Below are 54180 nucleotides of genomic sequence, written 5' to 3'. Positions count from 1 at the left end.
GGCCTGGAGCAACGTAACAGCCCTTCCCCCAGGAGACCCATAAGGCCAAAGGGGCCCTCGCCTTCTGCACCCCAGTATTAAAGCATGCATGCACTAGGGAAACTGAGGCACAGTGATGAGCTGGCCAAAGGCACAGAGGGAGGCTGCAGCAGAACCCAGCATGGAACCCAGGAGTCCTGACTACTACACCCTAGCGGTAGCTACAGCTGTAGGCAACAGCATCACCTTGCCTTGCCTCCCAGCCCCACTCTGGCAGGTACAGTTGGTCAGGTGATTCCAGCCTCCTATCACAAGGTGGAGCTGGACTGGGCATGGGGTACAGCTGGGTTCCTCTCCTGCCTTTACTGTGGAAGAGGGGGGGTGCAGCCAGGGCCCCAGGACAGGTGCCAGGTGTTGTTCTCTGCTCAATCTCCATCCATGCCTGTGCCTGCTGAGGCTAGATGTTGCCTCTTCCTATGCCTGCCACTGCGGTCCCCCTTCTCCCACCCAGCTCCCTCCCCCCCACTCCAGAGCCCTCCCAGTTTCCTTCCCTAGGTTCCAGCCCCCTCTCCTTCTCTCCCCATTGTCTGGAAGCTGTTCCTAGCTGTTACTGCCCTCCACTGGTGCAGAGGAGGTATGCTGTGGTTACAGACAGACCCCAGGCATGGGAGCTCTGGCTCTCCCTGTAGCAGCCATCACATCCTACTGTCTCATGCATGGGTTGCGGGGTCCCCTCACTTCAATACAGATGCACAGCCTGACCCTCCCTGGATCCTGGCTAACACTCTGGTGTGGCACCAGGAGGGAGAGCTGTTCTGGAGCCAGCTTTGCACCAGTCTCCTGCACTCCCTTCAGCTGGAGTTGGGAATGGACTTGGCCGTGCCCTGGGAGACCCCTCTAGCACTTGCCCATCGCTGCTCCTTGGGGCTGGATTACGCACCTGTCATTCTGGTTCAGCTAAGGGGGGTGGGGAGGAGTGCATTTTCAGAGCAGCCAGGCCCCCGCCTGTTTCTGACCCAGCTTCAGCCACCGGCAGCCTGGCCTGCACACATGAAAGAGGGAGGCAGGCGGGGCCCAGGTATGCTGCATCCCACCCTGCCTGCAGACCTGGGCTAGGTTTCTTTCTCTTTCTTCACTCCAAGGGGTGTTGGGAAGGTTAATTGAAGGCGTGATCACTAGTGCAGTAAACAGGTTTCCCTTGCTCTGGTACTAACACCAGCCAAGATCATTATAGTGTCAAGTTTCTCTCTCAGTGTGTGCATGCCTGCTTTGCTTGTGCTCATTGCCAGTTTCATGCAGGTTCCTGACAGAACATGGTGGGGATATTCGGGTTGCAAAAACTGCTGGGAAAGGCTTATTGGCTTTAGTGAATCTCAGAAAGGTTTCTCTTACTTGGCTACGCACATGCATTTGGGGGCAGATTTGACCATGACCCTAAGGTTTCCAAAGTGCTTGGCCGGACTAACACCTTCATGATGTGACAGCTGAAAATCCTACCCCCATGTGCACAAAGGAACAGGGGGGTGAGTGGAATGGTGGTTCTAGTCAGTTCCTACTGCAAACAAGAACGAATGAGGAAGTTGTTCTCTCTGGCTTCAAGCCAGACAGCTTTTCAGAGCAGATATGAGGGTGTGAGTTGGAGTGATCAAAAGGGGGCACAAACTATGTGGGGTTCAAAGGCATTTTTATGTTTACTGCAAATAGCCACACCTTCAGGGAGAGCAGCAATTCACACTGAATAAAGTCAATGTTTGTGTGAGGGAGAGTAAAGGGTGGATTGAGTGTTGTCGCCTTGTCTTATCCTCCACTTGTATCTCAATTCCCCTTCAGCCTCTCCTTCAGACTCATTTTCCATAAGTGTTGTTCCTTTCTGAACCATTGCCATGAATAGAGCCCTGCACAGCTGTAGCTATTGGCTTTAGATCCACAGACCAGTTTTGTATCCATGCAAGGTTTTAGCCATAAAGGTGCAGTGGTTTCTCCCAGCCACAGTGTGAGCCTGGGCCTTGATTTCAAACACCACCTGCCTACTCTGAAGTTACCCACCTAAGTTGAGTCCACTCCTGGTATGGAAGGATCCTCCCCCGAGAGCCCATACAGACAGTGGCCCTTTTAAAGGGTTTACAGCCATTGCCACATCAAAAGTGAGGGGCCCTTTGATACTAATTTTTGGAGAACCTCTCAGAGATGGGAACAACACTGCAGGACAATCCACAGAAGTGAAGTCACTGCTGCAAGAAGGAATCTTGAAGGAGGCCACTGTGGCAGCATCTGCGTGGAGTCTAGTGTGGTGAGGAAGGTCTCCATCAGTCAAGGAGATTGGCACGGAAAAGAAAACTTACCCCATTAGAAACTTGTGATGTGAAGTATCAAGAAGCTCAGGATCAGCTTTCAGACACTTTGCAATGGCTGCATCCATATCTCCATCAAACAGGAGCACTTAAATAAGTACCTTACAAATCAGATGACAAGTAGCTGGGCAGTCAGGGCTGGTGGGCTAGGCTACTTCAAGAGAAGTTGAAATAGCCAGAAGTCACAAAGGGTGTGTGTGGGGTTACTGTTGACTTCAATAAGAGCAGTTCTCTTGGCCATCATAGCTAGATAGTAAAAGGCAACCCAATTACATGGGAGGGACATGTGATAGCCATTTCACACCAGGTCACAAGCTTTATTACCCACCTTTGATCATTTCTAAACAGCCAAGAGGTTTTGATGCACATCAATCCTCCTAAACCAAACCAAAGCTCAAAACAAAGCCTGAGAACAATACTGGCTGTTGATAAATGGGGATTGGACTAGATGACCTCTTGAGGTCCCTTCCAACCCTAATCTTCTAGGATTCTAAGCATCCTAGATAGGAATAGTGCACAAGCAGCTCCCTGGAAATGGGCTCATAAGCGAAGAAGAAAACCCTGGCTGTGCGCCTCTGGGAAACAGTGCTAGGACTCCACCAACAACATGAGTCCAGTCATAGTACAGCCAGGACTGATGGTCCCATGCAAGTCACTTATCTGAGGAGCCAGACCACTCAAAACAGCACTGCTGGGTCAGAATGCACAGAACATTCTGGTTGGGAGAGAACCCTCATCATCATGGAACATGTCCCAACCATCTCTCACAGGAGTGCTCTCAGCTTTGTCCTGACCCAGGGGGGGACATGAAGACTCTGGAACCTATGTCTCTCCAAAAGTTTGTCAGGACCTACCAGAGGAGACATACATGATAGTTCTTTCCCAGGGGAAACATCCAGCACCAGGGGGCTGCAGAAAGAGCAGCTGTGTTCAGAGGCATGACAGCCAGAGCCTTCTCGGGGTGATCTACAAAGAGTGATTTGCTTCACCACCTGCTTTACCTAGATGTCACACTGGGGGGGCATTACCATTTGGCTGAGCTTGTCTGTGCTCATGTTCTTCCTTCTCCCTCAGGTTGACACTTAGGACCAGTTGGGTGAACCAGGTTCCACTGCCCCACCTCCATAAATAGAAGAGCATCCATGCCTTGCTGAGTTGTCTATGTGAAACTCTGACCTGATTGAATCAGAGCCATCTTCTGGAACACCTGTGCCCAAAGCACAGCTAGGTGCCACCTCCGCTCCAGGATGTTTGGATTCCTGCAGAGATAATGCACTCCAAGAGTAGGCTCCCAATTCCCAGGGCAGTGCCACTGTGGTCACTCCAGTTTGGAATGGTGGGATTTAGGCAATAGTTCCAAATCTCAAGTGCTCGCTTCCAAGTCAGTGCATGTCCAAGGGACAGCTAGAGGCCTGGGGAGCTCCAATGTGAGGGCGTGGAACTCCGAGACCCTTGCAGCCAAAGCAATGGCCGCTAAGAAAGTCACCTTCCAGGAATGGTATGACAGTGGGCATGTTGCCAACGGCTCAAACGGGGAACCGTAAGTTTTGATCAGACCAGGTTTAAGTCCCATGGAGCTCGGGTTCCTATACCTGGGGATAGAGTCTTTCCAGACCCTTGAGGAAAGGGATGGATAGCTTGCATGAAAAAATGGACCAGCTTTCCACTGGGGGGGGGTGTGGAATACTGAAATCGCTGCAAGGTGGACCTTCATTGAGGAAACTGCTAAACCTTGCTGTTTCAGGTGTAGCAAATAGTCGAGAATGTTCTGCAGAGATGAGTGCATGGGTGAGATTCCACGCTGGGAAGCCCATATGGAGAACCACTTCCATTTTGCTAGATACGTAGCCCTGGTGGAGGGTTTCCTGCTTCCCTAATAGGACTTTTCGAACCTGCTCTGACCAAGCCAGCTCTCCAAGATTTAACCATAGAGCTTCCAGGCCATCAGGTGGAGGGAGCTGAAATTCAGGTGGAATAAACTACCGTGGTCCTGGGAGATCAGGTCTGGATGTAGAAGGAGCGGAATCGGAGCCGCTACCACAAGGCCTACCAGTGTGGTGAGCTAGTGCTGACGGGGCCAGTCCCGCTTAATTTTTAGCAGAATCTTGTACACGAGCAGGATGGGGGGGGACAGCGTAGAATAGGTAACCTGTCCATGGGAGTAAGAAGATGTCTGGGAGAAAACCCTGGCTGTGGCCTCGCAGGTGGCAAAATTGGTGACACTTCTGTTGTGCCTGTTCGCAAACAGGTCTATCTTGGGAGTCCCCCACCACAGGAAAATGTTACCTTGTGATGTCTGGGTGAAGAGACCACTCCTGGTGACTGGAGAAAGACCTGCTGAGGTGATCTGCCAGTTCGTTCTGTGCTCCCAGAAGGCTTGTGGTGAATTGAGTGGGCTACGCAGAACTCCCATAAGAGGACTGCTTGCTGACACGGAGTGGGAGGGGTGGGCGGGAACAAGCCCCTCCCAGCCTGTTGAGGTAGAACATGGCTGCAGTGTTGTCCAGGAGCACCAGCATGCTCCTGCCTGAAATGTGAGGCAGGAATGCTTGACAGGCCAGGCAGACTGCCCTGAGCTCTCTGACGTTGATGTGTTGCGAGAGCTCCTCTGGAGACTGAGGGGCCCCCAGCCTAGCGCAGATGCATCCAAGACCAGGGGTATTGACAGATGGGCTCATGAGAAGGGAATGCCCGTGCAAACCACCTATGGGTCCCAGTCACCAATTGAGGGAGGCAAAGGGAAGGTATCATGAGGACCCCATCCAGACGGTGGCAGTTTGGCACGTACACCGAGGCCAGTCACACTTGAAGGGGCCTGAGGTGTAGTTTTGTGTGCTGCCCCACATGTGCATGAGGCCATGTGACCCAACAGCCACAGACAAGAATGGGTTGTTGAAATGCGATGCCTTCTGCAGTGTACTATTAGGGACGTGATTGACTAAAAGCGACCTTCTGGGATGAAGGCTCTGGCCTGGTTAGAGTCGAGCACCGCACCAATAAAGTCTATCCTCTGTACTGGAGTGAGGGTCGATTTATGTGCGTTTATTTGCAAACCTAAGGCCTGGAAAGTTGACCGAATGAGGTGGAGGCTGGACTTTACCTGAGCCCTGGAGCACCCTCTCACTAGCCAGTTGTCCAGATAGGGATAACTTGTGCCCCCCGTCTCCTCAGGAAGGTTGCCACTACCGCCATGCATTTATAAACACCCGTGGGACTGCCAACAGGCCAAATGGGAGTACTGTGAATTGGTAGTGCGTCTGCTTCACCCCACACCTAAGGAACATTCTGTGGCCTTGGAAGATGGAGATGTGAAAATAAGCATCCTTTAAATCGAGGGTGATTTATCAGTCCCCAGGATCCAGGAGATAATGGAAGCCAAGGAGATCATGTGAAACTTTAGTTTCTTGGGGTAGCTGTTGAGTAGGTGCAGGTCTACAATAGATCTGAGACCACCCTTGGCTTTCAGAATTAGGAAACATTGGGCATAGAACCCCTTCCCTCTTAAATCCTGTAGAACCTCTTCCACAACTCCCACAAGGCGGTGAGATTGCACCTCCTGGACTAAAAGTTGCATGTAAGAGGGGTCCAAATAAATTGGAGGGTATATCCCACTTCCATGGTCCACTTCCAGAAGCCAATGGTTGGTGGCGATACAGGATCACGCCACAATGAAGTGGGACAGGCGGACCAAAAATAAAGGGGAAAGTCGATCCAGAAATGTGGGAACTGGTACAATGACCTTGAGCATCCCATCAACAGGTCTGCTCAGAGCCCCATGGGTGTCTGGGTGGGACAGGCATGGATGCCAAGGTAGGAAGGGGTGTCCGTCTGTGCTTACAACCCCTACTTTGTCTCCTCTGTGGGTCTTGATGGAACAGCAGTGCCAAATATTGGGAGGACTGCTGAGGCCTGAAGTACTTCCTAAGTCATTGGGGATGTGAAAGGTTTGCTGAACCCCAGGTGGGAGACCGCAGGACTGAAGCCATGAACTCCTACACATGGCTACCGTGGTGGCCATGTACCTGGCCACTGAATCCAGGGCAGCTTGCAACAAAGCCCTGGCTATCGACTTCCCCTCCTCCGCCAGTGAGGAGAACTCCTTGGGGAAGTGAATCCTTCAACAGGGAGTGAAGTCCCCCCCCGCCCCCGAGTAGAGTAAACCTTTCTACCAAAAAAGTCCAACTGCTTGGAATCCTTTGCCTTGGAAATCACCCCTTGCACCTCCTGCCTCTCCCGTTCATTGGCTGCACCCACCACTAGGGATCGCAGGAGCGGGATGAGCATAAAGGAACTTAGAATCCTGTTTGGGCACAAAGAACTTCCTCTCAGCTCTTTTTGAGTTGGGGGAAGGGAAGCAGGGCTTTGCCACAGGGCTGTCACTGGGTCCATAATGGCCTCACTGAGGGGCAGAATTACATTTGATGGCCCTGCTGTAGCCAGAATGTCAACTAGGTTATGGGAGGATTCTTTCACTACCTTCACCTGGAAGCCCAAGTTCAAGGCCACCCTCTTCAGTAGCTCCTGATGGGCCTTATAGTCAGCTTGTGGAGGCAACACATCTGTCCCTGACACAGCCTCATCCGGGGAGGAGGAGGAGGTCTGCATGGGCTGAGGGTACTCCTCCTTCCCTTCGGCACTTACAAGATCCTGCAGAACCAGCTCCTGAAGCTCGGCACCAGAGTCTGAATCAGATACTGCCCGCTGGGACAAATGCACCCTTCTTTCACAGAGAAGCTTGCTGTAGCTAGAGGAACAGTTCCAGCAACCATCACGGGTGGTAAGAATGAACTGAAGGGATGCAGGGTAAGGTAGGTGCCTGAACCGGCCTGATGGATACCACTGAGGGAAAATTTTCCAGCCACTGTGCTCGGGATGCATACACCACTACAATGGCACGGACATGTGCAACCACTCAAAGAAGAATCCAGTACATTTTGATATTTCCCATAATATCCCTTAGAAGAAAATACGATTTGATACCAAAATCAAAGTAATACATGTGCGTTAACTAAATAGCAAGGCTCAGAGTTAAGGCTGTTACTGTTTTGGGATGAAATATCCATTGTTACATATATACTTGGCCAACATTTTCAGAAGTGTCTAGAGATTTTGGGAGCCCAACGGGGGACACCTTAACAGGGCTTGATTTTTGGAGAGAGTGTGCTCAGCACTTTCTGAAACTTAGGCCCTTTTAAAGGTGTCTCTAGTTGGGCGCCTGAAATCACTAGTCACTTTGAAAACTGTGGCTGATAAGAACGTTTGTATGTTTGTGTCACTTCCTGTAGCAACTTGGCACTGGCTTTTGAAACCAAGTGTATGGTTCTGAATGCATGTGGTGCTTACAGTCGTCCACAAAGACCACAGCTTGTATTGACGGTGCTGGTACCACACCAGGAATCGGAGATCCATCACTAGGACCCATTTTACCACAAGGTCCACAGCGAACAACCTTCCTCTAACAGGTCTGTACCAAGCACTGATTTGAACTTACGTAGCATTCGTGATCTCAGAGATCCAGGATGAGCCAAGGCCCTGAAACTTAACAGTTTCAGGAGCTCTGGATAAGCTTCCTACAATGGCAACTCAGGCTCAATGGCTTTATTTGCCAGACGTGAGTGGATTTCCAGCAGTAGCTGTTGCTGATATAGCTAAACCCAACAGCTCAATTGAGGGATGCCATTTCTGGTAATGCTGAGAGAAGGAACCCACAGGTTTGAGATTAGGGGTCCCTGGAGGGAGAAGGCTTTATAATCTTCATCCTGTAGGCAGGTTTCTGTGCACTTGGCTATTCATGCAGGAGCCTTTTGCTATCTCAAAGGGTTTTGCTGATTGAATGGATAGGGCCTAGCACACTCCTGTGCCTGGTTACAAAGTGGCTCTGCTGGATGTACTGGGCATGCTTGAAGCACCAGTTGCTGCTTAAGCAGGTTTCATGTCCAGAAAATTTTCCTTTACCCTTTGATGGAACAGATCAAGTGGGGAGGGCTGGGTGGTACCCTTATTTCCTGTCTCTTTCATTGCCATCAGCCTCCATCTTCCCCAAAGTGCAAGCTCTGCCTCTTTCCTCTCCGGCCTTTTGCCCTCATGAGGTTATGCGGACACCCTACTTGCAAGCTCTCAAAGACTCATCAAAAGTTGCCCTTTACCTTAGGCTCACTCAGCCCTTCACTGGTAGTTTCCAAAGTCAATTTGTCTTTCCACTCCTCACATACTACCAGGTAACAAGAAACTGACCATTGCTGCCTCATTAGCAAGCAGGCCTTCCCCTTCGTTAGCACCACTCAGAACGCAGAGGCCCCACACATGTATCTTCTGGAGATCTCGACATGTCATCCTTATCTTAAATCTTTGATCTTCTGGCTCTTCAAGACTTGGGTGATTTTGCTGCAGATCTTTCTTTTGGATGGAATGATAGGAAAGGAAGATACCAAAGGAGACAACCCCTCCCCTCAGGAAAATGAAACAAAAACCACATAAGCCTGGACAGGTGGCTTATTAGACTTTTTTTTATTCCTCATTTTAAAATGGCTAATCATAATAAAAAATAAGAGTGCGGCTCTGTGGAGGCCGCAAGAGAGATATTGCCATAGAGAAAAAGTCAAGTAGTGCCTGGAGATTATGTTGGATTTCTGCTTGGTTTGCTTTAGACTGTCATGGGGTTTTGGTGTGGATGTCTTTTTTTTTGGCATATGACATGAAAATATTGCTTTTGGGGTTTGGTTTTGTTCCCTCTTTTTTCTCTTCCCCAGTTTGGAAATAAAAACAACCGTGTGACAGTGAGAAACCGTAACGGAACCATCAAAAATAAATGTAAAAACAACAGCGAGAAGAATGGCTAAAATTGTCTGTAGGGGAGGAATTAGATACAGGTCAAATCTCTATCCAGGGAAACACAGCCCTCAGATCCCCCCACACTGCTCTTCTGAGCCTCAATGATATGTCTCTAGCGCTGTGCAAGGTCATCTTTTGGTGTGAAAGGGGTAACATCGGGGAAATAGAAGAAACCCACCAGTCCCTTCTCCCCACTTCGCTGGGAGTCAGTTTCGTGACACATCCCATCCCATCTGAATACTGGAGGCTATATAAATGAGAAACTGACTCCTCAATGAAACCCACACCTACAAGGGAGAATGGATTTGCCTACCCCACTCAGCTAAAGGGGAGGTCATGCCTAACCACTGCACAAATGGGGGTGGAAGGGCTGCCTTCCAGCTCTCCCCCCTTGCTTTGCTTCCTCAGAATAGGAAATCTGCCCAGGAACCAGAAAGATGGAGGTGAGACACGAAGGGCAGGCTGTGCCCAGGACCCTAGCATGGCTGCTAGAGGAAGGACAGGTCCGAGAAGCACTGAGCAACGGTCAAGCCTGGGCTCACATGAGCAAGGACCTGGTGTCTGTCCTTAAATATAAAATACTCTCCCATCCACCCCACCCCTCCCCACATTGGCAATTCCACAGGTGGCTCCTTTCCAATTAACCAGGCACCTGTGGTAAAAAGCGCCCCGTCCCCCACCCCTTTGGATGTATATACTCTTTATACACACACACACACGCACACACACACACCCCCACATTGACCTTCCTGGGGCGGGTGTCCTAAGGAGGAATGCGGGGCCTGGGCTCTTGTGGGGTGATTCTTCCCTTTCTCTGGGGAGATATATAATTTCTTTTATATTTATCTTTATATATATTTATATATACACACACCTGGTAACTCAGAAGAGGGAAAAAAATAGAATCCGTAACAATCATAAAAAAAATTATCCTTGTTTTAAAAACAATCCATTCCTACCGCGCGAGACGAGTGATTGCACGAGGTCCACGAGTGTCTGGCCCATCGGTGGTGGCGCAACTGCAGGCTGCACCTCCCCCTACCAGCTGGGGGTGCTGCTGGGAGAGTCATCCCCCCCCTTTCTTTCGGCAGTGTGTGCTACATTTGCAGTCTCTCAGCTGGTTGGGAGGAGGAGGGGGACCCAGGCTGCGTTGCAGCTGTGATGATTTAGGGGGTGCCCAGGGCCTCACCCCAAATCCCAGGGGTTATATTTTAAAAGGTCACTGTCCTCTCAGTTATTTTCCCCTCTGCAGGTGGAGGATTCTAAAAAGTGTCCATGCATGTGAGAGAGCAGGGGCGCCCTGCTCCTGAGCACGCCCCCTGCCCCTGCCTGCCAGGGCCTGGGCATTTTGGTATCAGCCAGGGAGGAGGCAACAGTGGGGAGAGAGCTCCGCCCCTCATACAGAGATCTCATAGGTGGTCCCGCCCACTCCAGAGACCTTCTTGACTCCTCCTCTTGTGGGGCTGCTGAGAGGCGGCTGGCCAGGGGAGGGGGTGGCCGGGCCCAGGCTCTTGGGCTGCCCATTGGACTTGCTGTAGGCGGTTCTCATCTGCACCTCGTCTCTGGGGAAGGAAGGACACAAGGGCGTCAGGAAGTGACCACACACCACAGGGCTGGGACCGATGGAGCTTTCACCCACACAGCACAGCACGCTCAATGGCAAGGGGATGGAGAAGGGAACCACACACTCAGGCGGGGAAAGGAAGGAGGATTCAAGGTGCGCCCTGATGCCCCAGGGGAGAGGATGGGAAGGGAAGCGTGGGTATGTTCTTGGGAAGGGGCAAGGTGCCATGAGCACACCAAACCAGGGCAGGAGATGGAGCTCCTTGCACAGCCCAGCCCATCCCTTCTGGGAGATTCCCCACTGCCTAAAGTGAAAGAAGTCTCTCACACACTGGGAGGAAGCCCTGCACTCCCCCAGGAAAGAGGGCTAGCACCTACAGTGCTCTCAATCAAAGAATGGGAGACACCCGCACACCCCATGCATTTCCCAGAGGGGTCAGAGAGACACACACACTCCCCAGAGAGGGATCTCACATCTCCCTTTCCCCCCCCCCCAGATACACTCCCCAGGAAAGGGTCAGATACACACCCCACGCACTCCCCAGGGAAAGGTCAGGCACACACGCACACACCATGCACTCCCCTGAGAGTGTCAGAGACACACACACCCTCTTTCTCTCTGGGCACAGGAGGGAGGGGAGGACACCATACACTCCTCAGAAGGGTGGAGAGGTCTCACACGCCTACACTGCATTGTCTGGGCGGGTAATTCACAGACACAGGGCACTCCAGGGAGAGGGAGAGGCAGGGCGGGACACGGCTCTCCCTGGGGGAGGGGGCGGAGAGGGGCACGGCTCTGCGGGGAGGGAGGAAGCAGAAGGGGAGGGTTGCTCTCACACCACACTCTCTGGTTCAAGTGCTGGAGGGAGGAGGGGGGAAGGGCCAGACGAGGGCAGGCAGGACTCCTCGTGGATCACCCCCAGCCTCTCCCTCTTGTGCGCAGTCGGCTCCTTCCGAGCTCCTCCATCGGCGTGGTGGCGGGGTGCTCGCTCAGGCGGCTTGTCCCCCGCCGAGTCAAGGAGCACTTAATGCGCGCGGCGGGCAGAGTTGGTACTTACTTTGGCGCCAGCAATGGCTGCAAGGCCACCTCTTCTGTCTCCGGGATGCTGGCCTGGGGCGACTGTTTTTGGCTGCTGTAAGACACGGCTTTGCCCAGCTGGGGGGCAGCAGGCGGGTCGGGCGAGCGCACCCGGAGCACATGAGACGGCTCTGGCTTGCCGAAGCGGGGCAGCGCCGGGCGGGTCAGCGGGTTCCTGCCCAACGGTGAGCGCTTCGAATCGTCCGAGGAGGAGCTGGTGCGCGGGGCGTTGCTGGAGCCTGGTGTCGACTGGATGCCCGAGTCCACCAGCCCCGTGTCCTCTTCCCTGGCCAGGGATGATGGGGTAGGCGACTGCTGCAGCAGCTTTTCTCGCTCCTGCATGGAGGCCACGATGTGGCGGGAGAGATTGTCATAGCGCATGGACGAGGGCTCACAGGAGGGCGGATGTTTGGGTGAGCCGGTGCCAGGAAAGCGGCTGTGCAGGTCGGCCTCGCGCTGCTGGCTGATGCGGGCCGAGAGGAAGGGTGACGTGTAGCCCACTGGGGGCTCGGGCTCTGGCCCGGCCTGCACCGACTCGAAGTCAGGGCTGTCAGAGGGGGTGAGCAGGCTGTCATACGACAAGCTGCCGTTGCGCGTCTGGTTCACCAGGCTCTTGTAGGAGGTGGAGGTGGTGCCCTCAGAGCGGATCGACTGCAGCTGGCCCATCTCGAAGCCTGTGCCCTGAGCCGACTTGAGACTAGAGGAGCGCGAGCCACTCGACAGTGGATCAAAGTGGAAGTTCTTGCCGAAAGTGGGAGAGCGGAAGCTCTCGGGCTCCAGGCTCGGCTCTGAGCGGTAGCTGTGGTTCCGGCTGCTCTCAGCGATGGACGTGGGCTCTTTCAGGCTGTCCCCTCGGCTCAGCTGCAGGGCACAGGAGATGCACGGTACTGTCAGAGCCACCCTCACCTAATGCCCACAGAACTAGGAACCCACTCCAACCTGCCCTGCCCCCGATACTGTGCTGGGGGCTGGCACAGGGCAGCCCAGAGACAGCACAGGCTCTACCCATTTTCCAGGGGTCTACCCTGCAGACTCCTCACCAGGCATCCCCAGAGACTGGGCAGAGGAGTTCAGAACAACATCCCCCCTAAAAGGGTCCGGAGCCCCCTCACACCACAGCCCACACACTCCCCACAGCTTTGTCTTGCAGGGTTGGCATAGGGCCTCACTGGAGGCAAGACAGGGCAGGGGCCAAGAGATAAGGCAGTGGGAGCTCAGCATCCCATCCTGCACTGCCCTTGCGAGGTCAGCTTCAGGACCTGGGGGTAACATCCCCTTTTGAAGGGCCCTGGCCCCGCTCCCAGCACCACCCACCAAGGACAAGCCCAAGTCCTGTGGGAGCGGTGAACCTGTCCCATTATAGCACTACAGCCCAATAGCAATGACCGGGTGGGTAGCCTGGGGCAGGACCCAGCCAACGCATTGTGAGACACTCAGTCCTCGCAAATCCCCCTTCCACTGTCCCCATGGGCAGCTCCTAAGAGGGACCCTCCCCACCCCCACTCTGCAGTCTGGGCCAGCCCCCAGGGCCGTCCGTGGGCAGCATTACCTTGGCACTGGTGGAGTGGGGCATGGCAGCTGACGTGCCGCTGTAGCCAGGGCGATACTTGTACATGGTCGGAGTCGGCGGGCTGTCCCTTCCTAGCAAGCTGCTGTCTGTGGGGCGGGAGAGAGACACTCACACACAGCACCTGCGGCCTCGCAGCTGGGACACACCACGCAGAGCATGAACCAGCTCTGAGCCTGGGGAGGGGGTTGGGACACCAAGGAGGGGGAGGAGCTGGGTCAGATGGGCCAAGGGGCAGCACCAGGAACGAGATGAAATGGAGCAGGAGGGACCTTTCCCAACAGCGAGGTCAGGCAAGCAGGGAGACAGCTTCCAGCCCTGGGGCATGGGTTCTTGGCCCCACTTTGCTGAGCAAGGGGTCGTGTGACTGGTGGAGAAGCCTCAGACTGGGCTGTGCAATACGAAACAGGCCCTACTGCTAGGGGCATGTCTAACCAAGCTGGAGATGCGCTGTGGTGGGCGGGGGAGGAGGAGAGGGAGGGGAGAACAGTCCTGCTCTGGTGCCCAGGTGACGGGCTCTGGGGATCATCTCAACACTGCTCCAGCCCAAGAGCCTTGTCTGTTCTGAGAGCAGGCAGGCAGAAGCCCGCAACTCTCCTCTTCCCGGCGAGCGAGGGATAGGGGGGCCTGCTAGGCATTTCAGGAGCTCTGTCCAACTGGCTTCACAGATGTCACTGGGTGAAGCCTCAGTAGCTTGCCTTCACCTCTTGCCTCAAGGCCAAGCACCTTGTTGTCACCTTCCAGGCTCTGCCCCTGCCCAGATCTCATCCGACTTCCCCGAAGCCTCTTCTCTCACCACTCCAACTCCTCCCACACCAACCCTGGAACCCCAACCCCATTCTGTCCAATGCCACCTCTTCCACCATGCCCTGTAGTTCTGCCTATGTGAACTGGCTGGAGCCTCGCTACATCCCAGTACAGACTCCACCCCAGTGGGGAGAATGAACAGCTGAATCCAGTCAGCTGGGAAACATCTTGGGACAAGGACAGCATCTTCCTCTGCAATGGTCACTCGTGTTCTAACCAGTAGCTCATGCTTCCTCTCCCCACAGAGAGAACTCAACATCATCTCTCAGAGGCAGGCAAACACTTGGGGAAACTGAGGCACAGAGAGGGGAAGTGATCCACCCAACATCACTGAGTCAGAGCCCAGGGCTCTGGTCGCTCGGGAAGGTCACCAGACCATACCTCTTCTCCACCCACATTGCCTTGGGTTCCTTGTAGTGGGACACAGAGCTGGCAGGCCAGGAGCTAGCATTTGTGTTCCCACCCACACATCAGGACAGGCACCATCATCGTGACATCAGGCTACAGACAAGATTCAGGCCTTCTTTGGATCCCTGCTTCCCACACACGAGGGTAGCAGCACAAACCATTCCAACCCGCTGGTCCAGAAAGCTACCGTAGGAACCTTCCCAACCAGGCAAGAGCAAGAGACGGAGGTGGGATCAGTGCAACCTATGCAACGCAGTCACCAGCTCTGCTCTGCCCTTCACCAGGCTGTGTGCAACACAAACTAAGCCCATTGCAAGGCCCTGCAAATGGGCCAAGAGACATTCCTAAAACTGCTCAGCTACTCCTATGTACAGCTCTGCCAATGCACCTTGTCTCTGCCCTGCAGCCCTCGCTGATATCCCAGCCCGGGGCTCTGCTGACACACCTCGATCCTGGTCTGCACCCATGGGCTACCCTCCCTGTGGCGGGGGAACACAGCTGCTCATCAGCCTCATCTGCCTGGCATGCCTTCCTTACCCTCATTGGTGGCCAGGGTTAAGTGTGTCCTCAGACCCGTGTAGCGGCTGAGGTCTGGCTTGGGTGGGGGTGGCGGCTCAGCATCGGCAGACTGGCTCTCCGTCACCTCCAGGCTTCCTTTGGACTGCAGAGACAAAGGGCAGAGGAGCAATCAGAATGGGAGGGCAGGACGCAAGGTCCTCCACGCTGCTCCCGCTAGGTACAGCAGTGAGGTGACATTAAAGGAGCCCAGCTGCCTCTTGGTGCTGACAAGGCATTCCAGGAGCAGCGTCCACGTGCTTGCAGACCATGTGGCTCGGATGCTGGGTGAAAAGGGGAGAGATGCCTCAGAACTATCCGGGAGGAGAGGGAGATGGAGGGTGAGAGTCTCATGCAGCAGAAGGAACACTGTTCCAGTCATGCAGGAGGCTGGACGCACAGTGAAACCACATGGAGGGGAAAAAAGGGAGCATATGAAAGGCTCACTCAGTTCCTACTCACGGCTGCACACTGCACCCCCCAGGCTCTCCCTGCCCAGGGCGGCACCCTCCGCCCTCCTCACCTTTGTTCTCTTCAGTTCAGCCTGGATACCATTGTCCATTATCTTGACAGTGACCTGTTCATCTGACACCTCAGGCCGCAGGAAGGGAGGCTTCAACACGATTTGCTCTGCCTTTGGTCGTCCAAGGTATCTAGTGAAGCACAAAGGAGATGTCAGCATTGGACGCAACTCAAAAGTGGCTGAGCTGGGACAGTGCCTTCTGCACACAGACTGCTCCTGCCTGGTTGGTACTCTACACGAAGGAGCTGCATGCCTTGGCTGAAGAGAGAACTGCACCCACCAGAGGGAACCCCATGGGAGAGCTATGCGCTCCATGACACTAAGCCAGAGTGACCTTGCTTTAGGCCACGAAGTTTCCCAATCACCAAGTGATCTACAGGGGACATCTAAGCCTCCCACAAAGCTAGGATGGCTCCCCTGAATGCAGCTCGCCTCAATGAGCAGGATGCTGGTGGCTGTGCTGAAAATTCCCAGGGGCAGGTTTGGATTTGAAGCAGAGGATCAGAGATTTGCCCTAGCGAAGCAGCCACTCACACAAGGACATCCACCTCCCTGAACAGCTAAGCAGGCCTGGGACTCTGGGGCTGGCTCAGATCTCCCTATAGCAGGCAGGGCACTTACCTGGGGGCTGGAGAGCTGCAGAGAACACGGCTGACATTCTTATAGCAGCCATTGGTGAAGGGGTTCACGCCACCTCGGAATTTACCCGTAACCTGTGGGACACAGAGAACCACTCAGGGGAGCCAGTGCAGAAATGCAGGAAGGAGAGGGCCACCCCCTCAGTCCCGAAATACCTGTGACCTGCAGAGTACATACCTGTTCATTCGTAGTGCGCCCCCTGGCTACCAGCACCACATGGAACCCCGTAAGGCCAGCTACAGGAATGAAGAACAAACCAGCCACGCACATCACAGCCATGCTGCCAGCACAGTCAAGGGAACAACAACAGTGCTGCTCTCATATACACTCCCCTCTCCCAGCCCCACTGTTACCCCTGCCCCGACTGGGAATGCTTATCTCCTGGCATCCCCAGTGCCGCAGGAGACACTCCCTCTCCTGGGCTGGGCTGCCATTTTAGGCAAGATTATGGGGATGGGAAAGGATACGTGACAGCCATACAGACCCCGGAGAGCTCTTCCACCTGGTATAGGACATAGAGCAGGCCAAAGCCGAAGACGCCCATGATGTGCACGGTGAGCGAGAGCAGGAAGAGGAAGAAGTAGCGGTAGTTGCGCCGCCCGATGCAGTTGTTCACCCAGGGGCAGTGATGGTCAAACTCCTGCCAGTGACAAGGGAAGGGAGAAAACAGTCAGAGGCTTCTTGTTCAACAGGACAGGGTTATAGGCACTAGCCAACCTGCATCATGGGGCAAGCACAGCAAAGCACCCCTCCCACCACCCCACTCCACAGCTCATCATCCTGTAAGGGGAGCAGAACAAAAAATTGCTCTGCCATCCCACAGCTCCTCACCCCGCAGGGAGAGCGCAGTACAGGACCGCCCTGCCATCCCACTCCACCCCAAGAGTGGAACACAGAACCGCCTGCCATGCCACCCCATCTCTTCTCACGCCTCCCCACCCTGCAGGGAGCGCATACAGCAGGACCACTCTGACTACACGTAGATGTAGGACCCTCACTGTCTAAACTTCTCACCCCATGGAGATCAAAGCAGAAGACTCCCACCCACCTACCACAGGGAAGCACAGCACAATATGCCTTCTAGGGTCCTCACCCCATAAGCCATAGGGCAAACAGAGTGTGAGACAGATCCACCCACTATCCATGTCCTGCAGCCAAGCACAGCACAGGGCCCCCACCCCTCTGGCATGCGAAACTGAGCAGAGCACAGGTGCTGCAGGCACAGTAGTTCAGATCACTGCAGTCCAGCATGCAGCCTGCCCTGCCAGCAGATCCTCACCTCCACACAGTTGTCACAGACGCTGCAGTGGGAGCAGCGTGGGGGCCGGTAGAAGCGGCACGTCGCACACCATTTCATGCGCACCTGGATGCCCTTGATCTCCACTGTCTTGTAGAGTGGGGCTCTGAAGTCATCCTCCTTATCCTCATCTTCCTCGGCTGAAGGAGGGGAAATGCCCAGCAGAGCAACAGGTCAGACCCCTGGGAAGCCACAGACCAAACCCAGCTGCCATATGCCCCCACAAGTTGGGAGAGCTTCAGAGAATCCCAGTCTTTGCCGTCCCGATGCTGTCGCATTGGGCACCTCAGTCACCCCCCACCAGGAAAGTCCCCAAGTCTGCATTCTGAGCAGGCATGAAGGCTGTCTATATGGCCCCAAATATTGAATCATCTATCAGGAGGTTCTCCTAGGTTCTGGCCTCTCAGATGTCTGCTGCCCAAGGAAGGCTCAGGGACCTGATCCAGGAAAGCAGGATTTATTTCTGGTTCATCTGACCTAGAATGCTGGCTCCTACAGTGGCCAATATCAGACATGACAGAAAAAGCAAAACCCCCACAAAGCAGCTCCCAGCACAATACCATATGACCAGGCAAAGAGGTTCTTTCCTCAGCCCTGTGGCCATCAGCTTATGCCCTGAAGCTGGAGGTCTGGGGCACCAGCCCATCTCATCATCATCAGCAGAGCATCGAAGGAGTTGGCTCCTGACAAGGCATGTCCTGGGCTGCAGCGAGGTGGGAATAGCTCTCACCTCGTGGGAATATACCCGGGTCCATGAAGGTGGCCATGCTGAAGTTGGCCAGCACGAAGAGGAAGACGACAGCATTGTAGATGGGGATGATCGGGGAGATGGACAGGCAGAGCCCCGGGCACCTGCACACAGACACAAGAGATGAGACAATCCAAAGCCATCTCCACTCACAACCTGATTGGACTCCAGATAGGACACCCTCAGCTCCCCCAACCCTTCCCACTAGCACCTCCCCAAATTAGTTTAATAACTGCATTCTGCACACCCTTGAGATTTATCTAAACAAGAAGGGACTCCAGGCAGTACTGTTTGGAGCTGAGAACTGGGAAGGGGTGAGGACAGAGCACCCTGCCATCCACTGTGTTAGGAGGCAGTAACAGAATAGCATTTATTAACCTTCCCCCCTCCTACCTCTGGCTGCTGCTCCTTTCTGCGGAGCCCAATAGGGCAGCAACCAGGCAGAGAGGAGAGGGAGGGGTGGACGTGCTGGACACTGGACAAGCCGTCCCTGTGCTTTGCAGTGTCCCAAAGTGGAAGTCCACATTCCACCCCCTCGACAGGTGGGTCATATTTCCCACTGAGCGAACATTGGAGCAGGGGATTCACACTCCCCAGGGGAGCTTATGAACCACCCTGCACAGGATCCAAGGAATTCCCAACACACAGCCATTAACTCTTCCCCTCCTGCAACAGGCCACTCCCCTCCATTCTCTCCAGAAGAGCCAGCCAACAAGGGTGCACATGGAAACTCGCCTGCAGCCTTCTCAGCAGGGCGGGGGTATGCCCCATAGACAAACAGCACTAGGAGACTAGAGTGCACAGAATTAATTGGGCCCCTCTTCTGGAAGAGAGGGGGCACCTGGGTCCTCCAGCAGAAACAATGCCCAATGGGACTGGCCTGTCTCCGGGGATATAAGTCCCTGGCTAGAGCCTAACCTTGCTCCACTGAGCACCAACTCTTGCTTGAACTGGCTGGTACAGAAACTCATGCCCATAACCACTCCCAACCCTCCTAAGAGTAGCTGGCTTTGAAATGCAGCACATACTCTCCACACTCTAAGCAGCAGCTGTTGGGCATGGGGAACTCACAGAGTCCAGGAAGGGAAGTGATTAGCAGTGGGCACATACGGGAAACATTCTGTTGTTGGGCCCCTCTGACCAGCTTGGAAAATCCACTGGAAGGGAAGAGTGAAGAACAGTCCTACCCTTCCACCTCGTTACAAATGTCCCCTCCAAATTCAGCCATGTTGGAGAACAATGTGGTCATCCCCCAGCATTAAACATGGCCTAACCATGCCCCACTCTGTGCTCAAGAAAGGATGTCCTACTGGTTAGGGCTCCAGGCTAAGACATAGGAGACCTGGATTCAATTCACTGCTCTGTCGGACTCCCTGTGTAACCTTGTGAAAGTCATATGGCTTCTCTGTGCCTCAGTTCCCAGTCTATACAATGGGAACAGTAGCACTGCCCTGCCTCACATGAGGTGTGAGGGTACATGCAGTGTGAGGTGCTCAGACACTACAGGAATGGGACCCAGAGAAGTACCTAAGACAGATGGAGCCTTGGACAAACCAAAAGCAGGATTGACCCAACTCATCAAGGCAAACTAGACGCGAGGGAGAGAAACAGGACAAGCCTGTCTGACCAGCAGCTCCACACACAGAGCTTGCAAGAAAAAAAAATATATCCCCACCAACATGCGTGGGGAGAACAGGTTACAGCGGGGAGAACAGCTATTGAGTAGAAAGAACCTGATCAGAATGGCCCAGTGAAAAAGACAAGCCCTATGTCCACATGCTGGGCTAGTCAGTTAAGGCTCCCCCAAACTCTGCCCGGTGTCCACAGGGCTGGGATGTGAGGTGAAAATAGTTCACTGTTTGCTCTCCAGTGCCCTCTGAGTGGCAAAGGGAAGTCATGAGCATGTAGGCTGTCCAGGAGAATGGGGTACTTTGGGGAAAAAGGTCACTAGTTGTAGAAAGAAGGATGGAGTCAGAGTGGAAATCTGGGCAGGCCCCACCTTTTGGTTCTGCGGTTATACAGCACCTAAAACAATTGTGCTCCGGTCCATCGCTAGGGCCTTTGTGCGCTACTGTAATACAAATAATCAAATCTAGTTCAGTCATGGGTGGTGGGTCTGACAGCCACAATGACTAAGTCGTTTGCTATTGCTAAGCCTGTTTGGGTGGAGGTCAGAATAGGGCTTAGAGTGCTAAGAGAGTTACAACCCTATTTATGGGATCTCCACCGCGATACCAGACCCCATACAGCAAAAGGCTCCTACAAAGCTCAAGGTGCAGCTGTAGGCTGGGATGCAGATGGACTGGCAGAGCTGGTGAGGGTGGGGCAAGACTGAAACAGTAGGGGTCTGCAGGGCCAGACTGAGGTGCACTGGCAAAGTGGAAGGCACAGGACTGGAAGAGCAGGAGTTACTACAGGGGAGGACTGTATACTGCAATGAAAGTGATGTTACTGGTGTGACATCTCTTAGAAGTATGCTGCCACCCACTCTCCAGCTCTAAAAGACCCACATGGCAAGGTGGGCCACAGGGGAGACAGGTCTCAGGTGCCCCTCATTCTAAACAGAGCATCCCCACTCATTCTTGGGTGTTTGGCTGGCTGGCTAACAGCTCCTCCAGAATCCCAGCAGGGTTCTGAGGGCTGCGGGGAGTAGTGCTAGAAATGGCACACGTTGCTAAGGGAATCACCGTCCCTTGAGCCCCTCCCCTGGAAGAGCTTGGGCTCAGGAGACAGTGGGTTTCCCCCTTGAAGGCGCCGGTGTAATACTCTAATCTACTTTGCTCCTGGGAGCTTAATCCCACGGATCTAGGGCAGCATCTGTCCCTCTCCACCGCCCCCCCAAGCAGAGCAGTCTGCAATAAACAGAGGGATTTAGGCAGCAGAAGCACAGAGACAGAGAGGAGAATGCATGACCAGCTGAACAGGATGACATATGGTGTGACTGGGGTAATCCATGGCAGCCTTGGAGTCTGGGGCAGCAGTTACGGGGCACACACTAAACTAGGCAGGGATGGTCCCACTGCTCATTGTTCCACTTCCAACCACTATCATTCAACATTCCCTTTAAAGGGACAGCTAGGACAGAAAAGCCCAGTTTAAATCATCCTCTCACATGCAGGTCAGCAGCAGCGCAAGCATAATCTCCAATGGAAGGCAGGGGAGGGGCAGCAGCTGCCACACATGCTGTATGAACCCTGGCTCCTGGCCTGCTAATCAAAACCAGAGTCTGAGATGGCACAGGGGGAAGAGTGTGTTCAAATGCCAACACCTACATACAAGGCATAGCAAGAAGCAAGCAGTCACTCAGGGATGCCAGGGGAAAAGGGCTGGCAGGCAGGGCTGGGTTAAAGAGGAGAGGACTCAGGGAACTGGAGAACTGGACACAGTTCTGCTCTAGGGCATCAGTTCCAATCCAGTCCAAGCTTTGGGGGACTCTCTGGCATAAAAGTGGCATAAATGGGGTTGTAGAGTAGCAGTTCCGATTCAGCTCCAGAGCAACAGGGGAGTGAAGGGGATATTGAGTTGTGAAGCTTGTCACCTCTAGGGCAGCAGCTTCATTCCCACCTCAGATTCATAGGGAGTTACTCCTATCCCACTTTTATTTCCCCATCATGCTGTTGAAGCAGTGATACAGGCAGAGCTATCACAGCCATTTGTATGGCTTGTGCAAAGGGAACGGGGGGAAACTCTTGGTCCAGTTCTCAATGGACAGATATTTCCATCCCAAAGACACCAGCACTTAATTACTCCTCCCTATTAATAGTCTCAGCTGAGGGGCTATGACTGGACAGGCCACAAACTGAAGATCTTTCGCCACCCCAGGGTTGGAGTTAGACACTGCTGGAGGCAGTGGGCACTGACACTGCCTGTGCTGTCTCTGCACACCCACCCTGCTAGTGGTGCTTGTTCTGGGAGTACCTGGCAAGGCAGAGGGCTGCCAGCAGGTGGAGTGTGGACTGGACGGGATTGGTAGGAAGGGGAGGCATGTGCCGAGAGGCAAGGGAGAGGTAAACAATATGTGCTGGTCATGGAAGCCAAGGGAGGAGCCACGGCACACCCCTGCCCTGGCATGCACCTTCCCAGCAGTGGGAGAGAGATGAAAGAGAGATGAGAGAGGCAGAGGGAAATAAGGGCGTGGGGAGAAAGGAGAGGCAGACAGAGAGTGAGCAGGAGGCACGTGTGGCCCCACCCAGCTGAAGGTGGGTGGTGTTGGGGCAGGCTTGCTCACCTCCCGCTTGGTATTAACCCAATTAATCTCCTCACTCTCTCCAGGGGCCAGCGGAAGGGAGCCTGCATCCAGGTCAGCGTCCCTCCCAAAATACTCAGCCACTGGCCAGGCTCTCACTTTCACACTTGCCCTGTTTGGGCTAGATGGGGGAAGTGGTGACTCACTCACTGATCAAACAGACGGAAGTCTCCCAGCCCTTTGCCTGTGAAAACATGAGAGGTTCCAGAGCTGCAGTAGCTGGAGTCTGGGAGACCCAGCGTCCCACCCAGGACACCACTGAGAGGGAGAACCAGACAGTTCCTTTGGCCGGCACAACAGGAATGCATGGGGAGGGACTAGGTGTTGAACATACAGGACTGAGGGTCAGGACTCTGGGCAGTGCTAGAGTTGTAAACAAAAGAAGTGCTGGGACCGAATGCAGGAGAGTGGGAGCCGAAAGTAAGATGGGGCAGAGGAGGAACTGAGGAATCCTGGGGTGACTCCCCAAAGAGCATGTCCCATTCTGCCCATAACCTGTACTCAGCTACTACTCCTCATAAGGGTATCTACTATCTGGGCAGCCCTGCTACCCAGCTCCCAACATTGCTGAGCTCCTAGTGGCTCCAGTCCCTCGTGCACCCCTGCGTGGTCCTGGCTGCAGCATCCCTGGCTCCCGCCCTGCTGACCTACCACCAAGCACCCCACATCGGGGCCCAGCACCCACTGGCTCACAGGACCCGCTGGCTCTGCAGCCAGGGAGCGAAAGGAACCGTCTGGACCAGGACTAACAGATGTACTGGAATGCCATTCCAGCTCCTAAAAAACGGGTTGAAATGGTGTACTGGAGCATTCTGGCATGACTTGAGCCCTGCTCCTGGGTGTAGTCCCACACACTGCCACAGACTTGCTGGGTGATCTTGGGCAAATCACTTCCCTTTTGGGTTTCCCCATCAGTCCCTCACACACAGGAGGCAGTAGGGGGAAGCTAAATCCACTAATATTCACAAAATCCTTGGATGGCAGATTGCTACAGATGGCAATTTCTGCTCCAACATGCCCCTTTTGCAGTGAGCCATTACCTAGGTCCCTTCCCACCTGAACATCTGCAAGCCACTGCCCAGGTTGCGTGAAGTGAAACTGAGGCAGCCTGGCATGTCACAACCCCACCCGAAGCAGGCTAGCAGCTGGACTAGCATGCCAGACTAGCAGCAACAGGCTTAGTTTGCATATGACTGTGCTGCGAGTGCCCAAGCAGCTGTACACCATCACTGACTGCCCAGGTTTTAGTCATTTTATACCAGTACCAGAAAGGGAATGAAAGTGTGGGGTAGAGGGGAGTGGTTTTCAATCGTTTCGGTTTCTGGCAGGGGACTCCCTACACAGTGATTCAGAATGGCACATGAAGTGGCACTCCAGAAGCCAGCCAGGAGGCATCTTGCATGGGAGAAGCCCAGCCAGGAGCAGGCAGACAAGGAATACAACCAGCAAGCTTTTCAAGGACATCCTTTTATGGGGTGGCTAAAAATCCTCCCTTCTGCCACAGTGCAGACCATATCAACCACCAAATCCTCCCCGCTCACAGCCTTCCCCTTAAAAACTCTGCACTGCTCAGCCCCTGCCCAAGCTGCCTTCTTGCCTCACTGTTCCCAAACTGCCCTTTATGCCTGGAGCTGTTTCCTGGGCATCCAATCCACCACCTCCTTTGTTTGGCCAAGTTCCTCCTTAAGCCAAGTATCTTTGAAACCTCTTGGTGTCAATCCACACTCAAAAGTGGGTCAGAGATAGGACCTTCATCCCATTAGCACCCTGGGCATCTAGTCATCCCCCCCACCCCAATACCTGGAACCATCTCATCGGTTCAGGTTAGCCTGACAGCTCCTTTGGGCACAAACTGTGTTTTCCTGTATGGATTGTACAGCACCAGGTACACTCACTGGACCTGCTATGCAAACAGGGAGGGACTGACTCTACAATCCACCTCAGCAGAGACCGGATTGCCTAATGCAGGAATCCCTAGAAGGCAGGAGATCCCAGATAAGGGGTGGTGCAGAGAAACCGAGCAGCCCAAGGCTCACTGAGAAAGGAGGAACTCCTTCCACTTTGAGGCTTTAAAGACCACTGCTGCCACTTTGTAGGCAGCTACTGTAGAGAACATAAATACCCGTGTGATATCAGGCCAGGCACCAAGCATGCAGTCACCCTCTGATCAAGCAGGGAAGAAACACTGCTACCCAAGGTTACACTTAGCAGCTGAGCCTCATGGTCCCCACATTACACATGCTGCTGCTGAGGGATCATCATGGGATAAATAAGGGTGCAGTTTATAAAGGTGGAAGCCCCTCTGATATCATTCCTAACACAAGGGGCTTTCTTTAGGGGAAGGTGGGGCCGAAAGCAACACCAAGATGCTGAACCTGGCTCATTATCTCAGAATGCGTCACATCAGTAAGGGTATATGTCTTCTCTGCAGTTAACCCAGACTTTAGACCAAAACCACCTACAATTCACACAGAAAAACATCTGAATTGGGAGGTGCTTTCAGCCTAGACTAACTTACCTAGCTGGGGGAGGAGTGGGGAGGGTTAGAACCCAGATGTCACTTTGACTTGGGCTGGAACCCAGCCTACTTTGCAATGAAGACACTGGCTAACTGACTTGAGTGCTGATAATCCTCCAGTCTTCCGATAATTCCTCCCAAAGCACAGACAAGTTCTCCTTCTGACAATTTATTAAGAAAAAATCCTAGCGCCTCTCTGCACAAAGAGCCACGGGATACATTCCCAGACACACAATGACATGTGCCAAAACAGTGGGGACACAATAATGTGGATAGAGCTTTGCTGTGGGGAAACTCTCAGGCTAAGCTAACCTGGGTGCCCAGACCCAGGTACCAAGCACCCATGTTAACTGTGCAGTGAAGACATACCCTGACTTCAAATGAGAGACACCCTCACCTCACCCCCCCAGTTCTAACCACGGCTACAGTTTCCTAGGATTATAGAGGAGGTGACTCCAACATCCCTTGCTGGTAACATCTGCCAAGCATTGCTGCAGGGCAAGAGCTGTGCTAGCAGGGCTAGCAGAGAGAGCCAGGACACTTGTGAATCTACAGCATACCAGTACTTTGGGTTTAGCAATGTCTGTGTACGGTTTGTATCCTATCCCCCCAAAAGATGGCCTGGGAATTGCTCAGTGATTCGAGGTGCTCATTCCACCTCTTTCTTCTGGTGTCCAGCCCCTGCTGTCTAGGGGAGCTCAGGACATGAACTCTGAGCCATGCTGCCATTAGACTGCAATTCCAAATGTCTTCATAATGGAAGGTGCACATGCTGTATCACAGGACCCACAACTGTGAACAGTCAAACTTAACTTCTGTTAGAGTTGCCCATTTCCTGCCACTCAAAATGCTCCTTTTAGGCTGAACTGCATGGCATTGGTTTAGGAGGGAGTGCGGCATGGTTAGAAAAACCATTCAAGGGATTGGGGGAATGATGCTTTTCACTCTACTGGTATTTTTGCAAATGGTAAATATCCCCAGCACTCACAGGGCCGCCAAAAGGGCAGTGTCTCCCTCTGCTCCTCACTGCCAGAGAGAGAAGAAAGTACCCCTTGATCTGGGGCCACTGGCGAGGTGATTCCATCCATCAGCCAGGAGAGAGAACAGGGACAGCACATGGGGCAGAGGCTGGCCGGAATGCAGGACCCCATATGACTATCTGTACCCAAAGACATTGCAAAACCAGTTGAACTTCACTCCTTCAGGCTTCACCCTCACAGAGGAAAAGCCAACCCAAGGGAGCTGAAGACAGATTGCAAACAGCCAAGCTATAAGCACTGAAGGAATCACTCTACTGTGTTGCCATCAGTCGGTTAGTTTCAGGACTGCCTGCAGCACCATAGAGCTGTAAAACCCTTCATGGTGCATAGCACAGTGCAGCTGGAGAGATAGGGAGTTGGGCAAGCCTCCAATAGCAGCAATATACTTGCTCAGCTGTGAAGTCAGGGCTTCAGGGTCAGTGACTATGGGAATCACTAGCACTTTCTCCCACTCTGGAGGGCCAGAGCTCTGACCCCACTCGGCTCCTGGCAGTCTAGGGAGGGGGTTGAGATCTCAGCTCCCCTAGCAGTTCCCTAAAGGTGAGTCCAGGTGGGAGATAGGCTGCATTAGCCCCTCTCCACTCACAAGGTGGCTATTTTGCCTTTGTGAGGAGTAAGTTTGGTCCCCTCCTTACAAGGCAACCCCCACATTCAGGGCAGATTCCTTTCCTCCCTCCTATCATCAAAGTTGCTGAGTAGTGGCTGGTCCTGCAGAGCGAGATTCTCTCACTGGGTGAAAGTCCATGGCTGAGTCCCCTTTTCCCCCAATGACTAACCTTGAAACTTTGATTTTACAGCTCTTAGTGACTATTAGCTATTGTAGGAATTATGCCCAACTCTCTAGCTCTTCCCTTTGCTGAACAGGGAAAGGAAGTGGAAGAGAGACACTTTGGGAGGGGAACAATTTGGGGGAGGGAACTGAAGAGGAGGATGGGGTTGTGAACTAGGAGGAGGAAAGGGAGAGAGAAGTAGAGAGAAAAGGCAGATATGGGGGGGGGGGGGGTAAACACTTATAATTTTGGAATGGCTCTTCCATCTCCAAGAACAAGAAACTCTTCCCCTCAAGAAAGTGAAAGTAAAGCCCCATTCAAGTTTTTTGAGGAGGAGGAGTAAGAAGAACAGCCAGGGTGACCCATTCAGCCTTTGTCACTGGGTCCCCCAGTCACCTCACTTTGCATGAGAAATGCCCAAGTAGTGACTGAACCCAAAAACCCATAATATGAACATAGAAATCTGGACCTTTGCAAGGTAGGAGAGGCCATGCAGAGCTGCAGGAGTGTGTCTGGGACAGAGGAACTTCACCATCCAGCAGGAAAGCTGCACCTTTCATGCCATCTCCTCTCCTTCTTGCAATGCCAATGAAGCAAGTAACCTTAGTCTTCCAGCAGGGAGATGTACTGTTCCTGAGCCAGAGGGGAATGAATGGCAGACTCTCCCTGTTGGGCATTCCAGTACAGAGGGCAGATTCCAATCCAAGCAGGGAGGGAAGTGGACTCCCTCTCCTGAACATTTCAGGAGGAGGCACTCAAGTTCTTCGAGATGGGTCCCTGTGGGTGCTCCACTTCAGGTGATGGTGCATCCCTGTGCCTTTGATTGGAGAATTTCAGCAACAGTGCTCATCTGAGTTGCACATACACTGTCCTAGTCTCGCACTGTTGTCGGCGCCTTATCGAGCACGTGACCCGACCCTCCTCAGTTCCTTTTCTATTGTAGAGTCCGGATATTCAACTCCGAAGTAGAGGGGAGGAGGGTGGGTAGCAGAGCACCCACAGGAACACCCATCTTGAAGAACCTTGGTTACTGCACAGAGTGAGCAGCCTTCTCTTCTTCGAGGAGTGTCCTTGTGGGAGCTCCACTTCAGATGACTGTTGAGCAGTGCCCCACATTAGATGGAAGGGGCTTCGGAGTTGCCTGTATAAGTGATAACACAATAAGACCTAGCAATGAGTCCGATCTTGAACTCTGGTTGATTGCGTAGTTGTTTTGTAAATGTGTGTGTGAAGGTCCAAGCAGCTGCTCCACATATGTCCATGATATGTACATTGTTTAGAAAGGTTACTGAAGTTGAAAAGGATCAGGTAGAGTAAATTTGGATCCTCAATGAGGATTGTAAGTTCTTTTGTTGATACCGGAGGTTGATGCGGAGGTGGATGCATCCAAAGATCCATTTAGATAGACTTGGTGTGGAGATAGCGGACATTCCATAGTGGAAATTAAAAGCCTCGGAGATTTTCTGAAAGGCTTAGTTCTGTCAAGATAGAACTCTAGTGCGCACCTGATGTCTAGTGTATGTAGTACCGAGTCCTGTGCACTACCATGAGGTTTGGAAAAGAATGAGGGAAGATGGATTGGTTGATTTTATGTGGAAAGAGGAAGATACTTTAGGTAGAAATGTTGGGTGACATCTTAGGGTGACCTTATCCTTGAAAAATGGTGTAAGGGGGGTGTGCCATCAGGGCCCCTAACTTGCCCACTTGACAGGCTGATGTGAGAGCAACTAAGAATGCCAGCTTCATTGATAGATGCGTCAGAGAGCATGTTGCTTAAAGGTTCAAATCAGGGACTGGGGAGGCAGCGTAGCACTAAATTCAAATCCCAAGATGGAACAGGTACACATACTTCAGGATTAAACATTCCTGTTACCCTTAAGGAAACATCTAGTAAGTGGATGGGCAAATATTGATGTCCCATCGATCTTATGGTGAAAAATGGTGAAAGCCATGAGATGTACTCTGATCAAACTAATGGATGTATTTAGTCCCAAGATATAGTCCAATCCCAAGGATAGGGGTACAGAAATGGCCCTAATTTGTTTGTTTTGATACCATATGTTGAACCTCTTTCATTTGTGAAGGTAAGTATTGCAGGTGGTTGTCCTTCTAATGTTTAGTAATTCTGTATGTGTTTAACCTGTTCCGAAAAAGCTGGTTTGTCGTGATGGAATCATGTAGTAGCCATGCTCTCAGGTGAAGCTTCTCCAAGTTTGGGTGGCAGACCTGTCTGGCGTCCTGTGATAGAAGGTCTAGCAGAAATGGAAGAGTGTGTGGTACGCATACCACCATCTGCATTAGGTACAAGTACCAAGTCGGTCTGGGCCACGTTGGAGCTAGCAATTCGACTTTGGCCTTGTTGGAAGGTATTTTGTGTATGACCCTCAATAACAGGAGGACCGGGCAGAAGGCGTATAACAGAGGTGCATCCCATTTGAGAAGGAAGGAATCCACAAAGGGATTGGGCCCCAAACCTTCTCTCAGACAGAATTGTGGGTATTTGTAGTTCTGGGATGTCACAAAGAAGTCGATGGATGGGTGACCACAGTGTTTGAATATGCTCTGTAGGACTCTGTTTAGTTCCCACTCGTGATTCTGAGAAAATTGTTGGCTTAGTATATCTGCTGTAGTATTTTGACAACCTGGGAGGTACGAGGCTGAGATGCTGACACTGTGCCAGATATACCAGTTCCATAGTTTCACAGCTTCAGTGCAAAGGGAATGCAATCATGCCCCTCCCTGTCAGTTTATACAAAACATGCAGGTAATATTGTCCATCGTTACCCATATAGTCTCGTTCCTGATAGTGGCAGGAAGTGCAAGCACGCACTGCGAACAGCATGCAGATCCTAGAGATTTACATATAACAGTGTCTTGGAGGGAGAACACCTCCCCTGAATTGTGTGGTGCTGTAGATAGGCTCCTCAGACTATCAAGGAGGCATCGGTTGAGTATCACTGATGGAGTCTGTGAAAAGGATTCCCAGGCACATGTTGTTGGGTTGCATCCACCAGCGTATAGCGTCTTTGACTTTGATCAGCATTGCAAGGCGGCTGTTGAGGCTGTGTTTGTGTGGTATGTGGATGGTTCTTAGCCAGCCCTGAAGGCACTGCATGCTGTACCACAAATGTGGTTGCTGTCATATGGCCGAATAGTTGGAGGCACGTTTGTGCCGATATGTGTGGATTGTTCCATGCCGAAGAGATGAGGTTGGTTATAATAAGGAAGGAACCTGTTAATTGGTAATAATGCTTTGGCCTCCAGAGAGAGTCGAGATGGGCCCCAATGAAATCCAACTTCTGTAGGGGGTATAGAGTTGATTTTTGTACATTTAGCTGCAAACCCAGCCACAGGAAGAGGGTGAGCGTCCTGTGAGTAACGTCGAGGGCATCTGTCCGAGTGGGGGCTTTTAGCAGACAATCATCCAGATAGAGGAATATTATTATCCCCTTTCTGTGAATTTGTGCTGCCACCACTGTGAGAATTTTGGAGTACACTCGCCGCGCTGTTGAGAGCGCAAAAGGCAAAGATATTGGTAATGGTCTGTTCTCATAGTAAATCTGAGAAAACTCCTGTGGGTGGGGTGAACAGTTATGTGGAAATAGGCATCTTGGAGGTCAAGGGCTGAGAACCAATCCCCTTGTCCAGTCCCCTTGTTCCTGGTATTATCGTTACTAGTTTGACCATCCTGAACCGCTGGAGCCTTACGAATTTTTCGAGCTCTCTGTGATCTAGCCTAGGCCTCCATCCTCTGTTCTTTCTCTCGATTAAGCAGCAGTGGAAGTAAAAACCCCTCCTTCTGTGTTGTGATGGCACCTGTTCCACAGCACCCATATATAGAAGGTGGTTCACTTCTTGCTGTAGAAATGTTCATGAGAAGGATCCCTGAAGAGGGACAGGGAGGGAGGTGGTTAGGGGGGATGGAGGTAAATGGGATTGAGTAGACTGTGTGGATTAATTTCTAGGACCCATTTGTCTGTGGTGATGGAAGTTCATGCTGAATAGAAAGGGGTCAAATGATGTCCAAAATGGGGGATGGTGGGTGGTGTCAGCACTGATGGATGGGGGAGGTCACTCAGGCTTTTGACCAAACCTTCAAAATTGTTGTTTCACAGAGAATGGTTGAGATACTGATGACTGAGGTGGAGGCGACTGGTGCCTTGGAGGTCTCTGTCTCATAGTGTCTCTGTTTTTGAGCATATGGGGTGGATCTTATGTGCTGGGGGGGAGAATATCTACCCTGTTTTCTTTTGGTTGCAGGTGTGTATATCCCCAAGGTGCAGAGAGTGGCTTAAGAAACCTTCAGGGTGTGGAGAGCTTTGTCTTCAAAGCAATCAGTTTCTTGCCATCAAAAGGGATGTCCTCCACTGTGGACTGTACTCCAGAGAAGCCAGAGAGATGAAACCATGACACTTGGCGCATAACAACAGAGGTGGCCGTGGAGCATGTAGAGAAGTTCTGGCCAGAAGCTGACCCACAGCTAGGATGGATTTGAACTGGTCCCGTTTCCTCTTCTGGGATATCATTAATAAATTCTGTAAGTTTGGAGTAGTGTACATGGTTGTATTTAGCCATCAATGCTGTATAATAGTTGGCAATTCGAAATTGCATAGTTGCCCATGAGTAGCCTTTGTGGCCAAAAAGGTCTAGTTGTTTCCACTCCTTGTCATACGAGGTGGATCTACATTGATGTTGTCTACCATGCTGGTTGACTGCAACGACAACTAAAGATTCAGTGCAGGGGGGGAAAATAAAAAGTCCGTCCTTTTTGAGGGGACATAATACTCATCAGCTCTCTTGCAGGTGGGCGGTATTGTTGCCAGTGTCTGCCATATATATTTGGCTGGTTCCATGAGTACATCCATTTATTGGAATCACTATTTTTGAAGCCAATGAGGTTTCCAGAATGTCCAGCAACTTATGTTGGGACTCTGGGACCTCCTCTACAGGGATCTCTAGACAGTCTGCAACTGTTTTGAAGAGCTCCTGAAAATGTTGAAGTCGTTTGCAGCTGTGGGTTGTGGAGGCATTCTGGCCTCGTCTTGGGAAGAGAAGGAAATATTGGCTGGTGGTGTTGTGTCGTGTTTCAGGACCTCCTCCTGCTCTTCAAAGCTTTCTTCAGGGGGCTCTGATGGTGCAGCCACAGAGGATGGTGGGGGAGATCTAATCCTTTTCCTGTAGGGACTCAGGGGCTTGGGATATTGCCTCCTGTATGCAGCCCAGGGATCTCAATAAGGCCACTGTGTGGGGAACAGCATAAGTGGAGGCATCCATAGGTGACCATACCGGGTCTGGGTTTTAGGTCCGTGATGAGGTCTCGACCATACAGATGGTCCTATGGTTGCAGTCAGAGAGGAGAAGAGTGGAGCGATGAGAAAATATCCTCCTCTTCATTATCTTTCTTCTCGCTGGAAAACAGAGGGGCCAGCAGAAAAGCAGGTTGGCCTGGTACCGTGCGTACCAGGATACATCAATGCCAAAGAGTGGAGATTCCAGCATCGATGAGACAAGTAAGCCCTTGTGCTGCAGGAAATGGCGCGGTGCTGATGGTTTTGGCCCTGAAGTGGTCAGTGTCAATGACGCCATTGCAGCTGCAGATGTCGGTGTCGACATCTGGGTGCTCTGTGTTATCAGAACAGGTGGTGGTGCCACAGCCTGCGGGGATGGTCTCAGTGCTGTGTCTTTAAGCAGTTCCATCAGTGCCACAATGGAGGAGATGGGCTTTTGTTTGCCTCTCAACTCCAAGCCTGCCCTTCTGGGGTCAGCAGTTGTCAGTGCCAGCCGTGCTAGAGGATCCTGGTGCCTCACATGTACTCAGCCACAGTACAGTTGGTACCGAGGATAAAGAATGAGCCAGAGACTGTTCCTTTTTCGGTGGCTCTTTTGAAAGAGAAGTTACTGCTCTTTTCCTTGTTGCTTTTTTGGAGGAATGAACCTTCCTCTGTAAAGATAGTGAAATCTCTGGAGAATGCTTTCCGAAGGGGGTCTGCTGGCCAGGATCGGATGCCGGGCGCAGAGACTTTTCCATAAGAATAAGTTTGAGACGCAGGTCTCTGTCCTTCCTGGCGCGAATCTTTAAGTTGCTGCAATGAAAACACTTTTGTGGAATATGTGTCTCACCTAAACATCTGATACACTGAGAGTGATCATCCCATAATCGATCATATCCAAGCAGGGAAGGCAGCACTTGAAGTCCAGTGAACCAGACATTGCTCAAACTATGGCAGTTCAGCCCTGAGAGCGAACATGAACTATTATAAGGGTAGGAAAATAAATTAATTCTATTTTTTTTTTTTTAAAGAAAAATAAACAGGGAAGAAAAGGGTAAGTAAATGTAACTAGTAAACTAATAATTACTCTAACAAACTAGTCTACACACTAAATAAAGTTACCAGCTTTCACACTGCTGGGAGCTCCATCTCAGGCTTAGGACGGCTGAGAAGGAACTGAGGAGGTTCAGGTCACACATGCTCAATAAGGCGCTGTCAACGGCACGAGATGGGGACAGCGCATGCTCGACCCAGATGAGCACTGCTGCTGAAATTCTCCAATTAAAAGGCGCAGGGATGCACCATCACCTGAAGTGGAGCACTACCGGGACACTCCTCAAAGAAGAACAAGCACTTTAGTGGGGAACATTTTTATTCCATTCCAAGGGAATTTTGAGTGTTCAGAGTCTCTCTAACACGTTCTTCTCCATGTAGTTCAGAGAAAGACTGGTCCCAGAAAAAAGGAAAGCTCTCCAATCTCCCCTACCTGCCCTGGGGAAAGTCTTCAGCCACCCATATCAGGTCTAGTTATAGCCCACCAGGCAGGCAAGCTGGCACTGCCAAAGATCATTTGGTACACAGTGAACTTTATACCAAGAATGGCAGACCAGGGATTCAAAGTCATTCCAGCCTGGGATTTCAGAGCAGGAGTTTAGGAACTGAACCAAAGGTCAGAGATACCCAGATTCCACAAGGAGAAAAAAATTCTCTTCCAGATCTGTAGGATCCACACCCCAGGGGATCAGTTGTAGGATTAGAGTTCCCAGACTCCAACCACAGCGAGATCTTCCAGCTCCCAAGCACAGAACCAGTGACCAGCATACTAGTGACACAAGTCACACCTTCGTGCCACCCATGGGCAGTGGAAGCTACACTACAGTTCACTAATGTCATAAGGAGTTACACACTCAGCCTCTGAGTGCAGTGGGAGCCATGCCCCAGGGCACCAGTGTCAGCATTCACAAGACCAGCCTTTATGAGGTGGAACTTGCACACCAGTGTGCTAGTACCAGGATACACATTACCAGCCTTGAAGTGCTTTGGGTGCATGGAATCCACTATTCCAGGAAATGTGAAGCCTGACACTAGTACACTTTGATGCGTAGATACTACCAGCTAATTGTTCCAGCCTTCACCTTCCAAACAAAGATTCGCATGGCAGACATTAGTGCCAAGATTCACATTCCCAGTTTCCCAGCACAATGAGAGATTTCCTCAAGGACAGCAGTGCCAGGATCGATATTCCAAGCACTGGAGAGAAGAAAGTTCTAGGCCAGTACCATTTGCTCCTCACACAGCAGAGGCCCAGACTGATCCTGGAAGGAAGCCTCATTATCTGAAATTAGAAAGGGCAATGCTGCCTGCCTTTCATTCTCCTAGCCAGACTGGATTTCCCACACTGAGCCACAACATGCCCAGAGACACACAACCAGGATAGTGAATGCTTCTAGGCTCCTTTAGCACGCACCAAACCAGGGGAGGTGGAGGTCTCCACATAGCAGCCATAGTGACTATCTGAATCCCAAAGAACCCCACTAGGTTTGCTCTCTAAGTTTAGAGAGAAAGCAGTTGATTTCCAGAGAGCTGTTGAGGCTCGTCTTTCCACTGTAGATAACAACAGAGTGCTTGGCAACTCAACAGTTCCAGCCTGCGAGGCAAACTTAGTCACACCTTGGGAGCTGAGGGGCATAGAGGGTTTCTCTGCTAGTCACACTGGAAGAAACCAATTACTCCATAGCCTACGATCTTTAATGCAGCCAGAATTTCCTCTCCCCACAAAGACAGCAGTTACAGCACAGGCTCAATCCCACCCTCCAAGCCCTCTCCTCTTCCTCTTCTAGTGGCTATTTCACTTTCCCCTGGGAGACAGTTACTCCACAAGAAACAACCTGCACTTCTGACTCTGGTGCTGAACTCCGACCTTTCCCTCTGTATGGATTAAGAGCAGATGTTGCTGGCATTATCACATTCACCTGGCTGAACTGTTATTTGGGGGGAGAACAGAGGGGGGAGAAACAGGGCAGAGATCACAGCCTTTCCAGTTTCTCTCTAAAGCCTCATTGCAAATAACCCTCCAGTTCCATGTGGGTGGAACCATTTTGTCATGACTGCAAGGGGTGTAATGCAGTTAGGACCCTCTGCTTAGCCTGGCTGTGACAGACCCAATGGGAGGCCTGATACCAAACCACATCCTACTTCAAACCCAATTCCAGGCAAATCTGATTACTGTGTTTCTACTCCACCCTTCCTGCTTTACTTTTACTATTGCCCACCCACCCTTGTGGGGCAGGAGCAAGTTCTCATTTCTTCCCCTGGAAAAGGAAGTTAAATTTCCATGGCCCATTCAGTCCTTGGATTCTCAGCTGAGACTGACAAACGGAAAAATCAATGCCAGTGGTTTTTGTGATATGGACTCATGTGACTGTAGGAGACTGAGCCTTCTCAGTAATCAGGCAAACTCAAAGAACTCAAGAGAGATCAGAGTGACCATAAATCTCAGCACCTTCAGAACAAGATAAAAGATCCATTACAATCCAGCCTGCCCAAATTAATGCCACCAAAATGCCCCCAACAAAGTGAAAAACAGATGTGCATATTCACTTTAACAAATATAAGGCATTCAAGTGGCATAGGAATAGGCTTATTGTAAAGAAAGATCCAACACAATCCCTGCACCCCACACACCCTTCAACTCATTTCAAATAGGAACCAAATCGCTGTGAGCCAATGAATTTCCATCACTTCTGATCTGGGACAGGTTGAGCTCGGGACCAAGAGGCAGGGCAGAGAATCCATACCCCAGTCATCATCCCTCTGACTGAAATGAAGCAAGCTGAAAACTCAGATCCATGCTTGCATTTGGATGGTGCTTTTTTGTCTGCAGAATGCCCATAAGGAAAAGGATTGGGGTGACTGAGGGAGGATGGGGAATAAGGTGTTAGCATCCACAGGCTGCTTTTTGGATACAGACTAAAACATAAGAAATGGCAGCTTGTTTGGGGAAGTGGGCAATTTAACTGGCTAAATCAGGGAGCCAGACAGAGGGTAGTTAGGAATTCTGGGATGAATTCGCACAAAGGGACAAATCACAGCTGGACATTAAGAAACCTCTGTGAAAGGTGACATTATATAGATGGCCAAATTGTCTTCAAAGGGGAAAGACACTGAAAACTAGACTTATTGAAACTCAGGGAAGCAGGGACCCTAATCTGCATTGTGTGTGAAGGGAGGGGAGAGAGAAATGGATAAGAGGACCCCAAAGGGCTTTCTTTGTCCTAAATGATAGGAAATGTTCAGAAGACCCCAATACAAATTCACAGCTTCTTCCCCCTTCCAAGAGGAAAATGGGGAACATGCCCCATCTCCTTTATTCTCACTCAAGCCAATATTGTTTGCTCAGCCTCTCCCCAACAGTGACCGACAGCCCTAATTAGTTTAAACCATATTATGTGATTTGATGCCTCTCCTAATTAAGTCCATAAATTAAAATGGACTTCTTGGCTTAGGTGTGTAATTCCTAGGTCAGGTCTTGGATGGACCAATGGGCAGCACAGCTTACATACTGGAAAGATGCAGTGAAGGATCCACACGGGCCACACAATTATGAAGTCTCCAAAGACAGCCTGTAGACAGAGTAAACAGAAACCCAGGCACCGGTCCGATTCTCACACCCCATTGCTGAGGAATGTTATCACGGGCCAACGAGAGGCCTGGAAGTCTTTACATGGAACCTACTTCTTTCTCCTCATCTCTTTTCTGTTTATTTAACTTTGTGTAACTATGTGTGTTGTGTTTTCCAAATCAAATGCTTTAGGGACCAATGCCAGCAGCACAGCTCTTGTAAGCAACCCTGCAGTAAACGAGACAGCCCTAGTGAGCAATCCTACTGAGGCAGTTTTGGGCTGGGCTGCTCCTGTACCTGGCCATTGGCTGTGGTGGGAGCAGACAAACATACCAGGCTTGCACCAGTATCACCTGACTGCTGCTGTCACTGCCCAGGGAAATCAGAAGGGGTGTGGCCTGTTTATAGCCACAAACCAGGGAGCTTACAAGTGACAGAGGGAAAATACAAGGAAAATTATTCAATTTCAAGAATTGTTATCAAGTGAAAGTAAAATCAGATTTGCAGCTTTATGTTCCTTTCCACCCCACTCCCACTGCTTTAGAAGCCACTCAAGCAGCTGTGTAAAAAAAGGTGCAAGAGGAGACTCAGTCTCAGAAGGAAACAATACAACATAGCCCTCAATAATCTAACTGGTAATGCACTGTTTTGGCCTTTCTAGGTTGTGCTGCTGGCCTGGCGGTGCTTTGAGTTTTACTTCGACGCTGTAAAGTAGGCTAAACAACTTGAACTGACCTACAATTAAGTGACTCTGCCCAGGCATTTCCATCCTAAACAAACCTGTTCAACAGTGCAGGTGTTTAAGTAATCGCAACAAGGCTTTGCAGCTTGCAGCCCTGGGATGAGATCTAAGGGGAGGGGTGAGCTCACCCTTCTACTTGGTGATTTTTCACAACTGTCCAGCTGCTGGCTCACAGATTGGGGGGGGGTGTGTGTGTGTGTGTGTGTGTGTGTGTGGGGGGGGGGGGGGGGGACGACGACGACGACGACGACGGACGGACGACTGCCCCCTTTTCTCCTCTATTTATACCCTTCTGTACCACTGTGAGATGTTGCATATCACAATGAATGCATAACAGGCTGTGCATCTTATCCCAGCATGGAAATGCCATGAATGACAGCTCATGGAGCAAGGGACAAATCTGGGGTGCAACCCCCAAATCTTTCCCCTTTGCACACACTGCTACATGACCAGGCTGGCACCATTAATCAATTTACTTCTCAGGGGGATGATATTTTACAGCCCAAAATGGCAAGATGATGTCTTCCTTTCACTTATCAGCACCTGAGTCCAAGTGAAGACTAAAGCATGTCTGATAAAATAGATGCCTGTGTCCCTGAGCTGGAAATTTTGAGGGCTACGGGACACAATGTCAGTGCTCCCCAGTGTGATTTGGGGTGAATCAAACCAGCCCTTCTGATCTAGATACATTACCCTCCAATACTCTCCAACTGCTCTTTCAACTCTGCAACTTTATATGATGAAATAGCAAGGGGAAAAAAATACATGCCCTGCCTCTCTCTTTCCACTCCCCCGTTGAACAAATCAACATCTACCATCTCATATAAGGTGTTTCCCACAGCACTCATCAACCCCTATGCCAACCAATATTAGTTGCTCCTCCATTTCAAAGCTAGGGTTCAGACAACACCACTCAGTGGATAAAATTCTTGCCCAAGGCCTAATAAAAGACTTTCAGAAATGGCAAGACAATTCATGAACTGAGCGAAGTGGACTTCTCAGCTGCCCCTCTGTTCCCAGAGGCAAGAGCACTTTGCAGCATCCCACTCATTCCATCTGGTAGATGTGCAACAGAGCAGCTAGTGTTTGAGAAGCACCGAGGAGAGACCCCTAAAAAGGAAGTGCAGCATCCAGACAGGCAGGGAGGGGAAGAAGAGCTTGACTGACAGTTGACTCCACCGGAGTTGGGTAGGTTCTGAAGGGAAACTTCTCTTCTGCATCAGTCTTGGTTGGTCTATATTTGGTACGTTTGAGCTCTGTCTATCCTGAGTATTTGATTAATCTTTACTCAGTGGCTGAAGCTTCATAACCACTTCCCCCACTCCACAGATGTTGAAGGAGAGAAGAAGCCATTCTCAAACCTCAGCAAGATTAAAGCCACAGATGGGGCCAGGTGGCCAACCAGAGGGAGGCTCAATTAAAGTCCACCCTGGAAAAAGGGGACATCTGAGCACTCAACGCACTTTCATCTTCTCCTCTGCAATGAGACTGAGCCCTAACACTAGTAAGATTTCACTTCACACCAAAAATCAGGATATTTCTCATACTGGGATAATTCTAACATTTCCAGAATCCAACACACATGGTTACCAGCAGGCACTGGAGGGAAAACCTAATGGTGGTTTGAAGAAGTATGGGGACTTCAACAAAGAGGCAACATCTCATTGCTTTGACCATGAACCTCTCCAGCATACAGATCATTCCCACTCCCTGTGCTAGCTTTAATCCCTCAGAAGTCACATATGTACTGCTATTTTACTGAATGGAGTTAGGGAGACTATTATTCACTGTGCTCTGGGGTTCCTGCATACCCTAGTATTTAGCAGAGCCACAGCCACACCCTGTATGCAGTGTATAATATGCACTGAGTCTTAAAGATCAAGGGCACCTGAGCTACTCAGTGCATTGCTGGTTCTAGCTCACATAGCTCTAAATCAAGACACTCTTCCAGCAATGGGGGATGAGATGGGAACAGCAAAAATTCACATAAGCTGCATCCTTCCCAGGCCTTGAGGTCTTACTTTCTCTGCCTGCCACTGAATCCAGAACTTGCTCAGCTCTGCCCCAAATGAAGATGAAAAAGAAAACTACTTATCCCACCAGAAAAAAGAGGTTGAAGCACAGCACAATCCAAAAGCCCCTCAAAGCTGAGGGGTGAACATGGGGCATGATTCTCCCATAACATCATACCTGGTACAGTCATCCCCTAGCCCCGACACATCAACTAGCACTATTATATCTCAATGCTTTCCCATACCCATGCCCACCAGCATCCAGCATGGTTAGCTACCACATCCAGCATGATTAGCTTACTCACCAGCTCCTGGCATGGTTATTCCCCAATCAAGTCCCTTTCCAGAGATACAGAACCCCTCACACCACCCTAGGGTAAAATCTGAGATTAACTGCAGCGAGTGAATCAGATAGGAAAGGACTGTGTAGAGGTCCAAGGACTTCTTGAACTTTCCCTTGTAGCTTCCAAGTCAATTCTGTCAACTTTTTAAATAATTATTTTACACACACACCCCCACCCACCATCCTACCCTGATCCAACAAACTGCTTCTGGCTTTGGTTATCCACAATACATAAAAATTCTTCCAGATTCATCTCAGATACAGAGGCCACATGGGGCCACTATTCACCCACAGGATGATTTGTGATAGGAACAGTGAGCTAAGGCTTGTGTGTTATTACAAATGTCCAAAGACAGCAAGAAGCAGAAAATTGTGGCTCAACAGCTACAAGGCACCTTGCTTTGGCAAATGGATAGGATTCAGTGTGTGCCATTTCCTCTGATTTCAGCTTGACTGGAAAAGCCCAATTAAAATATATCTGAACTCAGGAGGTGAGGGGGCTGGTCGGGGGCCCACTCAGACACTTAAAAGCACAATTGCAGAGCCCAGACTTTAGACTTGAAAAGGCAGCATCCCCTCCCATCTCTTTAGCAGGCTCCTGACAAAAAATTAACTCCTGTATGAAGTCACCCCACTTTAATCACTGCACTCAGTCATAGTAGAGTATGTAGCCAATTTGATATCTGAGCTAGTCCTAGGTCACTTGTCCGCATGCCCAGCTCCCCATACCTGGCAAGCTATCTGAACTCACGTGAAGGCAAAGAAGAGAGTGGTGGCTCCAACTAGGAAGATGGCAGCAGCTGAGACCGGGACGTATTTGCTGGGTTTGAACCTCTTTCCAGATGCTGCTGGCATGTTGGAGTTCTGGTGGGGGATCCGCCCTGCAGCATAGCCCAGGCCCAACTGGAGTCAGAATGGACACAAAAAGGGGGAGGAGACCTTCAAAAAAGAAGGGAGGAGGAGGGGGGCAGAGGGGAAAGAAGGAAGGGAGAAGTCTTGGGGGTAAAGCAGTTACCCAACTTCCTGAAATACACTTAGAGAAAGTTCCAAATGGAGCAGAACGGAGGAGGAATCAATCCAGAGGAAGGATCCACACCAATCCCTGAAGGGAGAGGCCCAAGAACATATCCAAGGGAGTCCACACTGCCCCCCTGAGAGTTTGGGGATGTAAGGAAAGAGATTTAAAAAAAAAAAAAAAATTAAAAATGGGAAACTGAATTCCAATTTAAACTACTGCTGGAACATGACAGTGGGAGCAGCCAAGGACTTTCTTGATCCGTGGAGGCAAAGAGATTTTATGGGTTAGGGTGGGGAAAGTGGCAAATGAACGATGCAGGACTCTATGGCACATGGAGGGAAGCCAAGCTGGGGAAGCCCTTTCCACCTTGGTGAATGCTCCAAGAAAGGTAGCCAACTCAGGAGCAAGCTGACATCAGATTTCTTTGAGTAAACCCCGAAACTGCAAGGAAGCCTCCTTTCCTTTTCCTTTTTAATCTGCTCCTAGTGTCCAGCAGTCCCTCCAGTCACTGCTCAAGGGGAGGGGGTTATCCTGAAACAATGTGCCTGTCTTCCTCAGACCGCTTGGCCCTCTCCTCCCCCTCGCCAGAGACAGTCGCAGAAACACCCTCTCTGATTTCACCAGGATCGGAGGTTGGCTAGCGGTGGTTGTTTAATTTTATTTATTTCTCTCTTGACGGCTAAAGCCGGGTAACAGCTGGTGCGAGGTTGAGCTGTAAATCCTTTTCTTTGAAAGGGGGGTTGGAGGGCGAGGTCAGTTGGTTTGTGTGTTTTCGTCCTCTTCTTATTTGTTCCCTTTTGTATGACACCCAAACTCTTCAACAGGTCTAGCTTCCACTCGGTTTTTATAAACAAAATTGAATTTCAAATCTTTTCTGTAGTGAGTCTCCACAAAATGCTTGGAGGAGTGGGGGAGGTGAGACTTGAAAGTTTTCAGACAACTTTGTTAACACTCCAGAATGCAACTGATAATTAAAACAATGCTGACTGGGTCCTTCTCATCCATGGCCTGGGGATCTCAGGCTGTTCCAAGCTGCTCCATTTTCACCTCCCTCCTCCATATAAAACTGTTCCTCAATCCATATTTGTTTTTAAAAAAAATCTATATAAAATAATTTAAAAACTTGACATCTGGAACTCCACTCTTTATCTAGAAAAAAACAAAAAATATTCAAATTAACAAGGGAAGTCAAGAAAAATAACCATTTAACAGATATTTAATACTAATAATGCATTTTGAGTCTTCAAGGTATTATATAAGTATTAGTTTCAAGAGGAAACCATGGTCTAGAGATCTTAAAACCAGTCTGGGGATCAGAGATGTTGAGTTCTCACCCAACTCTGACACAGACTCATTCTGTAGGCGTGGGCGAGTCACTTAACTTTTCTGAGACATCAGTTTCTACATGTGCAAAAATGGCATGATAGCTTATCTCTCAGTGAGAGTTGTGTGTTATTTTTAGTTAATAAACACTCACATTTTGGCCTTCAACATCACTTTCCATCCTCAAGGAACTTCACAATTGTCCACTAACTAACCAGTCTCAGGTATTACCCTCATCTTATTGTTACGAAAACTGAGGCTCAAAAGTTGAGCAACTTGTCCCAAACCACAGGAGTCAATGACAGAGCAGAAATTAGAACTCAGGCTTCTAGTCCTATGTTCATGTTTTTTCTAGAAATTACAATTTAAGGATCCCTAGCCCAAACTAGGGTCCTGCTCCCATGGAATGAAAGGGATAGATAATCAGAGGTTTGGATCCTTTGCTGGGAAGGCAGGGGGAAAATGGGAAACACCTCAAAGAATCTTATTGCCATCCTTCAAAGCTGGGCAAGAGATGCCCACAGAAAAACCCAGCCCTGTTGAACACATTTACACATGGCTACGTTGCATGAAGAGTGCAATTCTCATTAGAAAAGCCCTGATTAGTCTATTTAGCCTAGGAAAAGGAGGTCTGACCTATGATATAACTTGAGTGAAGGAGTCGGATTCCTTCTCCAACACATAAAATGCAGGAAAAACAAACTTCTCTCTGAAAATAAAAATCAGGAGGTAGCAACCCGCACAAGAAGTCGAAAGCCAGTGAACCCATCACAGCTCAGAAACAACCTAGGCAAAGATTATATTTCATTGATTATTGTTGTTATAACAACTCTGCTCAGTTCCAACTTTATTTGTAGTACATTCTCTACTCCACTGCCTCCATGTTTTATCATGAAGCCTTTATTATTACACTAGGTACCAAATTACAGACCTGTAACTATTTTCATTTTTCTATTTTAATTTTGCCATCTCTTTTACTTCTCTCAATCTCTTTTTTAGATGATTTTTAGTGATGACTAAATATGCCAGACTGACATTCCTAGGTCTTGAAAGAACTACAGCATGACATTAAGGATATATTCTAATTACTACAGTTAATTACAATACAGACTACAATCAGTTAAGTGTTAAAACAAAGCTTGAAATATCCACTCATTCAATCACCAGAGCAGAGTAAGAAACCTTTCTAAGTGAGGAAGGTCTCCGCTTTTGTTTCTGCGGAATCTAATCTTATATTTTAAGAATTTAAGTTTCTATCCTACATGATTGAAAGGAAACCTTTCCAAATGTGACTCTGCAGTGCTATGGTTTCTGAGTCTGCAGACAGCTCCAATTTCACTCTATTGCTGCTCTTGGCTATCCCAATCAGCAGTGGAGTGTAACTGACAAGACTGGTCATTTTCACATCAACTATGCAGAACTTCATGGGCAGAAGCATCTTGTCAATTTCATCACTCTGATGTTTCTGAGGGAAATTCTGAGCTGCAGTAGTGGCAAGTACTCAGTTTCCCCACAAGTGAGGAGAACCTAGAACACAGAGGGATAAAGCTTTACAAACGTGATCACTGTGCTGCTGTATTACAGAGCATGCAGAGAGACAACAGCTCTAGTATGAACTAACTCACAATCATCTTAGTGGCATGTTAACGCTGAAGTTTGAGGAGGACATCAATGCCAACATTTAAATTATGTCACTACTGACTGCCTTAGCAGAAACACTCAGCTAACATGCTTATCTACTGTAACAGGATAGTCCACCCATTTGAAAGGACGTTCGATTGAAATAAGATTGCAAGTTTTAAAGATGCAAACAAATAAGTGTACTATCAGACTTTGGGAGTTTATTTTGTTTGAGACCTTCAGCACAGACCTACATCCGCCTGCCCACAGCACAGAGTAATCACTGTTCTGCCTAGCCAAGATAGATATTTTCCAAGGTATCCTAATGTTCCCGCTGAAACTCAGGCTTTCTCGCATATTGTCTAGCTACCCACTCAACTAATCTTCTCTAATTGTCAGACCCCCTCCCCCCCCCCGGAGTAACTAAGGCCCGAGCTGACATGGTATACACTGCTCTCAAGCCTCCACCAAATTATGAGTGCACTGGGTCACAAGTTGTGTGTTTGTTGCCAGCAGCTGGAGCAATCTGCAATGCTCTAGATTTGGAAGAGCCCAGACTCCATTGCCAGCTCATCTCAGTACAGAAACAGACAGGTAGTGCAATGAGGAAGCTGGCCTGCAAGCTCCTCATTAGGGTAACGATGGGAGTGCTGAATGTCTCTACCAAGGAAGGAAGGAGGCTGAATGGATTAGCTCTCCTGAAGGTAACACTAGGGGAGGGAGGGATCTGGAAAGGTGAGGTGCAAACTCCTAATTCCCCACCCCCAATGACAAGTGACCTGCTCATTTCTCTGCTCCCAGATGCCTTGATCCAAGAACAAGTCCCCATCCCATAAAATGCCTTAATGTTCCTGTGCTCACTCAACCTTCCCCTCAGCTTCCAAAAGCTCCCTGCAACTCAAGAAGAGTCCCCAGTTAATCCCACCCCTGCACTAACTTGCTTTGGCAGACTGAGGGGGGGGAGGAACTCTCTTTGGAGTCTACCAATCTGATCATTGATCATCTACCAAAGTTGTTTGAGAGCAACATGCACTCCCACTTCAAGGCCTGCTCAGGCACCTTCTGCAGCTGCAAGAACACTTGTTCCTTCAACCCTAAGGGACAAACCTAGGAAACAGAATCCAGGTTGTTTGCATGCCCAAACCACACAGTAATAGGACTGACCATTAGTTAGTTGGGATTATTCAATCAGTAAGACATTTGCTGCTGCCCTTAAATGCAAGTGTAAAAGGTCACAGACATGGTCTGCCACCAGGTGGGGTATTTCTAGAATATTTGATTCCTGAAGAGAAGCTCACTTTAACATATTTTTGAATGACTCTCCTTGTAATTACATTGGTATCAATCGGTGCCAAGTGCAGACACAAGCTAAACAAAATATTTTTCAAACTCATCCCTCCAAAAATCCCATTGATTCGGTCTAATTCTACGATTCCCCTGATGCACTCAATTCCTCATGCCAACATTCTCCTCTCCCAAATCATTGTCTCTAAGGTCTCCTGTTTATCTACCACCAGCTCATTGCCTGTCCCCTCTTTCTCCCTTACTTTCAGCCATGCTCTCCTCTGTTCTTTTTGTATTCGCCTACAAAAGCTCACTTGTGCCCTGCTGCCTGCTAAAAATACCCTGCCTTTAGTCATGAGATGCTGAGCTCTCTACTCCTGCTCCCTATAATTCTCCCTTCCATTACCTCCAACACAATGTTATCCTCTCCACACCACTGAAACTGTCCTCATCGAGGGAGCTGACCACCTCTTCCACACTAAGACCAAGAAGCCTTTCTCTGCTCTTGCTACCTTTAGCACCATTGATCACTCTCTCCTACCCCTTCCTAGCAGATTTTCTGTTTTTCCTCTCATCCAGCTGACCCCAATTTCAGTGTCTGTTTGGTGGCTCCTTGTTATCTTGTCTCCCTCTCTCTGCTTATGACTCCAAGGATTCTGTCCCTTGCTTTCCTTTTCTTCCACTTCCACTTCCCTGGAGTCAGCCACCACCTAAGGATGATTTCCAAATTCACCCCTCACCACTTTGCCCAATCTCTCATCTCCAGCTGCTCTGACCGCCTCATCCAACCCAATCACTCAACACTGAGCATCCCATCTTCCCTTCCAATCCTTCTCCATTGCCTTCCCCCTTCTACCCTCAATGACAAATCCACTGTAATTGTTTCCCCAGCTCACCACCCAGCAGCATCTTCGACTCTTCCCTCCACACCCACATTCTCTCTATGTCCTGTATCTTCCTCTCTGATATCACCAGGATCTGCACTTTCCTTGCTAACCCCACTGCTCATGCCTTTCACCACATCTCATTCATCTCTCACCTCCATTTCTCCCATCTCTGACCTTTCTGCCTCTAGGCCTCCCCAAATGCCACAATTATTTCTCATCCTCCTTTCCACCTCATCAAATTCAAGCTCCCTTTCCTTATCTACAAAACCCAGCATGATCTCACACCTGCCTATAAACCTGCTTTAATTTTGTCCTCTTCTCATACCCACTTATTCCTGATAGCTCCTCCCAAACCTCTCTCAATCCTCCTCCTTTCATCATCTCTTCCTCCTCTCAGCTTTGGGTCTTACACTATACTTCCTCTTACATACCTAAACAGTCTCACTCTGTCTGCCAGAAGCCCTATCTCTCATCAAAATCCATTTCTCTGAAAAATCTTTCCCAGCATGCTTTCCTCCCCACAAGTCTTTCTTCCCCTTGCCTGAACTACTGCCCTGTATCTCATCAATCCTAGACTATCAGACCTATAGGGCAAGGAACATGATTTGCTCTATTCTTTGTAAAGAACAGTGCACATTCACAATGCTACAGAAACAATCTGTAATGATTTCACAACATTTCCTTACTTATTTCCAAGGTCACTGCTAATCATTGCAGTTTCTGTTTAAATCTCTGTAACACAACAGTATAGGCACTACAAGTTTCCCCATACACACCATGCTTCACCTTTGCCCAAAGGAGATCAGCTTAATGGGGAGGAGAGGGGAGTTCAGTCTCCATGACCAATTCCATAGTCTGCATTGTTTTGCCAAATACAGCGGTGGTTTGTGTGATGTAGTTATCTATCCCAATCCAAATTAAACAAAACCCAACTCAGTATATATGGCACAGTCCACTGAACAGCCAGCTCACTTAGATTAAAAGCTCTCTGGGGTAGGGACCATTTTTTTGTTCTGTGTTTGCACAGAATCTAGAACAATGGCGTCCTATACCCCATTCCTGATCCCCTCAACCATCGAGTCTGCCCTTGGTTAGTATAAACCTACAACTCATTTGGAGAAGTTAAACACCAATAATACACTCTTTTCACCATTCTATGCCTTTGTACTGCATGAAATGCCCGTTAAATTTCTTCCTTCCTCTTCCATTTCTGAATAGAAATACACTGGCCAGCCCAGGAGCTCAGCCCCTCCCTTCCACTGGACTCTGAATTGATAATTTTATAGTCACAACTGACCCTTCTCCATTTTTAAAATTCATCATCCAAACTTAAGAATGGCTGAGTTGGGAGATTTACATAGTATTTTTAAATAGGCCAATCCAGCTGCCAGTAACATAAAGCTGATCCAGAGCAGGAGTCTCACTCTTCACCAACAAAAGAAGCACATCACTTCCCTCTACAACCACGTCTGGTTTCCAGCCTGGAGAGATGCCGATGGGATCTGAAAGGCATTCCAGCCAGCACCTCTCTGCGGGGAAGATCATCCATATGACACATAAGACAGTTGGGTTTCAGTTTTTACCAGAAAATTCCCAGCTTTTACAAAAGCTATTATTTGATTGATATATATATATATATATATATATATATATATATATATATATATATATATATATATATATATATATTTAACCAATATTCATCCGAAATTTGGACCACTCAAATACATGAAATTACTGATTATTTTAAGGAAATCCAATCCACTAGATGTAGATGTATTTATGTTAATAATAAATTAGTTTAAGTATAAATGCAAGGCTGTTCGTTAATGTAAGGCATAGTGGAAAATATGCAAAAACACACACGTGTGTGTACTACTAATGAGCAGTTCTTGAAAAACACCATAGCATTACACTGCTTTTACTTTCAATACAAGACTTTTCTCTATTTGTTGCTTTTTTCTGTCCCCCCCATCCCCTAATATTAACCTTGATATTACCCCCAAAAAAAGTGAAGTTAATATTTTGCACTGATTTTCAAGTTTTAAAATTTTTGTAACAAACACTGAGAAATTCCTGAGAAATTCTGAACAAAATAAAAGCTGAAAATGAAGGGCCTTAACACAGCATCTGGGTAGTGAGAGGCATCTTTTCATTAAGGACAAATATAACATTAGATAGATAATTTTAATCTGTAGTTTACATCTGAATCTAAAAGTTAAATGCAAAATGTATCCTGTATTAATGCAATTGTAGGGATGTACAGCTCAAAATCAGAGTCAGGAAATGAAAATATTAAGATTCCCAGAGCAACATTAACTTGTGTACACTGTTCATATGAAATATCTTATTTGTAATGAGGAAGCCTCCAGAGAGCCCAGTGAGAAATTAGGGTCCAATTGTGCTAGGCACTGTTCATAAATAACAAAAAAACAGTCATCGTATCAAAGATCTTATCAGTCAATTTTCTTCTCCTGTTTTTCTTCTTAAAGAGAATATGTAAAAAAAACACTGAATAGAAAATATTACACACAAGTTGTTAATGTTGCTAGGGGAGGGAGGGGGGGAGGGAAACGGGACTTTAACTTTTGCTTTTCCTTATTTGCAGTTCCTACTATGAGATGTAAACTTTGCATCAATGGTAGTTTTATGGATTTCATTTTCCAGATTTTTTTTTTAAAAGAGAAAAAAGAAAAGGAGGGGCAAAAGACTTACTCCAGAGGTAACAGGCACCAAATTGGTGCCTACTCAATACCTGTATGCTAGCTAGCTGCTACTACTACTAGTAAATACATGCAGCCCTGCTTTCCATCCATAGATCTCAAAGTGCTTTACAAAGGAGGGCAAGTATTATCCCCATTTCACAGATGAGAAACAAAAGTGAAGTGTCTTGCCCAAGGTGTTACAGTGACTCCAGTTGCAGAGTCAGGAATAAAACCCAGATCTCCTGCCTCAGTCCTATTTGCAAAACTGGACTGCCTGTCAGAAACACAAGTCACTGGCTGCAATAATGCACACACTTACTACACTTCCCTAGAGGTGTGAACTCCCAAAAACAGACCTTGTCCAGTTTAAGATTTAAAAGTGAGATGTTACACCTTCTAAAACTTTAGAAAATACAATTGCTTTGTCTTGAGTAGAGATTGAGATGGTATTACGAGATCCAACTAGATAACTCAACCTAACATCACACTTTTAAATTCTAGTTTAGACCTAGTTACATTTTGTATTCTAGAAAAATTCATTTTAGGCCAAGATTAAGCATGGAAAATTTCAGCCTAAAATGAAACAGGTTAGGAACATTAACCTGAGTGAAAACAGGAAAACTACAAACAATCATCTATAAGTAAAGACTGTAAATACCAAAAAAAAAAAAAAAAAAAAAAGGCCTTTATCCTTGAATCCGCAGGATAAGTGATAGGGTGGGACGGGGTGAGTGAAGTTTAATCTATTAAGATTTTATTTTGGGGTGCTTCTTTAAAGCAGGTATCAGAATACATAACATATCAGAAAGCAATCTGGGAGTTTATTTTTATATCTATCTATCTATCTATCTATATATATATATATATTATAATATAAAGAGCTTCACAACTCATGGGTAACTGTCATCCCAAACTCATGCCAATAAAACTTGGACCTTTGGTCTGACCTGATTCTCATATAAGATACATCTAGCCCACTATCCTGTCTTCCAACAGTGATTAATGCCAGATGCTTTAGATAGAATGAACAGAACAGGGCAATCATCAAGTTAGTCATTCCCTGTCATCCAATCCCAGCACCTGGCAGACAGAGGCTTAGCCACCTTGGTTTATAGAGATTGATGGACCTATCCTCCATTAATTTATCTAATTGTTTTTTGAACCTAGTTATAGTTTTGGACTTCACAACATCCCCCAGCAATGAGTTCCATAGGTTGACTGTATGTTTGTGAAGAAGTACTTCTGTTTGTTTTAAACATGCTGCCTATTAATTTCATCAAGTGACCCCTGGTTTTTGTGTTATATGAAGGGGTAAATAACACTTCCCTATTACTTTCTCCACACCATTCATGATTGTAATGAATCACATCCTCCTTTAGTCATCTCTTTTCCAAGATGAACAAACCCAAGTCTCTTTAATCTCTCCTCATATGGAAACTGCTCCATACCCCTAATCATTTTTGTTGCCATTCTCTATCTTTTTCAACTCTATAAATCTTTTTTGAGATAAGCAATCAGAACTTCATGCAGTATCCAAGGTGTGGGCGTACCATGGATTTATAAAGTGACATTATGATATTTTCTGTCTTATTTTCTATCCCTTTCCTAATGGTTCCCAACATGCTGTTAGCTTTTTTGACTGCTGCTGCCCACTGAGCGGATGTTTTCAGAGAACTATCCATGACTCTATGATCTCTTTCTTGTGTGTAATAGCTAATTTATACCCCATCATTTCACATGTATAATTGGGATTACGTTTCTCAAAGTGCATTACTTTGCATTTATCAACACTGAAATTCATCTGCCATTCTGTTGCTCTGTCACCACCACAAACACTGAGACTGAGATTGGAGACATATATGGGGAGGTGATTTGGATTTAGACAGGGCAGTATGTAATTTGGATTTACAGAAGGAAGGGGTGACATTGAGAGCAGGGCATAATTTAGAATTACAAAGGCAGGGTACAATATTCAGAGTGGGGCATAATTTGGATTTTACACATAGTTCCCTTGTGGGTAATTTTTCAGTTATTTTGTAAATGCCACCAAACAGCAACAGAAAACTGATTTGTCTGCCAGTTAGTTCATGGCCACATTTGATGGCATCAATAGTGCATGTTGAAAAATACATGCATGTGAGATTTATCCATCTGCACTCTCCCCATACTGCAGCATATGACAGAGGCTGTTCAGCGGGGTCTGGAAAGAAAACGTTGAGATGCTAGATTTTATTTTCAGTGATAGTGGGATATAATAGGCAGTGCACCTCAGCTCAGATGTTAATCTGTGACAAAAGACACTTTATTGTACAAAAATATCCCAATCACTAGGAAAAACTGCCTCAGTCATCTGAGATCCAACCTGTCCTGGGACAAGTAACTTTAAAAAAAATCCCCTGACCCCCACCAGCCCAGGTTTACAGGAAGGGGTCATTAGCCTGAGTTTATTAGAATGGGATGAATTGTAGGCTCCTTTTGCAGCTGTAATTGGAACCTATATTGGGGTAAAGAAATTTTGAAGTGGATACAACTGACATTTACTCAGGTAGATGAGTGGTAATTTTCCTGTATCTATGGGACCATAATACAGGGCAATTGTATTTGAGAAGTCTATTTTAGGTATTTATCTGGCCCCCATCACCATAGTATCTGAGTGCCTCACAATACGTCTGTGAGGTAGGAAAGTGCTAATATCCCATTTTACAGATGAGAACTGAAACACAGAGAGGTTAAGTGACTTGCTCATGGTCACGCAGGGAGTCTGTGATGGAGCTGATAACTGAACCTGGGTCTCCCAAATCCTAGGCTAGCACTCTTCCTTTTCATGCAATGAGCAGAGGGAATCCAAGAGAGGAAAAACAAGTTTCATGCAGGGGAGGCACTGTAATCAGTGGAAGGGAGAGAATTCAGGGAAATGGAGATTCCAAGAGTGGAAAATAGGACTTGCACATGAGAAGAAGTAGTGGTGAAGAAGGCTACCAAAGGAACCTGGCATATAATCCAGGGATGGAGGTAACAAGAGTTGAAATATAGATGGGGTGGAAACATAACTGGGTGCATTAGAATGAGAAGAGGGATGTAAGGCCAGGGAAATTAATAAATCAATAAGGGATCACAAGTGGGATCACAGTGGCAAAGGCAGACTCAAGAGAGAGTAAGAATCCACACCAGAGTAAACGGGGATGGGGAGGGAAGGTTACACGTGGGCGACATGGAAACAAACACAAAGAAGAAGGGCTGCATAGTGGGGAGTAAGGTGGCCCCTTAATGTATATGAGTACATGGGAGTGTCAGGGTGTCACAGCAGAGGAGGAGATCAAACAGGGGATCAGCAGGAAAGTCATAGTGGACAGCTGAGAGTATCACATGAGGGGGGATCCACACTAGGGAATAGTCACATACAGGATGTGCTGAGTGGGGAGAGGTCATATGGGAAAAAGAGTCTCTGTGGGGAAAAGGGATCACACATGAGGGGAGGGGACAAGCGGTCTCTGGATCACACATGAAGAAAAGGGTCCTGTGGGAGACCAGATATTGGGGGGGTAGGGGAACTGGGGAGAGAGTCATCTGTGGGGATCAGAGGTGCTGAGCAGGGAAGAGTCACTGTGGTGCACAGATCTGTGGAGGCAGGGATGCTGAAGGGGGAGTGGTCATCAGGACAAGGGTCTGTGGGTGCTGTGGGCATCTCTCGAGAGGGAGGGGTCTGTGGGTGATGATGGGGTATCTCCCTATGTGGGGGAAGGGCCCTGAAGGGCCCCACAGGGAGAGGCTTGTGGGTGCTAAAGGGGTGTCTCTCCAAGGGTGTCTCTCAAGGGATGTCTCTCTTGGAGGGGAGGGGCAGTGAAGGGCTGGGGATGCTGAAGGGAGAGTGGTCTGTGGGTGCTGTGTGGGGTCTCGGTAGGGGAGCAGCAGCATAGGGGTGCTGAGGGAGTGTTTATGAGGGAGGGACAGAGTGGGGGTGCTGAGGGGGAGGGGAAGGGCAGGTGCATGTCTGTGTGGGGAGGATATGAACGCTGAGGTGGTGTATGTGTGGGGAGGGTCAGTGTGGGGGTGGGGGCATCTGAGGAGGAGGATCTTTCTCTGAGGGGGCAGGGTATGTCTCCCTCCGAGGGAGTAGTAGTGGGGGGACAGGGGCACTAGAGAAGGAAGGGGTCTGTGGGTCGGGGGCGCTGAGGGGGGAAGATGTGTTTGGGGGAGAAGCGGTGTGGGGGCGGGGCGCTGAGGGGGAGGGGGTGTCGGGGGGGGGGAAGGAGGAAAAGGTCTGTGGGGGCGGGAAGGCTGGGGGAGGGGAGCTCGCTCTCTCTCTCGGGGCCAGGGCGTCCGATGCCGGGGGCGACTAGGCCCAACCTCCCCCAGGCGCCTTTCCCCGGCTCCCCGAGGTGAGTGAGGGGCCCCGGCTCCCCACCCTGTCCGTAGAGATGGGCCGGGCCCGCACTCACCTGCGCTGCGCCGCGCCGTCGCTCCCTCCGCCTCCGCCTGCGCCCGGCCCGGCTCCCCGTCCCCGTATGAGAGGCGCGTCCAGCAGCAGGGAGGAGGCGCGCGCTCCCGAGCTCATGCAGGCTCGCGCGCTGCGCTCGCCGGTTGGGTCCCAGGTCGCGCGCTCCGCCCTCTCCCCCAGCAGCCGGTGCCGCGTCGCGCGCTCGTCCGACTACTGCTGGTAACTGATTGGCTGGGGCGTTAGAGAGGGTGGGAGGGAGAGAGAGAGAGCGGAGCCCTTGCACATGCCCAGAGAGGCTGACACCCACGTCGTTGCTCTGCGCGTGCGCAACGTCATCCCGCAATCGGGGTGGGTGTGAAGGGACAGAGGAGCGGATCATTGAGCATGCGCTGAACAGCCCATCTCCCCAGACCCAATCTGTTCCAGCGGCCACATTCGTACCCAGCCTGGCTGATTGCCAACCTCGCTGTCCAGTCAGTGCTCCCCCCCCCGCATGTGGTAAAATGTGCACTACTAGTGGCTCAGCTGGGTTATCGCCTTTAAGGACTCAACCCTCTCGTTAAATGGATTATTGGAGGAGGGGTGCTTTATTTAAAAAAATGAGCAGAGGGGGAATGACCCCTCCCATCCAGTGTCTCCCTGGTATAGTACCTTCCCTCTCCTACTGTCTAGAGTGTGTGACCCCCCCCCCAGTGACTCCCTAATAATTCAAGCACCACCTGTGTGACACCCCCTCCCCCCATTCCATTGTCAGTGGTGTAGATGCCCTCCAGCCCACTGACACCATGATATAGCCCACCACAGGCCTGGTGTCTAGCAGCTATGACTCCTTCCCCCATCCCAGTCTCCAGAGGGTACTGCATGGGTTGTCTCCTTGTCCCCCATGCACAGGGTTATACACCAAGCATGATGCCAACCCACTCAGGTGAGCCGTAAAGAAAAACAGAAAGGAAGGAATAGCTCGAGCTATTCTCTGCAAACACCTGAGAACTGTTAA

At 49.6% G+C, this 54180-nt stretch overlaps 1 protein-coding gene across 1 annotated transcript; it reads right to left on the bottom strand.

Annotated features, from left to right (window-relative positions):
- Positions 1-8928: 8928 nt before the first annotated feature.
- ZDHHC5 (zinc finger DHHC-type palmitoyltransferase 5) lies at positions 8929-53352 on the bottom strand. Its single transcript, XM_067550611.1, has 12 exons — positions 53185-53352; positions 40660-42075; positions 18329-18450; positions 17581-17738; positions 16769-16941; positions 16479-16581; positions 16284-16375; positions 15663-15792; positions 15122-15245; positions 13352-13458; positions 11783-12663; positions 8929-10723 (listed from the first exon to the last, which is right to left on the bottom strand). The coding sequence occupies exons 2-12, from the start codon at positions 40761-40763 to the stop codon at positions 10558-10560; spliced, it is 2160 nt and encodes a 719-aa protein (XP_067406712.1). The 5' UTR covers positions 40764-42075; positions 53185-53352; the 3' UTR covers positions 8929-10557.
- Positions 53353-54180: the final 828 nt, after the last annotated feature.

The sequence above is a fragment of the Emydura macquarii genome, unplaced genomic scaffold (assembly GCF_026122565.2).
Source record: "Emydura macquarii macquarii isolate MOO-44397 ecotype Brisbane River unplaced genomic scaffold, CSIRO-AGI_Emac_v2 contig_1305, whole genome shotgun sequence".
Lineage (NCBI taxonomy): Eukaryota > Metazoa > Chordata > Testudines > Chelidae > Emydura > Emydura macquarii.
This window is presented reverse-complemented; position numbering and strand designations above follow the sequence as displayed.

What these genes read in the sequence shown, in the direction of transcription:
- ZDHHC5 (XM_067550611.1), bottom strand. Translation starts at nt 40,763, where the DNA reads ATGCCAGCAGCATCTGGAAAGAGGTTCAAACCCAGCAAATACGTCCCG. An exon ending in ACTCTCTTCTTTGCCTTCAC is followed by an intron (nt 18,451 to 40,659) that starts GTGAGTTCAGAT and finishes GTCTGTGTGCAG; the next exon opens with GTGCCCGGGGCTCTGCCTGT. An exon ending in GGCGCACTACGAATGAACAG is followed by an intron (nt 16,376 to 16,478) that starts GTATGTACTCTG and finishes TGTGTCCCACAG; the next exon opens with GTTACGGGTAAATTCCGAGG.